Here is a 72,089-nt window from a genome sequence, read left to right on the forward strand (position 1 = left end):
GTCAGTTATATCTTTTACAATCTCTGCATAATTTGGGATGAATCTCCTTAAAAAATTAATCTTACCCAGAAAAGCTTGAATTTCTTTCTTGTTTCTAGGTAAGGTCAATGTTTCAATGGCAGACACACACTTGGGATCAATTACCACTCCTTCCTTTGAGATTATATGGCCCAATAATTTTCCTTCTTTGATAGCAAACAAAGACTTTTTAGGGTTCAATGATACCCCAAACTTCCTACACCTGTCAAAAACCTTGATCAAGTGCTTTAGATGTTTCTAATCAGATTTAGAAAAAACAGTAATGTCATCAAGATAAATAACTACAATTTTTTTTACCTGACCCATAAAAGCCACATCCATAACTCTCTGAAATGTTGCTTCTAACACTTGTATGTTGGTGGGCAATCTGTCATCACCAAAAAATTGATCATCTAGCCTAATTTACTCGATGGATCGAAGTATACTATGTAAGGCCAATTTTACCATAGTAAAATTGCTTTCACTGTGAGAAACTTAATAAACCACGTTTGTTAAGTAATTTATAATTAAACCCATGAAGAATAGTTAAATAAATCACTATTTATTTAATTATCTTCTAGGAATAATTAATTAAACCACTGTTTAATTAATACTCCTTGTCATATTTGACCCAGTTATGAAAAATAAAAAGATAAATCATTAATTATCTTATTTTTCTCTAGGAATAATTAATTAATCACTAATTAATTATTATTCCTTGTCAAGTTTGACTAAATCCCTTAGGAATAATTAAATTAATCATTATTTGTTTATTATTTCTTAACCATATTTGTTGAGATGATAGATAAATCATTTATTTATTTATTATTTCTAAATAAAAGTCGCATAAAAGTTTAAATACCTTTTCCCTACTAACCAACTATAATAAAATATTCCAAGTGGTTATTCCAAGAATGGAGTTAATAATATTTTATTATTGCTCATTATTCGAAGATAACTCAATATTTTGTTATAAATAGAAGGATTTTCCATTCATTATTCACTTTTGATTATTTTCATTGTTGCAATCACTGCTGTAGCTCTGATTATTATCACTGTCGCACACCATTTTTCTTCTATTTGAGTTCCCATTGAGCTCAAACTTTTTATTTGTTGGGTTTACACATTATAGAGGAGAGAGACTCTACACAAGCTGAAGACGTTTGAGGATAGCTAGGAACCCATCCCATAGAGGGGGATTGGTAACATTTATTTGTTCCCTTCACAAGTGTTATAATAAAATCTATTCTTTGTATATCTAGTTTCCATTACATTATTTGAGTTATTATTGTTTCATTTTTTTGTTTAACTATGATTATGGCATAGATTAGGACATTGGTAGATTTTGTTTCTATCGGTTTCTACAGATCTACAATGTTTAGCATCCATTTATATTGTTGAGACTTTTTGTCATCCACAGTCTTAAGTGTTTCCTTTTCATACATACTCGAGGAGAAAACACTATAACATGGAGTTAGCCTCCTAAATTTTAAGAAGATCCAGTTAACTAGTTATCTTGACTTTTGTTAATTAAAAAATATCCAGTTCAATTCCTTTATTAGAAACTCACTAATTTTAACCATTTGAATTTCATTTAAAAGGAGGAACAAAGCCACAAGTTTAATCATTATTTTTGTGAGCACGAGTTGGTGAGACCAAGCAATAGGAAGCACAAGTTTGTGTGTGGATACTATGTGAGGAAGAGTCTGCGAGAGAAGCTTATGCATAGATTGCCAGAGGGAAACAAAGATTAACAGTCTTGTAACGGTTTCAAGCTTAGAACAAGTAGGAAAGACACGTGTATATTTGATATTAAAACAATTATTATGAAAGAGATCTATTGGTCAGTTCTTTTATCAATAAAATTCTCATCAAGCAGAGGGTTTTCCTAGTTGGGTTCCCTAGTCATTCAAAAGATCTTGCATGCAGGATATTCTCGACCTTCTATGTTTAAGGATTGTATTCTTGCAGTCCCAAAATGTCATGCTTGCCAAATTTACAATAGAAATATGCACGCCCCTCCTAGTACTCCTTATCCAGTAGTCACCATCAATCCATTGGAATAATCACAATTGGTTCTTGAAGATTTGGGGAAAATTCACTATCAGAGCTCTCAAATGGTGAACAAACAAAAATGGTAAAAATGAACTATTTTTTTTACTTTTATAACAAAAAATGGTCTACGTTAATAATATTTTTACCTAATTTCAAATTTCAAATTTTTCGGTCATTTTATGTTACTTTTGAGCGGATATAATGAGCTTGAATTTACATGTGCAAATTATAGGATAGTTTTTAAAAAGTGAATCATTTTGGCAAGAGCATACTTTCTATTAATTTTTCGGGCTCTTTAAACTAATAGCGAAAAATAAACCTTCTGGAGTTACCTTTAAACCCTTTTCTAACTCTCGAAATATGAAAAGATTGTCGATTAAACTTGTTTCTTTCATGCTCGTAAAAGTATATGAAGAAACATCTGCCTAATATAAGTTTACCCCTTTTACAGACTACATAGACTATTTACGAAAAAAGTATACTTTGATCAATCATGGTTAAAAGAGTTCTCCCTTGTATCATTTTACACTTTTTCGTACTTGGGGGACTAAATTTACAAAAATTAACACTATGGAGTTTTCTTTTTATTTCTTTTTCAAACTCTCTAAATGTGAAAAGGAAGTCAAGTTACCCCTTCACTGGACTCGTAAAATGTCAACAGTGTAGGACTCGTCAATCATGATGAGATCAAACCACTCCTTCCTAGGGTTTGTTAAAAATACTTCAAGGTACTTATCTGAAGGATAAGCTTATACTACAAGCATATGTTATCCTCCTCAAGCTTGTGTAAAAATAAAGAGGTACTTTCCAAAAATGGTGGGGAACATTGGGAAAACAATGTATAGAGTCAGTATTTGGTAGTAAGTCGCTCTTGAAAATTACACTCCTTCACTTTCGTGTTTGATTGGGTTGGGAAATGCACTTACCTATCTGTGATCACACCTCCTTGAAAGTCTTCATACTAGTTTTTAATCCCATACTGAGTAGGTGATGTCAACTCCATATAATGTCGTCAATATGTTCAAGAGAAGTTCAACCTCAGTGAAAATATTTTTTAGTACTTATAGCCCTCTTTCACGTCAACCATCCCTAATTTAGTCCTGAATTACTATGTTTGTCATACTCAAAATCTTGATACCTTTTTCGTGTTGTTGATGGGGGATACATCAAGGCCCTCCTACGACAGGTCATTTCCTATCGACTTAAACACATTATCTATGAAGATGAATTAGAAACTCCCTTTAGTGCCTTGCAAAATGCATGCATCAATGGCATTTCTTCTCACTTTTGACAACAGGTTCACATCAATGGCTTTCAATCATAAGATTTTATAAGTGTTTGAATTCAGATTTTTCATTCACACTTCATAGATTGTGCTAGTGTACCTTGAGGGCCATTGTCATTATTGGTGGTTCCTCTCGCACCTATTAACAATCCTCATCATTGACTAGTAATCAGATGGTGTCTACCAAGTTTAAATTCAACACATTCATTTACATGGTTAGACTCATATTATCGAGTGGTAGTGATGAAGACCCTGAATCTGGTTTCATCCATCCAGGCTGCATGGAGTTTTCATGATTAATGTATAGATCCACACTGTATAATGGTGACTATGTTCATATTGAGTCAATATGAGCATGGATCCATGATGTATATCTGGTCGCCATGACTTTGATTCATTTAGATGGATTTTTTCACATTTCCATACTTAAGTTTAGAATTATTTGTTGAAAATGCAACAAGAAAATCCTAATTTAATTTTGTCCTTGAATTAAATGAGGGATAAAATTGTAATTCCACATCACATGACAAATTCTGTTAGTTAACTAAGTTAATTTGACTTATTTGGCTCAGTTAATTTGAGTTGATGGTATAAACTAAGTCATGTAGAGTGTCTCCTACATTATGGAGCCTTGTTTGAGGTTATTTTGAGTTGTAATTAATTAATGCAGTTTAATTGAGTTAAAGTTAGTTAGACTAGCTCCAACTGATGGAGGAACTAGTAGGAGGTCAGATAGTGGGGTGTTGCTTCACGTGTTCAACCAGTTAATTGGTGATTCACTCATAAATAACTCATGCATGTTAGATCTGAGAGTTACCCAATTGAGATTCGAGTTCAGGGACAATTTACTATCAGTTGTATAATCATTTGAATTGTACAGGTGGTTCATGAAGTCAGAGGAAGGCCTATGATGGATTGCACAACTCCAATTGAGGAATTTCCCTAATTAATAGGGGCTAATTCCCAAGGAAACAACACAAGGAAATAGGGAGTTGGGAAAGCGAGAAATTAGTTAAGTATTGGCCTAGGCTTGTCTGGGAATCTGTGAGACAGATAGAGATAGTGCAAAGGTTTCTCAGGCTTGAGAAAAGCATTGTAATCTTCTAATATTTGTTGACTAATGCAATATATAGATAGGAGGGTTTTTTAGCTATGAATTTCCCCATGAAATCATTGTGTAATGTGTTGATTGAATTCTTTCTCTTGCATGCTTCGTGATTTCACGATCGTTTAATTGTTTCAACTGATGAGTAGAGTAGATTCAAGTCTATTTTTTTAATAAATTACAATTATAAATTTGAATCTACAAGGAATTTCTACATGGTATCAGAGCAGAAATCACTCTAGAAGAGGAGAATACGAGTTATTCTTTTGCAGGTGAAATCGAATTTGCAGTATCATTCTTCAGAGTTAGTAGGAATCCATTCTATGAATTGAGACTCGAACATGCCCTTGAGGGTAGTTAGAACTATATTGCTTGGAAGGATAGGAAGGAGGAAGTTTTGGAAGAAAACGAGATAAAGGAATTCACAGACATTGATATTCCTAAGCCAACTGATGCTCAGGATCTGGTAGAGAAGAGAAAACGTGTTGCAAAGATGAGAAGGATTATCCTAGAAGGAGTTCAAGGTCATATTATCTCAAACCTCTATGGTAAGGACACTCCATATCAAATGTGGAAGGCCTTGATAGACCTGTTTCAAAACAACAGTGACCACAGGAAGCTGGCACTGAAGGACAAGCTCATAAAAATCAAGATGGAGAAGGGCGACACAATACCAAAGTACTTGACCAAGTTCACCCAATGTTGGGATGAGTTTGGAACTGTTGGTGCTACAATTGATGAAGATTATTTAGTTAGCCTGACACTTTTATGGTTTCCCAAGAGTTGGCACAACTACCAAGATTTGGTAAATGGGAGGGAGAAGCTACCAGAGTGGGAGAATTTGTGGCCTGATTTGGTGCAAGAAGAGAATCGACGAAACACCAGAGATGGAACCTCATCCAAGCATGATAATGAGGAGAAATGTGCCTTGGCTGGAAAGGTGAAGAAAGGGAAAGGGAAGTCATCCCATTCCAAATCATATTCTAGTCAGGGTGGCAAGAAGGACTTTTTAAAGATTAAAAATTTTCACTATCATGAGCCGGGACACTATGCCACGAAGTGTCTGCACAAGAAGGTCGAAAATAAGCCCTCGAGAGGAGCAGTAGATGAAGCTCTTGCTTCATAATTCAAGTTCAATTTCACCTTCATTGCTTTCATGGTGACATCAGTGATGGGTAATGTAGCCTCATTCCATATGACTGACAACAAATAATTCTTTGGTGACTTGGAGGAGAAGGACCTCTAGATGCACATCTAAATGGGAGATGATGGAGGGTATGGCACGACCAACATCAATACTGTTACTTTTCAGAGGGAGTCTGGTTCTCCTCTCACATTAAAATATGTCGTATATGTTCAAGGTTTGAAGAAGAATTTGGTTTTAGTTGCTATGTTGGAGGACCATGGCTATGATGTGATATTTAGAAAAGGAAAGGCTTTCCTTCATCACATAGCCTTAGAACAAGTGAAGCAAATTGGGTTCAGTTGAAGAACCTCTACAAATTGGATGTAGAAGACTATGTTGCTTTGAGCACAAAAGCAGAGAAGGTGCAGAGCTCAGACATCGGTGAGTTGTGGCATAGAATATTAGGTCACTTCCACCACAGAGGTTTGAAGATCATGTAACATATTTCTACAGGACTTCCAAAGGGTACACTAGTGAAAAGAGATGCATGCAAAGGATGTACATTGGGGAAGTACACCAAATCCACCTTTCAATATAAGGACAGTCGAGTGCAAGAAATCCTTGAAAGAGTTCACTCAGATGTGTGTGGACCATTCTTGACAACCTCAATGACCAAGCACATGTATTATGTAATATTTGTAGATGATTTCTCATGTAAGTGCTAGATTTTCTTCATGCAAAAGAAAGATAAGATGTTATCTAAATTTTGTGAATTTAAAGCGCTTGTTGAGAAAGACACTGGCAGGTAAGTGAAGGCTATCATGAGCAATAACAATGGAGAATATGTGTCGAATGAATTCAAGAACTTCTATCAATCATAAGGAATTCAACGAGAGTTAATAGTACCCCATAACCCACAACAAAATGGGGTGGATAAAAGGAAGAACATAGGTATTGTGGGAGTTTCATGGGCGATGTTACATGATCAGGGCCTATCATTTCACTTGTGGGCTGAAGCACGCAACACAATTATATATATGAAAAACATGAGTCCTAATGAGATTCTTGGGATGAGTACACCAGAAGAAGATTTTTCAAGTAAGAAACCAGATGTGGCACACTTCAGGATATTTGATTCATCATTTTACTGTCATGTTACGAAGGATGCAAGGAAAAAGCTAGAGCTAGAAATTGAGTTTAAAATCAATTTTCTGTTTAAAATCGTCTTTTCCGTCATAGTCTTCGGAGAGATCTTTCCAACGGGCTATCATGCGTGTCAAATGGAGATAATATGACCAAGTCGTGACCCCAGGAAGTTGACTATCTAACTCACCCCAACGGGGCCCATAAACTCTTGGTGTTACATCTCCTTGGGTTAGGGTTTTGGTTGTTTAGGGTTTTCTCTTATTGCTCAATAATAAAAAGGCCCTTGAGCCTCATTTTAAGGCAGTTCAGAGGCATGTAGCCACCACATCTCTTCTCAGAGGTAAGCTACCATCACCCTAGCTAGTTTATTTCCATTCCTGTTTGTAAGCATATTTCAGTATTTTACATTAATGAATGAAGTATTATTTCCACTACACCTCTGTGTTTATGGTTATCTCTATAATTTGTTGCATTCCTGTTTAAATCTGGATCAGTGGTATCAAAGCAGTCTGCTTTTTTTCTCTGTTTTTATTTGCATGTCCCCAACGAGGTCAGGATACAAGGAGTTAGGGCTTGAACTGGTCGAACCTTTGCAAGACCATCCTCGCAAATCCCAACGGACTCCCATGGCGGATGAAAACAAAGATGAGGGGGCAGGAGATCCTATCAAAATCTTGCTCGAAGAAGCTCTCGAGTGACAAAGGAATGTGATGATGGACAACTTTGCCCGGATCCTTCAGTAGCTACCGAAGGGAAACGAATCGGCTTCCAACAGCTACTCTGGAAACACCACACCGTTTAAGGTACAAGTTAATTTTGAAATCCCAATATTCGAGGGTCAGATAGACACAGATGTCGTCGATAAATGGTTAAATCTACTAGAGGGTTATTTTTCTGTTCATGATTTTTCCATTCAAGAAAATATTATTTTCGCTCTTCTCAAAGCAACCCCCCACGTCAAGGATTGGTGGGAAACCTACTACGAGCAGAAGGATGAAAGTAAAGGCTCACTATTTTCAGCCACACCCACTTGGAATTCATTCCAAGATGATATCAAGGAGCAGTACTACCCTGTTGGAAGCTAGGAGAATCAATACATAAAGTGGACCATGCTGCGGCAGGGAAGGGACCAAGACGTGCCGAAGTTTACCAATATTTTCCATACCCTTTGCGCAAAGTTGGGTATCAAGGATATGGAGTAGCATTTGGTACTCAAATACTCTAACTGCCTGCCAAGTACATCCAGGAAGAAATATAATTCCTGAACATCTCTTCACTCGGCACGGCATACCGATATGATGTCAAGGTCGAGAAAAAGTTTAAACAGAAGAAGCGAGACTTTGGATCCGTGAATCTGAAGTAAGGGAAAGGTGCCCCCAAACCACAGAACAAAGGACAAAGCCAAGGTAAGGTGACCAAAGACAACCTGCCAAAGATGCAAGCAAGGAACAATGCCCCGAAGCCAGAAAAGGGCATGGGAAAGTGGCGTGAGTTCCATAAGAGATCCACTCACAACACAAGTGAGTGTCGGGCCAAGCAGTCACTGGTGGTTGAGCTAAAGGTTTCAGAATCAGATGCATGTTCTGACTCTCAGTCAGAACCTGACAAGGGGAATGAAAAAGGTAAGCGAATTATCGATGCACAGCTCAATGCCACCATTCCCACCACGAAGATCCAGAAGGAGGAACCTGAAGATCCAAAGGAGGAGGAGCATCTCTTCCACTGCCAGATGTGGGTAAAGGGTTCCCTGCTACAGTTCATTGTCAACAGCAAGAGCCACAAGAACCTCATTTCGGCAGAGGTCATGAAGCAACTGGGCTTACTGACTATAGCACATCCACAACTGTACACCATCAGGTGGCTTCACCAAGGACGGGATCTTCGTGTGAGCTAGCAGTGTCACCTTCCATACAACATCAAGCCCTTCACGGATGAAGTATTGTGTGACATTGCTCCCCTTGAAGATTGTGATGTATTATGAGGACAACCATACTTGTGGAAGCGACATGCCGTGTATGAATCAAGGCCCCGTGTTGTTATTGTTACTCTGGGAAATAAGTTGTATAGGATACCAAAGGTAGCACCGCCTACCGCCATTTATTTGGTTACTGCAAAACATTGCAGTAAGCTCATTTCCAAAACTGGGAAATTTGTTTTCCTGATGATACGCCCTCAAGGAAAGAAGAAGACAGTGGCCACGACCTCCAGACAGGGCCCCTCCGCATGACAACTACAGATGGACAAGGTCATGGAGGAGTACGAGGACATCTTCACCTCCCCCGCAGGGGTTCCTCTGCATTGTCAGGTCAAGCACTCCATCAATCTGACCCCAGGTGCACTGCTGCCCAATGCACCAATATATTGTAGGAATTTACAGGGTAAGTTCCTCAGAAAGAATACCAAGAGGACACCGCTCACAACCAGATCTCAAATCAATACACCAGTATTTTTGACGTGGTTAAAACCCTCAGAGTGCAAGGAGGGAAACAGTCCACGGCCTGTCCCAACGTGGGTACAGACAATTTATTAATCAAAGAATGAAAATTTACATAAGCTTCTCTCATGCACGGATTACCCGAACAATGACCCTCCATGCGCTTTAAATAGAACTCATGGACCAATCGGGTGTCAAGCCACGGATCAAGTGTCGGTAACACCGAGGTGAGAGTGAACCGTCGGATCACTACATATCGTGACCGTCGGATTGTAAGTTACAAAATGTACAACGGTAAAGAAACACACTTTACCTAACTCTAACCTAACTCTATACTAGACCAAGTTGAACTTAACTATATCCTATGTGTCGGAATATCCTAACATCCCCCCTTAAGAACAACTTGGGATAGGATTGAAGGATTTACAAATATGACACAATAGGAGAAGGAAGGAGGCACTAGAGCCTATCCCCCCTTAGTGACAACTTCCTGAACTCCAAGCATATATCGAAGTTTAGTGAACTTCGCCTCTGTGAGAGCCTTTGTGAAGATGTCTGCAACCTGATCATCTGTTGGACAATATTGCACTTCAAGAACATGGTCATGAATGAGCTTTCTGATGAAGTGCATGTGTAGTTCAATGTGTTTGCTGCGCTGATGCTGGACTGGATCTTTGCATAGCTGAATGGCACTTTGATTATCACACCAAAGTGTGGTTGGATGCTGCTGCTCAAAGCCAAACTCTGATAGGATCTGACGAAGCCACAAGGCTTCCTTACTAGCTTCCACGGCACCACGATACTCTGCTTCTGCTGATGAAAGAGAAATGGCAGCCTGTTTCTTACAAGCCCATGTAATAGGTCCTGAACCAAGAGTGAAGACATAACCGGCAGTAGACTTCCGATCATCAAGGTCACCAGCCCAATCAGAATCAGTGAAACCAACTAACAGAGGAGCTGCTTTGGCACTGTAATGAATCCCAAACTGTACTGTACCTCGAACATAACGAAGTATTCTTTTAGCTGCTTTCCAATGACTTTCACGGGGGTTTTGCATAAAACGAGCAACAAGGCCAACAGCAAAGGAAAGATCAGGACGAGTATGGGTTAAATACAAGAGTTTTCCGACAAGTTGACGGTATAAGGTAGCATCAACTTCAGGAGAAGTACAAGAGACTGAAAGTTTGACTCCAGACTGAAAGGGAGAAGTGGCTGGCTTACAGTCTTCCATGTGAAAATGACGAAGAATATCACAAGCATACTTGGACTGGGAAAGGAAAATACCCTCTTGGGATTGCAAGACTTGAAGACCGAGAAAATAGTGTAAGTGTCCTAAGTCTGTCATTTCAAATTTCTTTTTAAGGCTGGACTTCACATGGTTTATAAGGTTGGGATCACTACCAGTAAGAATAAGATCATCAACATAAAGAACAAGGATGATGAGAGAGTTGCCCACTTTCTTGGTGTAGACAGTATTGTCAGAATGACACCTAGAAAAGCCAGATTCTAAAAGAAAGCTATCCATTTTGGCATACCAAGCTCGAGGAGCTTGCTTGAGGCCATAAAGGGATTTCTTAAGTCGACAAACGAGGCTGGAGTCTGTTTGTATGAAGCCAATGGGTTGTTCCATATAGATTTCTTCCTGCAAGTCACCATGCAAGAAGGCAGATTTAACATCCATTTGATGGACTTCCCATTTTAAAGAGGCAGCAAGGGAAAGAACAAGGCGGATAGAGTTCATTTTGGCAACTGGAGAGAAGGTTTCAGTGTAGTCAATGCCTTCAACCTGTGAAAAGCCCTTAGCAACTAGACGAGCTTTATGTTTATCAACTTTCCCATCTGGTCCATACTTGGTTCTGTAAACCCATTTGCATCTAACAAGTTTGCGTCCCTTTGGTAGAGGAACAAGATCCCATGTATCATTTGTCATCAATGAATGATATTCTTCATTCATAGCTGTTTCCCAATGTGGATGGCCTGAAGCTTCTGCAAAAGTGTCAGGATCATGATTTACTGGAGCTTGAGCCAGTAAAGAAGAGGCTCTTTCAAACTGAGAACGTGTACGTCGCTGATCTGTAGGATCACCGGCAAGATCACCTGCTGCATCCCGAGTAGCACGGACCCATCTTGGAAGTTGAGGATCCTGAGAAGGTGGGGAAGGATTATCATCCTCGCTTTCATCATCAGAAGAAGAAATGTTTTCAAAGATAGAAGAGATAGGAAGAGGTGGCACATCCGCCGGACTAGGCTCGCAGGCCGATTTATTTTCATCAAATTTTACATCTCTTCTAATGATAACATTTTTGGACTTAAATGGAATAAGTCTATAGCCTTTTACATCTTCAGAATATCCAACAAAAGTACATTTCTCACTCTTAGGTTCTAAGGCTTTATGCTTTTCATCTGGAATATGGGCCCATGCTTCACTTCCAAACACACGAAAGTGACTTACATCTGGTTTAATGGAACTCCAAGCTTCTTCTGGAGTGATATTCTCTAGAACCTTAGTAGGAGTGCGATTGATTATATAATTTGCACAATTAATTGCTTCGGCCCAAAAACTAAGACTGAGTCCTTTAGATTGCAGCATACAATTAGCCATTTCCTTTAAGGTGCGATTTTTCCTTTCAGCTACACCATTTTGTTGTGGAGTGTATGGAACAGTATGTTGCATTTGAATTCCATTTTCGGTGCAAAAGTTGATGAATGCATTTTTAACATATTCTCCACCATTATCAGTTCTTAGCTTAAGAATTTGATGTCCAGATTGTTTTTCAACGAATGCTTTGAAGGCCAAAAAGGTGGTAAATACTTCGCTCTTGAGTTTTAAGAAGTATACCCAAGTGCGTCTGGAGAAATCATCAATGAAAGTTAAGAAGTACTTGCAGCCAGAGAATGAAGCAACAGGAAGAGGACCACATAAATCACTGTGCACAAGCTGTAAAGGGGCTGAGGCGTGCCAAGAGGCACGTTTGTCAAAACTGTCCCGATGATGTTTTCCGAGTACACATCCGGAACAAACACCATCTTTGCAAGATACCATAGGAAGACCTGTCACCATGTTTTCTTTACATAGATGCTGAAGGGAGCGATAGTTTAAGTGACCATACCGCTCATGCCAAAGTTTGCTCACTTCATCATTATGAGCAACAAATACTGAGGGAAGATGGGATGACCCAAAGTTGTGAAACTTATACAACCTTTTGGAATCATCAGCAAGACCAGTAGCTAGAATCTGTTTAGGATCTTTTAGATCCTTGATTACAACATCATGAGGTGAAAATTCAACAATTTTACCTTCACCTGAATGAGTTATCTGATAGACAGATAGAAGGTTGCAGGATAAGTTTGGAACACATAATACATCATTGAACTGACCATTGTCTAGATGAACAGTTCCAGTCCCTACAACATTAAGAGATCTATCATCACCAACATATATATTTTTGGTGTTACAATCATTTAAAGAAGAAAACATGGCTTGGTTTTTGGCCATGTGACAAGAGGCTCCAGAATCAATGAGCCACTCATGAGAATGAGAAGAAGAAGAAGATACATTTAATGCATAACCAGACTGAGATGATTGACGATGACATGCAGAAAATGCCATTCCGGAAGTTGAAGTTGAAGTAGGCTCCAGATGGATGTTATGTTTCTTCATTGCGGCTTCCAAGGCTTCCATCTTCTTAAAGCATTTAGATTCTAAGTGGCCATCTCGATTACAAAAGTTACAATGTCTGTCAGTCTTCTTCCATTTGTTTTTATTGGTCTTGTCATATTGCTGAAATGATCTTTCATCTTGAGGCTGAGTTGGTTTAGGACCATTCCTTTGAGGATAAGACTTCTTAGGATTCTTTGAATTTGGTTGCTGCTGGGCGGCTAACGCTTTCGAGGAAGAGTTTCCAAGATTAAGAAGACCAAGGTGTAAGAGTTTTTCTTGTTCTCTTATTAAGGAATCACAAAAGGAGTCAAAGGAAGGGGGCTTGTAGTCTTTTCCTTGACAAATGAAAGCTTCCCTGGTAGAATGGAAAGTGGAAACAAATACAGAGTAGGCTGGTCCCAACTTAGTAAGGATGGAATAAATAAGGTTACCATCTTCTTTCTTAACTTTAACACCTTCCAAGAGATATCTAAGGGTCTTGAATTTGGACAAGAAATCTTCAATGCAAGAAAAATTATTAGGATCCAAAGTAAGCAACTCATTCTCAAGTTGATGGGCTCTAATTTCATTTTTAATCCCAAAAACTTTAGCAAGTTTTTCTAATGCTTCATGAGGAGTTTCAATTTCTGCAATGTGGAATCTAAGATCAGGAGAAACAGACATTCCTATCAAACCACGTGCTTGATCTTGTCGATTTTCCCATTTTTCGGCCTTGTCTTCATCTTTGGGTTTCTTCTCTTGGTCTGTGGCTATTCTGAAGAGACCTTTACTTCTAAGTAAATCTCCCATGTAGGCTACCCATTGGAAGTAGTTAGTGCTGTCAAGAATGACTTGGCATGGACTTTCCATTTTTTGAAAAACAACTGAAGCTGAAGATGCTGAAAGTAAGTGGTCCAATGGATAGATCTCGAAAAAATAGGCGGTTTTAAAAAAAACGGCTCTGAAAAAGGCTTCCGGATGAAGAAGTTATGGCTTTTTGAAAAAAAAATTGTTGACGTTGCCGGCAAAGTGCGCGAATGTGCGGGAATGAAAAAATCCGCCCCCACAAAATGGAGACTTGAACCCAAGACCTCTACTCTCTTAAAAGGTCTTTGAACCAATTGATCTATACAAAATATTTGAGAGAGAGAGAGAGAGAGAGAGAGAGGGGGGGGGGGGGGGGGGGGGGGCTCGATTTGCGTGCTTGCCTTGGGAAGACTCTTTTCCCCTACAAAACACAAAACACAAAACCCAACACGAATATCCAAAGAAAAACGAACCTTACGGCTCGAAGTTAGCTTTAGCCAAAAAACTAGAAATTTTTTAAAAAAATCTCAAAGTTAGCTTTTAGCCGAAAAACTAAATATTTTTCTCAATGTTTCTGATTTTCCGAGATCACACTAAGGTGCAGGGAAAAGAGCATACGCATGAGAAAAATCCTTTCTTTCTGTTTCTGATTTGCCCAGATCGCACAGAGTCGCAGGGCAAAGAGCATACGCAGAAATGAAAGGTATAGATCCGGGAAAAAAAAAGGCTAAATAAACCGAAACCGAAATAAGCAGAGAGAAAATGACAGTAAACTGCAAAAAAAACACTGTATACCTCCCGATCTGAAAAATGACGCAGCTAGGGCTACCGGAAACCTTTTCGCGTGAAACGAAAGGGGTTCCTCACTGAAACAGATGCTCTGAACGCAACAGAGCAGTCCTCTCGGCCTGAAAGCAGTCAGAAACAGCAGATCTAGGAAACGACAGCCGCATGCAGTTCTACCGGCTTCAGATTTGGATCACCAACGGACGCGGCCCTCAAATAGCTCTGATACCATGTAGGAATTTACAGGGTAAGTTCCTCAGAAAGAATACCAAGAGGACACCGCTCACAACCAGATCTCAAATCAATACACCAGTATTTTTGACGTGGTTAAAACCCTCAGAGTGCAAGGAGGGAAACAGTCCACGGCCTGTCCCAACGTGGGTACAGACAATTTATTAATCAAAGAATGAAAATTTACATAAGCTTCTCTCATGCACGGATTACCCGAACAATGACCCTCCATGCGCTTTAAATAGAACTCATGGACCAATCGGGTGTCAAGCCACGGATCAAGTGTCGGTAATACCGAGGTGAGAGTGAACCGTCGGATCACTACATATCGTGACCGTCGGATTGTAAGTTACAAAATGTACAACGGTAAAGAAACACACTTTACCTAACTCTAACCTAACTCTATACTAGACCAAGTCGAACTTAACTATATCCTATGTGTCGGAATATCCTAACATATATTAGCACTCCGTTCTGGAGAACGATGAAATCAAGAGGCAGATTCAGGAGCTGCTGGAAAAAGGTCACATCCGTCCAAGTTCATCACCCTATGGGAGCCCGATCGTGTTGGTACAGAAGAAGGATGGGAATTGGAGACTCTGTATTGACTATCGGGCACTGAACAAGATCACTGTCCATAATAGGTCAATGATCCCACGGATTGATGACCTCCTAGGCCAACTGAAGGGGGCAAAATATTTCAGCAAGATCAATTTGAAGTTAGGATATCACCAAGTACCAATCGAACCCTCTGATGTGTGGAAAACTACCTTCAAAGCCAAGGAGGGCCCTTTTGAATGGTTGGTTATGCCTTTCGGATTGACGAATGGTCCGGCAACCTTCATGAGGCTAATGGATGACATCTTGCAGCCATTCACCAACTCATTTGTAGTGGTATACTTGGATGACATCCTGATCTTCAGCCAGCGTTGGGAAGAGCACCTCCACCACATCCGACAGGTTCTCCAAACACTACGGCAATACAAGTTATGTGCCAATTTGGAGAAATGCACTTTTGGCATGACCCAGGTTCAGTATCTGGGATACATTATTGATGAACAGGGGGTGCATGTGGATCCAGCCAAGATCCAAGTCATTCGAGATTGGCCATCTCCAACCACTCTGACAGAGCTTCACAGCTTTCTAGGTCTTGCCAACTTCTACTGCAGGTTTGTGTTGGGATTTTCTCATATCACTTGGCCCTTGAGTCAAGTCACCAAGGGAGGAGCGAAAGAAAAATTCTTTTGGTCTAAATCATAATAGAAGGCATTCACATAGTTGAAATATCGCCTCTGCTCGGCACCAGTGCTCGCCTTACCAGACTTGCAACAACCATTTGAGGTCAAGACAAATGCCTCTGACTATGCTATTGGGGTAGTCTTTACTCAACATAGGCATCCAGTGGCATATCACAGTGAGACACTTTCAGACATAGTCCGAAAGTATCCCACTTATGACAAAGAGATTTATTCCATTGTGCAGGCCTACCGACAATGGAAGCATTACATTTTGGGGAAGGAAACGGTCATCCACACAGACCACCGACCCCTGTAGTTCATATAGACCCAAGGGAAATTGCAGAATGATCGCTATTAGAAGTGGTCCACATACATGCAATAGTTCCATTTGAATATCAAGCATAAGAAGGGAAACACCAATAATGTTGCAGATTGCCTTAGTCGACCACCGATCATGGCGTTAACCACCGTGCTGAACTCTTGTGGGCATGAGACTTATGATTGGACACTTCTCTACAAAAGTGACCTAGAATCCGGCCACACATACCATACACTCTTGGAGGGTTAGCATGTTCCATATTTTCACCTTCAATATGCTTTGTTATGCCACCTAGGTCACCTTTGTGTTCCTTCAAGTGAGCGTTCCAAGATGATTTGGGAAGCACACTACAGTCGGGCTGTTGGGCATTTCAGGGTCGAGAAAATGGTGGCAGTATTGCAGAAGTCTTTCAATTTGCCGAATCTTCGACAGGATGTCGAGAAGTACATCAGATCATTCACTGCCTGCGCCATTGCCAAACCGTACATCAAGAAGCAAGGCCTCTATACCTTGCTGCCTACCCCTAGTCAACCTTGGCAATCCATCTCCGTGGATTACATGTTAGAACTTCCTTCCATTAATCATGGAAATGACTATGTTTTTGTGGTCGTCAACAGGTTCTCTAAGATGGCCATTATGGCAGCTTGTAAGAAGAATATCAAAGTAGAAGCCACTGCTAAACTCTTCTTTGAATGTGTGTGGGTACGCTTTGGGATCCCACCATATATCATCTCAGATCGGGACAGCAGGTTCCTTAGTACATTTTGGTCGAGTCTTCGGTCGACGCTGGACACCAAACTCACTAAGTCCACAACCTTCCATCCTCAAACTGATGGCCAGACAAAGGTTGTCAACAAGATGATCGTACACATTCTGCACATGTACAACTCAAAGCATCCACGCACATGGGACGAGAGCCTCCCCTATGTTCAACACAGGTACAACCGGGCTCTCCACAGTTCGACTGGCCATATCCCTTTTTAGGTGGGCTTTGGATTCCAGCCACTATGTCCCATTGACGTGGCTGTGCCATTTGCAGCTACTCATGCAGATTCGGCTCATGTCCAGTCCAAAACAGATAAGGAAAACAACTTCATTGAGCACATCTAACATATTCCCCAGCATGTCCATGACATTCTGGAGAAATCAAATGCCAAGTACAAGCAGCGACATGATCAACATCGGGTGCCACACAAGTTTCAGGTGGACGACAAAGTCTGGTTGCATTTGCAAAAGAATGCCTTACCGAAGCCTAGCGAAAACTTAGACCACTCCGATATGGTCCTTACACCATTACCAAGGCTTTGGGAGAAAATGCATTTGAGCTCAACATTCCCCCATTCCTTGGCCTGCACCCAGTGTTCAATATGGACTACCTTTGACCATACTTTCCACCATTACTAGACACATCTGACATTGCAGAATATCTCACACCCACAGAGTTAAATCCGGATTGCATGGAACAAGCTGAAACTGTTCGGATCGTGCACACACAGATCAAGCACACTCGCCAGTAGAATATCCAACTATATCGAGTTGTCAAAGCATGCCAACTCCTTCACCAGGGCAAGTGGCTCACCAGGGACCAAGTTCAGCAGAAGTTCCCTCATCTCATGGAGGAACTCAACGTAATGGGGACCATTGCTTCCTATGGGGGGAGGAATGATCCAGGTAGATATTTTTGATCACTCACCAATTCCACTTGGACCCCTACCATTGCTTCTTTCATTTTTTCAGTTTCCTTAATTGTAACACAGTTTACTATTTTTAGTAGTTTTTCAGGTCCTAAACTTCTGGAGCCGTTTTGAGGCCCTAAACGACGTTTTTTTGGAAATCTATCGCTGGTACTAAGAACGCCTTTTCCGTCGTAGTTCTCGGAGAGATATTTCCAATGGGCTATCATGTGCATCAAACGGAGATAATATGACCAAGTCGTGACCCCAGGAAGTTGGCTATCCAACTCACCCCAACGGGGCCCATAACATCTTGGTTTTACATCTCCTCGGCTTAGGGTTTTCTCTTATTGTTCAATAATAAAAAGGTCCTTGAGCCTCATTGTAAGGAAGTTCAGAGGCATGTAGCTACCACATCTCTTCTCAGAGATAAGCTACCATCGCCCTAGCTGGTTTATTTCCATTCCTCTTTGTAAGCATATTTCAGTGTTTTACATTATTGAAATGAAGTATTATTTCCCCTGCACCTCTGTGTTTATGGTTATCTCTGTAATTTGTTGCGTTCATGTTTAAATCTGGATCAGCTCTTAGGAAGACCGAGGAGAGAAAGACTCACCATGTCATCATCGATTGTCGTGATTCCTACACTTCCAAGCTCATCCCTGCAGGTGGTGAGCTTGTTCAGATATGTAGAGATCATGTCGCCCTTTTCACACTTGATTTTCCAAAGCTTGTCTTTTAGTGCTAACTTCCTCTGATAGCTACTATTCTGATATAGATCCTTAAATGTCTTCCACATTGAAAATAGTGTGTCCTTTCCATGGAGACTCGAGACAATATGGTCTCGAACTCCCTCCAGAAGAATCGTCCTCGCTCTAGCCACACATTTCTTCCACTCCGCCAATTCTTGGGCATTAGCTGCTGCTGGCTTGGGGACTTCTTGATCAATGAATTCCTTCAAACCATTGTCCTCTAATACCACTTCCATGCGATCCTTTCAGGCTATATAATTCGAGCTGCCATCGAGGGCATGCTCCAGTCTCAAACCATTAAACGCCATTGGTGAACTTTGAGATGCGATAAGAATTCGATTTCTACAATCAAGAACTTCAAACTTCGAACTTCTCCCTTCTTTGTATACTGTTCTCTGCTTTGATCACCTTTAATCCAATGCCATGTTGAAATTCTCATTGTAGATCACCCGATATTGTAATATACTAAAGAAAAATACTAGATCTACTTCTACAAACAAACTTGCGGAAGCTTAATCGATTTTGAGCAAGATCAAATAGAACACATATAATAGATGAAGAAGAAATCAATCACACATGAACACAGAAGAATACTCTGGGGAAAGCCTCAGCTAAAAACCCCGATCTCTGTATTATCATACAAGTGGAAACATCTCAGGATTACACAAAGCTTTAGCTCTCAAGCTATCCAGCTCTCAGTACAATCCCTCACTATTGCTCATAGACAGAATAGACAACATATGCCTTCCTTCAGTCCTCCAAGCCTCCTATTTCCTTGCGCAGTTTCTCATGGGTTCTCAAGCTGCCACCTGTGTGTAATCACTTCACACACTGCTCACCAACCTCAGAAATAATTGCGCAATCCTCAAGGAAAGAATTCCTTCTGCATGCAAGAGATATCCTAACGGGAATATTCCTGCAACTGATAGTACACTATCCCATCCTTTGATCTCAATTGGGTCTCTTTCTGAACTAACATGTATGAGTTATTTATGAGAGAATATTCAGTTATCTGAAGTACACTAGTTGCATGCATGCATACATTGACTAACTGAACTCACAATCAGTTCCACAAACTATTGGAACTAATCTAACTGGACTTAACTCAGTTAACTGAGCTATTTAATTACAACTCAAAATACAACTCATCCTGATCTCCTTAATTAAGGGATAACTTCCTCAATCAAAGGGATAATTGTTGCATGTCTTCACATAGACTTCATGTTTGATTTTCTCTAACTAATTAATTCAAGATGAATTAATTAATTATTTTACAAACAACTGCTGAGCTGAAATTCGAATTTTAATTCACAATTTTAATTTAGGGACTAATTAAAATTGGAATGTATCCTGAAATGGTATTTATAGCAATGCTATTTTTAGCATTTCTTGTTGCTATTTTCAACAACCCCAAGGTCCATAATCATAAGGTACATGACCTTTCAACTTGCTTAACAACATTTATGTCTAATGATTTTCCATCCATCCATGTTGACCTTGGGAAATAGATACTTCCATCAATGATGTTCATCAAAAATATATATACCCGTTTCCATATGGTAGAAATACTTAAACACCATAATCTTACCAAACGGTAGGAGACAAGCTAATAATGGAGGAGGAGCATGAAGTGTATGGCAGGGAAATTCCAGAGTATGAATCATAAGACATCAAAATGGACATTAGTGAGAGATTTGGATGTGATGACGAAAAGGCTAGAAGAAATTGGAGAAGAGGAAGTCACCCTTAGAGAAATGCATGCCAAGGTCACTTAATAAATGCAGATCCCCACCATGCTAGAGCCTGCTACTTCAACTACTAATTTTTTTTAAATGTGTTATTTATAGTGTTTCCTTGGCTTCCAAGTATTGAAAACCAAGAAAGTAATTTATCTTCATCCATATAAGTATGCATGTGACCTTCTTCATCATTTTCATATGGAAGATTGTAAACCAATCACTTATTCCTTTAGCATAAGTAAACCTAGACACAATAACAATCCATTGCACTAAGTTATTCACAATGGAAAATCCTAAAACAAATATCGAGAAGAATATTTAGAGCCAAATTTTGAATCCATGAAATAGTTGGTTTTTATGGGGTTTAATCCCTATCATGTCTCAGGTTGTTATCTTGTGGGTAGGTTTCTGGGAAAACTAGTATTCCTAAATAATGATAGTTGTCTGGGTTTGGCAGCTACCCTAGAAACAACAGTTTAAAGCAATTCAACTATTTCTTCTATGTGTAACAAATAAGAGAAAGATAATGGAACCAACCTAGAACTTCCGCTTAATCCCTTGGTTGCTCTCTCTCCCCTTTGACAGAGCCTGCGACTCCTCCCCATACTTAACACACTTAGAGAGTACCTGCACATGTACATCAACAAAGAATCGTCAAAGCATCGTGATCTATTACAACATAAACATTATAGAATCAGATATATAATAAACAAATGATAACATTCTGTTGAAGCCCCAAAAATCGGGTCTACAACAAGGGGGATACCCACCCGGTCTAGACCTTGGTTAGCAGCTCCTTTTCTATTTGGTATAGTGGGTCCGACTGGGGATATGGGACCAGTTTCCTAATTTATGTGCGTGTGTGAAGGATTGATATTTCTCTTTCTAACAGTTTCTAAATGGAATACTTTTATTCTAACTCTAATCTAATAATATGGAAATTGTATTCTAATAAGCAGAAATATCTAAGTCTACACTAACCCGGGGTGTAATTTTTCCGTTATGCGATCTAAAATGATTTCAAATAACAATTGGTAATATAGATCATTCAACTGTTATGAGAAAAGAATTCAATAAGGAGGAACCACTTCATATAAAAAGTTAGATGAAACAATTGTGAAAAACATATCGCATAATAAGCTACTCATACATTAAGCATAAACAAATAGCTATCACCGTACAAAAGTGCCAAATGATAACTCAAGCATTTACGCATCAATATATAAACAACTGAACATGAATATCACTTTAACACAAAGGCAAAAATAGTTAAGAGATAGAAGTACCATTTATAACTAGTCCTACTCATGAGCTTCAAGCGATAATGATTTATCTCTTCTTTATCTAACATCTACTAAGAGTACAGAAGTGCAACATTAGTAGCATATATTAAATGCAAATATCAATAAATCTTGTTCCATTCATTCATCAAAACCTCCTCAGAGAGTACAAAAGTGCATGTTCTGGGGATAAGTTTTTGACAAATTTCAGGACCCTTCTCTAAATGCATGAGAAGGGTTTAAATACTACTAACTAAATCTAAAAATAACTTATTGCAAAAATTTAGGATGCGGTTTAAATGACCATCCTCATTTCAGGCAAAAATAAAACAAAATTAAAACTAAAATTGAATCTAAAATTAAACTACTTATGTATCTGCTCCTTGAAATCGCACGCATTCAGCACCTGTTTGAGAAGAGTCGGCTGGCCGACTTCCAATTTTAGCTGAGCTGAGAAAACAGAATCGGCAAGGGTTGGCACCATCTTCTCGACAGAATTGATGATACACTTGAGAATCATCCACTGGCTATGTGGCTTTACCAAGTATGCCCAGTAATAATCCCAGTTCAACTTGGTTAACCCTTGGATTGCTTCTGCCTTTTCTTGAGTTTTCTGCCTCCAGTCTGTTTGTAGTTTCCGTACGTTAGGTAAATACCCTAGAGTGGTTTCTCCGATCAAATTTCCCTATGCAAATTTTCATTTACACAATCAATAATATTGTTTGCTGCCGTGGCTGCTCCTTCTATTGCATGCTCTGCTTCCCTGATTTGTTCATCCTATTTGTTAAAGAGAATTTTTTTGTGATTTTCATTGATCATTGGTGCACCTGCTCTTTTTCCCTCGTCTGTTTCTTGCCAAGCCAAATATTCAGTAACTCGTTTATCAACTAAACCATAATCACTTCATAAATCTACAACTTGATTAGTGGTTTTATCGCTTATTTCACAATAATATTTCCACTGTGATATTTTTTGGCCCAATGCTTCCTACTGCTATAGTAATTGTTCATTCAAGGAAATGGATTCTGTGATGAATTCTATCAGTTTCAGATTTTCCTTGTGCATCTCCCGTAAATCCTGTAACTGCTTTTCTTTCTCAACCAAACTGTTCCGGTATCCTTTTTGCATTTGTTGGAAGTCCCGTTGTAATCTCTCAAGTTGTTTCTGTGCTTCATTGTTGGCGTTGGCTTGTTGCAACAGTTGTTGCAAAACTTGTATATGGTCTTCCTTTTCTTTTAGCAGTTTCTATACCTCAGATGCTTTATCAATAGTCGCAGAGGCATACGCTCCTGCGATCTGAGATAGTTTGGTGAGATTCTCAGTGGGATCGGTAGTGGGATCTTGCCATAGGACGTCTAATTGTTCTGCGTCATGAGAGAGCACGTTTTCCAATTTCCTTTTCTTCCTTTGTCTTCTCACTACTGCTTTGTGTTGTGGGCTATAAAATATATCAAGAGGAGGAATTTCTTCTATCTTGAGCATAAGCTCAGAGGATGGGGTAATAGGAATATGTTCCATATCTGAGACATTGCTAATTGTTCTTGTGACTACTTCTTTTGTTGCCTGTGCATTGCTCACAGGTGTCTTTATGGTTTGTCCTTCAAGATTGATCAAGTCATTGAAGGTTTCCCATTCTTTATCTAGTTCGGTTCTGACTGATGGTGGCTGAACGATGAGAGGGGGAGGATCTATTTGTGGGGAGGTAAAAACCTGTTGCTGTAGAAGTTCCGTTGACTGGGCAGTATCCTTTATTGACCCTTCGCTCTTATCCTGTTCACTTTCGGATCTTTTAGAATGTTCAGATGTTTCTTTTCCAGACTTGGATATAGATCCATTTGTGCCTGAACTTCCACTAAGACTAACACTTGGAGTTGGTTCCCTTATGAGTTCTAGGTGTAGTTTTTCCAAAGGAATACTGCCTATCCTTCTTTCCCTGTATATTTTAAATTGTTGAAATTCTTCTGGAGAGAATTGCATTTGGGCCGCATGCAGAATTTCTTCAAGTGTGCTTTTCTGTTGGAATATGTCATTGAATAGATCATCTTCTCCAGAAAACACCTTTATCTTGACTGCAGTAGTGAAATTCTTAGCAATATCATGAGGGTCGAACGGTCTTCCTGAAAATTTGAATAACTGTAAACACGTTATGTTTTTTACTTCTGTGAATGCATGGCCTACATCAAATAGTGAAAAGGCCCCACAGGCTATAGGAAATTGTGGCTAGATAGCCTTCTTTTTGTCTTTCAAATCTTTAGTCAAACCTCCTTCTCCATAGGTTTGATAAGAAATTTCTCGAGCCATGAGTTTATCAGGGACATATAAAGGTAGGACGTGAGGGGAAGCAGAACTTCCGAATACCCTGACATAAGTAAACAGTTCCTCCCCGAACCATCTCGTGACAGGGAGTATGTCTACCTCTACTTCAGGAGAGCATCTTGGAGCATCTTTATCATACAACATTCTGTACAGGGGCAGCATGATTCCATGACAAATCTGGTAGAAGTGCGGAGCGAACTTAGAGTCCCACAATTCTTTATGATAGATATGAATGGGTAAGGGGTCTTGAGTTGTCCATTTCCAACCCATCACAGGAAACTTAGAAACATAACATATCACATCCATCACATACGCAGATAGGTAAAAAGGGGGATAAATTCTCTGAGAAACAGTTCTTTTAGACCGGTAATTTACAATGGTCGTGACTAGGTTATCAGACAATATTTTAGCCCAATCTACAATAGTGGCATTCGTGGTGGCATCCAATAATGGTAGCCATTCAGATGAAAATTTGTTAATGTCTGGCATTCCAAAAAGTCTACAGAGCATGGCAGCAGCAAAGCAATACGGGGAGGTGAGAGAACCAGTACTATACATACCATGTTTATCTTTCTTCAGCGGTTCGTCCCTCCTCGACTAGTCTTTAGTGGTTTCTGCCAGGTCTTTATTTTATTTTGCAAATTTCTCCATAAACTGCTTGTTATAAGTTGCCTGTGGCTCTGGTAAATGATACATGAGCTTCAAATCCTGTGCAGCGAATGAGCCAATGAGTCCTTGACCCTGAGTTTTAAACTGTCTATTTCTAATATCAACGCTGTCCAGTATCCATTTAACCATGTCCATGTATGGGAGAATTTTGGGCCTTGCTGCTATCTGGTGTAAGAATGAACAAGCTAGCTCTGTGATGGATGCCTCAGAAGAACTATGTGAGCCCGCAGTAGCAGTAACTTCCATTACTTTGGGATTCTCCTCTTCAAGTAGATTATACATGCCTTCCCAAGTAGCAATATAAACATCTCTGTTACAAGCAGTGTCTGTATACAAGGGTGCCATTTCTTTCTCTTCAGAGCTCAGAGCTTTGCTTTTCTTTCCCATAATATCCTGCGTATTGCTTTGTATCATTCTTTGTTCTCCATTCCTGCAATTCACAAGTGAAGTGAAAATAATGATAAGGAAGGGTGATGGGAAAGTTTTAAATGTTGAAGACGTATAAAATATACCACCTTACGTGAAATGATTTTTTGATAAGCACGAAACCATATTCCATTAATAACTGGCAACTAACTCATTAACTAGCATTAAAGCGCATAACCAGGTGTCAGTTTATGGAAAATACTTTTTTGAACCATGAGCCTGAAAGATCTACGATGAAGCGATTTTGTGATTTGCTTCGCAATATCGCAGATCGCAACGTCACAGAATCACAACATCGCAAAGTTGATAGCTCGCTATATCGCATTATCGTATTGCCGCTTTATCGCAAAACTGCAATATCGCAATATCGCAGGAACGTCATATATGACGATCTTCGTTAATCTGTTTTCTGCGAAATGCGATTTGCGATATGCGTCATCGCATATCGGCAATTTAAGGTGCTTCAATGTAAGTTGTCTTTGATGTATGCGATGCGATATTTGTTTATTATCGCGTATCGCGATCTCGCAATGTTAGAATTCGGCTTGTAAGGAGGTATCTTGTTATCCTTTTGCAATGCGAAATTTCCTAAGGAAAGATTTTGTCTTATCTTATCATAGAACTTATATTTTTCAAGGGGGTCTTCCTAAGTTTATGATGGTAAGTTTTATTAGGAAAGGAAATTCAAGCACTAACTTGATTTTTTAAATTTTTAACTAAGGGTCCCCACTTATTTAGTATTAGGAATAATACTAAATAAGAAGGGGGGTTGTTGCTGGCCACAACACATTCATAATTGCACAATCATATGGAAGAAAACTTGAAGAGCTTTATTAATAGAAGGGAGAATTACAACCCAGTTGTCTGATCCAGCATCATCCTCCCAACTTCAATCCTTCTTCACCTCATGAAATAGCAAGATCACTCCAACAATACAATGCTCTTTCCTCAATTACAAACTATCAGCACTTCCTTGCAATTCACAATATTCCAGCCCCCAGATCTCTTGAATTGGAGATCCATTTATAGATGTGTGCAAGGGTGTGAGTCATCCATGGGGTTTGATTAGTGTCATTCCACTTGTTACAATTGGTTCCATTTGGAGATTTCTTAGATCCCTTATTCATCCTTGGGAAAATTCAGAGAGGAAAGTGGCACAGGAGAAGTTTCTATAAGATTCCATGAGCAACCACCTAGCAAACTATCTTGGCCATTTGTCCATCCTCGCCCATCACACCCTATAGAAGGCCTAATCAGTATGCATCGCACCCTGGCAGTGTACCACTCAGTATGCATCGCACTTTGCTAGTGGAGCAGTCAGTATGGTTTAATTTAGGCCATTTCTAGATGGTTTCTCAGTTGGAACTTTTGGGGAATGATGTATTCAGATGACTATGTTTCTTCAGGGTATGAAACAACTCTTTTAGGGGTTGATGAGCCCTAGTTTATCGACATATAAGTTTGGGGTTGCTGTGCCCAAATATGTCTATAACAGTAGGGGTTGAGGGCGGGAGCTAATTGTGGGGGGTTACATTGCCCCAAGAGGCATCCAGGCTCGATTAAGTCTCACATATTCCTGGTGACAACATCCCGTTGTTGGGAAAATTGTTCTTCCATCCAACATGTTGGTTAGCCCCAACTTTGGCACAATCTATTATTGAAAAAATTATGTAGAACCTAACTTTTTTGAAACATAAATATACTATGATAATGAAGAAGACATAAATTGGAATTTGGTTCTTCTATCCAACATGTGGGTTAGCCCTAATCTAGGCACAATCTAATGTTGAAAAAAATATAGAACCATACTTTTGTAAAATATAGAGATATTGTAATAATGAAGAATACTTAGATTGAGATTTGGTTCTTCCATCCAATGTGTGGGTTGGCCCCTAGGAAAAATATAGCGTTGTAGAAAAAGATAATATAGAACCACACTTTTCTAAAATATCACTATACTATAATAATGAAGAATGCATAATAAATACACATAATGAATAATATAATTGTACTGTAATAATGAAGAATACATAGATCGAAATTTTGAAAGAATGAAGAAGACATATAGAATTTCAATCTTTGTATTCTTCATGAATACAATATAGTTATATCGTTTATTATGTATATTCTTCTATGTATTCTTCATTATTATAGTGTACTTTATATTTAGAAAAAAATGGTTCTATTTTTTTTTCAACACTAGATTGTGCCTAGGTTGGGGCCAACCCAGATGTTGGATGTAAGAATGATTTTCACAATAATTGGATGTTGTCACGAAGATTGTGTGAGACTCAATCGAGCCTGGATGCCCCTTGGGTCAATGTAATACCCACAACTGAGTCGCACCCTTAGCTTCTCCCCATGAGATATGAACTTGAGACTTAGGGAGTAAAGATGTTTCATTCTAAAAACAAATCATTCTTCCATCCAACATATGAATTAGCCCCTACCTAAGCATAGCGTAACACACACATATATATAGCCAAACTTTCCATAAATATAATTACCTTTCATAATAAAAATACATAAATTAAAATTTAATATTAACATATATCTAACCACCATAAATGTGATGATGTGGGCAATTTTTATGTTATCTTTATTTTTAACTTGTTGAATAATTATGACATTAATATCTTTTTGTTGGATCATTTTTAGTGACTCCCCTAACACTCAACTTATGTGTATGATCTTTTTGGGATGTCTATCACTTCATCAATGTTTTTCTATTGCCTTTTGATTTTGATTATCACTTCCTCAATGTTCTTTATTTCCTTTTGATTTTAATAATAAATTTAGTTCACTTTGATATTTTAAAGTACTAGTACAAGACATTTCCTCACTCTATGAATCCATTTTAGAGTGGAAACATTAGTACCTACCTAAACATAGCATTAAAAAACCTATAAAACCATTTTTTCTAGAAATATACTACTCTTTAATAATATAATTCCATGTCTAAAAAACATAATATAAATTTTATTGCATCAAGAGGTGCTCTCAGTATAGAGTAGATGTGTAGGCTTTAGATGTAGATATTTTTTAAATTTATTTTTTTTATATTGTAATTTTATTTTATTAATAAAATTATGATTAAACAAAAGAAAATCTTAGTATACATATCACATTAAAATATAACATATAAATAATAGTTATAAACTAACATACATTTTACCATAGAAATTAAAATAATAATTCCAAAACCATATTTAAATTTAATTAATAAGCACATAAAAATTTAATATTTACAATATAACCATGATTATTAAGGCTTTTTTGCATTACCATGAGCCAATGCCATGGCTTATCAATACCACATACCTAAAAACCATAACTCATTTCAATATCAACAAATTTTATAAATATCTTATTTTAATTTAATTTTATAACATTTTTATGCCAAGAGAGATGTTATTATGTAACGTTTAACATTTTGACTAGTAAAAAAACTTGAAAAAAAATTAAACTAAATTAAAAAAATTAATATAATAAATGTCAACATATACCCAAAAACCATAACTCATTTCATTATCAATACCATATACCCAAAAACCATAACTCATTTCAAAATCAACAATTTTTATAAATATTTTATTTTAATTTAATTTATAGCATTTTTAAAATTAAAACTTAATGCTTATAATAAACATACAATATAACAAGATTCTCAACAATGGATATTATTAACTTGTAAATGGGGTTTATTACAATACCATGGGCCAATATCATGTTTTATTGTTTTAATTTTATTTTATTTTATAACATTTTTAAAATTAAATCTAAAAGTAAGAAGCTAGGGGAGATGTTGTGGTGTAAATGCTTGTAAACATTTACATGTGGGCTTAATTAAAAAATAATAAAATGTTAAAAACAATTTCCTAGAGGGGCTCTCTCCAACCCAGTAAGTAGAGATGTTATAATGCGCTGTAAACATTTTGACTCTATCAAAATAAAATAAAATAAATAAATTAATAATGATAGTTATTAACTTGGACAAATTAAAAAAAATAAAATAAAATATAAAATACAAAATTAATAGTTATAATTATAATTAATAATAAAATAACCTAGATCTATTTAACTACTTATTTTCTAGGCTCCGAGAGAGACTAAATCTCTTGAGATGCAAATTTTTTTTAGAGTGAAAAGAGATTTGGTCCTTCTGAAACTTGGTAATCCCATCTAAATCTAAACTAATAATTAGTATTAACATACGTGTATAATCTTTTAATTACATTTATCACTTCATCAAGGTCTTTTATTGCTTTTTCACATTATCAATTTAGTACTTTAATATTTTAAAGCACTAGTATAGTATCGAGCATTCCTCACTCTATGGATATGTTTTAGCGTTGCAGCGTTATTCCACTCTATGGATAAGTTACCGTGGCAAGCAAATACTTCCATTAATGGTGTTCATTAAAACCATATAAACTCATCTCCATATTGTAGAAAGACCTGCACACGAGAAGGTTACCCGAGACATGCTAGCAATGGAGGAGCATGAAGTGTATGGCGGGGAAATTCCAGAGTATGAACCAGAAGACACCGAAATAGAGTATGAACCAGAAGACACCGAAATGGGCATTAATGAGAAAGAGTTGGATGTGATGAGCAAAAGGCTACAGGAAATTGAAGAAGAGGCAGCCGCCCTGAGAGAAATGCAGGCCAAGATCGCTCAAGAAATGCAGATCCCGGCCGTGCCAGACCCTGCTACCTCAGGGGTTGCGGATCAAGCGAGAAGAGAAGAAGCGGATTCGCGCTCTATTTTTGTTGGAAATGTTGATTACTCCTGCACTCCAGAGGAAGTGCAGCGTCATTTTCAGTCATGCGGGACAGTTAACAGGGTTACTATTAAAACTGACAAGTTTGGTCAGCCAAAAGGGTTTGCTTATGTTGAATTTCTGGACGTTGTCTCTGTTCAAAATGCACTTCGTCTGAATAACTCTGAACTTCATAATCGCCAGCTGAAGATTACAGCGAAAAGGACAAATGTTCCAGGAATGGGGCAGCACCGTTATCGAGGTCGAAGGTTCAATCCCTATGCTCGGCCTTATTATTACGCCCCCCCTCCAATTTATGGGTATGGGTACGGGAAGATGCCAAGATACAGGCGCCCCATGCGCTATCGGCCTTATTATTATTAATGGAAGTCATTAAGCCTTATCTTGGGAAGATGCCAAGATACAGGCGCCCCATACGCTATTTGTTTGCATTTTTCTTGATTGATTTTGCATTGTTCTGACTGGATTCTCTGGTAAGAGATTTAGGGAATGCATTCACTTTTGATTTCATTTGGTAGAGGTTGAGAGTGGTCTACTGGTTAAAATTGGAAATTTGATTTGTATGTAGTAAACAGTGTTACTGTAATGCATTCATTTGTAATGTTTGAGGAGACATGAGGATTCAAATATTTGAACTTTTTAAAATCAAAATTCTAGTTTATATGTAAATTTTCTTTGAATGGGTAGATTAAATGTTTTGCAGAAGTATTCACGGTATGTGAACAATGAGGTAGTGTTGTATATGTAATTCCTTGAATAGGTATATGTGAACTGAGGAAATGATGGTGTTGTATATGTATTTCTTTAAATTGGTAGATTTGATTATGGTGGATGTGTTGTATATGTAATTCTTTAAATTTAGTAGATATTATCATGGTTCATGTTTTATAGAAAAGTATTTACAAAATCTGGTGAACCCAAAGGTAGTAAGGGTTTTTTTTAATGTGTAATAGTAAGGTTGTTTTTTGTAATTAATGTTTTGAATAGTTAAATTTTAGTACTTGATATAAGGTAATTATAAGGTTATTTTGTATATGTAATTTTTTGAATGGATAGATTGAGTTTGATAGATGTTTTAAAGAAGTATTTATATGATTTAAATTATAAAGTAGTAAGCAGTAAGCTTGTTTATTTAATTTTTTAACTTGGTAAAATTGAATATGGTTGATGTCTAACATCAGCGTTTATGGGATTTAAACCATAAAGTAGTAAGGTTGTTTTTTTATATGTATTATTTTGAATTTCTAGTTTGAGTATGGTTGATCACAAAAGTATTTACTAGTTTTGAACTAGTATCTTTAAATGTGGATTAAACTTTGATTTGAATTATGAATTTGATATATTAATTGAAAGTTATACATGAAATGGCGATGTTTTTAAGTATGGTCACCCAAATGCCATAGGGGAGTGAAATTGAGGTGCTTTTAGTTGCCCCATGATGTGTGAGGTTTGAATCATTTATGTAACCAAAAAACATCATGTTTTTCTTACCCAAGTGCTTGATTGTAGAATAGTAGGGGTGTGAGAGAGAGGAGGGTGGGGAGTTGTCTAGGAAGAGAAATGAAGACCACTAGCAAGATAAACAAGATAAATGTGAGAGATACATATAATCTATTTTGTAGATGTGAGAGGCATTCCCATGCTCGTGACCATTTAAATTCAAGTTGTAGAGATAGTTGGATCTTGTAAGGGCTTGATATGAACATCACTTTCCACATTAAAAAAGAGAGCTTCAATTACTAATAAAAAGACATTACAAGAAAGACCTATGATGGAATAATGGTGCATAGGGGAAAGTACACAATCATGTGGGGCTAGAACATGTATGGATTCACTTGAGAGGTAGCTCATCCATGAAGGAGAATAACTATAAACATCCTCATACTTCATCGAATAATATGAAAACCCTATTTACTTCATAAATACTAACCAACTTGGAAAGTCATTAATTTGGAGGATAATATTCAAAAGGAAATTGAGAATTTTTGTAGGGGGTTGAATGAGAAGTTGTCAAATAGTTTAGCTCAAGGAATACCAGAATAACAACATAGGGGTTGACAACACATTGAGCCACACTAGGATTGCTTCTCCCTTGAATGTATTACTAATGATATGATGAAAATTAGGGTGGGGGTTTTATATTTAGATCCAAAATTATGTAAATGGTGGGAATGACAAACATATATTTAGGCTACATTTCCTAAAGTTAGTTTGTTAAAATTGTTCTGTAGACTTCAACAAAGAGACACATTCTTTAGGGAAACTTATCAGTTTACACCATATTCGCTCAATAATCAACGTTAGAGCATCCTTTGAGAAATATCCATCCATACAAAGAACATAACACCGATTCCTTCTATAAAGAATGTTTCATTAGTGGCCTCAAGGAGGAGATTCAAGAATTAAGTTAAATTGTAATGTCTTGTTATGTGGTTAGAAGTAATTGTGAGGGTCCTAGATGTGGAGATGGTGATTAATGCTAAAAAACACTAGAATTCATTCACCACACCCACTCTCCCAATGGTAATTCACCAAGTAGTTGTCCCTTAAAAATACAAAGGTTGTCTCCAACATAAATGCAAAAATATCAAAGACATGGACTTTGCTATAATTGTGATGAAAAATATGCTCTAAGTCATAGGTGTAAAGAACATAAATTCTTTCAAATTGGTAAGACAAATCAACCCTCGATAGAAGACATAAATAACGAAGAAAAATTGGCATTACAAGATGGAAACACTAACACTCATCCTCAAACATTTCAACTCCACAAACCTTGAAACTCATGAGTTACATCAAGCACCGAAAAGTTAGTCCTAGTTAATAGTGGTAGTACTTACAATTTCATTCATAAGAGAGTGGTAAAAGAAATCCATTATTTTATACACCCAAAGTAGAACTTTCAAATCATGATATCTAATAGAGGTAGATGTCAAAATGTCAAACTCTAGATGGGAGATTGTTATCTCAAAACCAATCTACATGCCATCGACATGGGTGGTTGTGATATAATGGTTAAGAGCATGTGTTTCCTCCTAAGAGGTCACAGGTTCAAAACTAGAGGGGGGTAGAGTATGTATGCCTTCGTAGACTTAGCAGTCAAATCGCTGCACGGAGGTGGGTCCCTTGTCCCACAAACAAGGGGGTCTCATACACAAATTTGGTGTCTGGCTTGGCCGTGACCTTAAAAATGGATAATAATAATAATAATTGGGGGAAAATGGCTATGCATGTTGGGATAAGTCATAATGAATTTAAAAAAACTCTACATTAGTCTCATTAAAGAGGGGCATGTGCACACCATTCAAGGGATTTGGGCATGCTCCCTTGAAATATTGGATTCTCATCGTATGGAATTTTTTTTTTAATAAGAAAAAAGTATTTGTATTATATAATTATGTGTTTGGTTTGCAACAAATTCATAAAAAAATTCTAATTGTTTGCTCCTTTCTTATAGAAATACATAATTTTCTTGAGGAGAATATATTTAAGCAATAAAAGAGGGGCCTTGTAGGTGAATAGCTTACAATACTGCCCCATCAAAACACAAATTTAAAACACACAACACTACCAAAGAATTTTTGAAATAGACTTAATCTTCCATTAGGGAATTATATCAGGCTTGATTTGGCCACTAATCTTTAACTCACCTATCTTTAATTTATGCCCCTCATTAGCATACTTGTTTACTTCTCTATTGAATTATATAGAGACATGGAAATATGCTTTGGATGGGAGATTCTCTCCTAATCCTACATCATCTTGTCAAAGGCTCCCTCGTAAAGGAGAAATATATGAAAAAATCATGAAAGGAATCAAGAAAATTGTGGAATATCTCCCAACCAAAGGATGGTTGTATAAATAGTTGTGTACTACTAATGTAAGAGTCATGACTGGCTAAAGCGGATAGACTATAAACTCAAGAATTAAGTGCAAAATTAAATGGATGGATTGAGGAGAGGACACCAAAAATCCATAGTTTTGAGGGAATATGGAGCTTGCTTGTTTGAAAATCCATGAAATATCCTAGAGTTATTATTGGAGTTGTTCTGACTTGATTGAGCCACCACCACTTGACAATAATTATGAGATTTGACATAGAGGTGAGGGGAAATCAATAATAACTCTAGGATATTTCTCTAAAGGTGCAATCTCTCTTGGTTTCTCAAGCATTGAAGATGGTGGCATAAATGGTGGAGGGGAACATAGTCTACTTCAAGAGTAGAAAGCAAATTGAGAAACCAAGAGAGATTGCACCTTTTTTGAAAATGAAGGGATGAAGATGAAAGTATATTTACACATATTAGAGTATTCCATGAGGTTATTCTTAATTGAGTTCTTATTCTACATCTTGGTTGGTTTAGCTGTTGTTTTTTAGAGTGTTTGAGACTAGCACGAATAATGTGGAACTATGGAGCATGAGATATGGAAGCAAAGGAAGTCATGGAGAAAAATGTTGAGCCATGCTCTTTGTGAAATTCATGTGAAATTTTGGGTGTTGTTCCCTATGTTTTGTGTTTGAGTCCACTAGATTGTGTGTCTATGCCTGTGTGGTCAGTGGGAAGCTTAGTGGATGCCTATCTATCATTATGGTGCTTGTTGTATGGCTAATAAACCACCAGTATAGGGGAAATCTAAGTCACTAAGGAGAAATCCACACCCATTCTCCCCAAGGAAATCCACCAAGCAGAACTCTTACTCATCTCTTAAAAGTACAAAGGTTGTCTCGAACATAAATAGAAAAATACCAAAGACATGAAATTTTCTATAATTGTGATGAAAAATATGTTTTAGGTCATGTGTGTAAAGAACATAAATTGTCCCAAATTGATAAGACCAATCAAAACTTGATTTAATACATAACTAGTGAAGAAACATTGGCATTACAAGATAAGGACACTAACACTCATCCTTAGTCATTTCAACTCCATAAACCTCGAAACTCATGAGCTACATAAAGCATAGAAATTTATAGTCCTAGTCAATAGTGGTAGCACTCACAATTTCATTCGCAAGAGAGTGTTGGAACAAATTCACTATTTTGTACACCCGATGTAGAACTTTCAAATCATGATCATTAATAGAGATATGATCATTTATATATAACTCATATATATATAAATGGAACTGGGCCTTTTTGAAGGAATCATTTTAACGAGGCAACAATTTTGCCTGGAATCTGGCCGGAGTTGGCCGGATTCCATCCGCTAGAAAAAGTCAAAATTGTGCCTTCATTAATCCTGCCCAGTGATCAAAAAGTCCAATTTTTTCCTTCATTAATCCTGCCCAGTCATCAAAAAGGCAACCCAACTTTGACTGCCTCTATCTCCTTCATCCGGACTCGGATTAGAGTGTCATTCACACCGTTGGAATCAAGGTGACGAGCACTTCGATATAATGTCAAGTTCATCGTCTTCCTACCACTTTGAATTTTGAACTTTTTCCATTCCACTGTGTCTGGAGATCCACCTGGATGAATCCTCCCCATTGAGGAGCTTTTGGACCGCCAAAATATTTTTCAGTCAGTTGGCAAGTGAGGGAATTGTTCCCTCACTCTTTCTTTTTCCAGCCGTTTTTCCTTGCTAGGGTGCATCCCCTTGACACCAAATCGAAGGTATTCCACATCTCCTCATCATGAAGTCATAGTTCTTCTGTCAAGGATGATGTCTTTAGGTAACTCATCGAGATACTCTGGTGCAAAGTCATCAACTGTAGGAACTGTGCCCACTTCTTCGGTGCCCATAATCAATGGTGGCTCATATAGCTTTAAGTTCTCCACATTCACTATGGAGTACATTTGCATATATATCAATAAATCGAGATGAAAGGCTTTGTTTCCAATATTCTCCAAGATGGTGAATGGACCATACCGAATTGGTCACAACTTCTTCCCTTCTCCCTTCATCCTGTCTTTGCTGATATGGAACCACACTTTGTCGCCCACTTGAAATTGATGGTTGACTCGGTGTTTGTCATGTTGAGCCTTGTACAGGGCTTTACTTTTTTCCAAATGCTCCTGTACTGCTTAGTGAATCAATTCGATCCACTGAATGAACTACTGTGCTTTGTCCCTGTCATCACGTCCACGGGAGTCATCTTCCCTTCCAAGGACCATATCAAAAGGGTCTTTTGGTAGGTAGCCAAAACATGTCTCAAATGGTGAATGATGCATAGATGAGTGCACTGCTCGATTGTAGGAATGATGCACATGTGGAAGATGCTCATCCCACAACTTAGGATGTTTCCTAGAATAGCCTCGCAATAAGTGTACCACGGTGCGGTTGACAACCTTTGTCTATCTGTCAGTCTGTGGATGGAATGTCCTGCTTCTTTTCAACTTGGTGTCCATCATCTTCCACAAGTTGGTCCAAAACTCTCCAAGAAAGCAAGAGTCTCGATCTGACACAATCGACGTGGGCAACCCAAAATGGACCCAAACATGCTGAAAGAAAAGATTAGCAGTCTGCTCTCTAGTGATCTGCTTTTTACAAGGCATTAAAAGACACATCTTACTAAAACAGTCAACAAAGACATACAAATAGTCGTGACTTTTCCTAGACAAAGGCAAACCTCCTAAAAAATCCATCGACACACTTTCCCATGGACGACTTGGAATAGGGAGTGGTGTGTAGAGCCTGAGTTTTCTAATAGAGGGCTTTGAATCAAAACACATTACACACCCCTTTACATAGCGAGTCACAATTTTCTTCATATGAGGCCAAAAACAAAATCTTTGTACATGACACAATTTTTTTTCAATACCAAAATGACCAGACACAAGGGAGGTATGGGCCTCTCGGATTACATGTACCCTTTCTCCTGTGGGTATGCACAATTTTCCAAGGTGATACAACAGTTTCCCCTACAAGTGATAGTTGTCCACCTGTGAACCATGGGTTAGTTTTGCATAAATCTCCTTAAAGTCATCATCGTTAGCATATTGTTTAGCATAACTTTCAAAATATAACGAAGCATTATGCAAAATAACAGAAGCAGAAATAGGAGGGCAAGATAGCATATCGACCACTTTGTTGCTAGTGCCCTTCTTATACTTTATTACCAGATGAAACTGCTGAAGAAAACCCATCCACCTGAAATGACGAGATTGTTGCAACTTGTTTTGTGACTAAAGATACTGCAAGGGATGATGATCCATATGGATGATGGTCTCCTTGCCAATTAGATAGTGTTTCCACTTTTTCACACTCTGGACCAAGGCATATAACTCCTTTTCATAAGTGGGATAGTTTATCACAGTCTGAGAGAACTTCTCTGAATGGTAACATATCGACTTCTTTTGCTGCATCAGTACAACTCCCATGACATATCCGCTAGCGTCTGTCTCAATCTTGAAAGGCTATTGGAGATCTAGTAAAGCCAAGACTGGTGCGGTGTTGATATTTTCTTTCAATGTTTCGAAGGACCTCTGCTGCTTTCCTCCCCATTGAAAGACTTGCTTTACACTTGTCAATGCGTGTAAAGGTGTTGCAATAATAGAGAAATTGGCAATAAATCTCCTCCAATATTGTATTGCACCCAAAAAGCTGTGAACCTCGGTTACACTAGTAGGCTTAGGCCAATTTGCAATTGCTTCAACTTTAGAAGGATCAATTTTTAACTGACCATGACCAACAATATGACCTAGGTAAACCAAAGAGGTTTTCCCAAACTCTTTGACAATTTTACATAGAGTTTTTCGTTTTTCAATACATCAAGCACTTTCTTCACATGACTTACATGTTCATTCCAACTTTTACTAAAGACAAGGATATCATCTAGATATACACGAACAAATTCATCAATGAAAGTCCTAAAGAGATCATTCATGACCCTCATGAAAGTGTTTGGAGCATTGCAAAGTCCGAATGGCATCACCATCCATTCGAACAACCCTTGTTTGGTCTTGAAGGCAGTCTTCCACACATCCTGCTCTGCAATTCGGACCTGGTGATAACCACTACACAAATCCAATTTGGTGAAATAGATAGCATTATTTAACTGATCTAGTAAGTCATCAATGCAAGGAAGAGGGTAACGATTTTTCACCGTGATTTTGTTTAGTGCTCGATAATCCATGCACATCCTCCATGTGCCATATTTCTTCGGCACTAAGACAATCGGTGAGCCGCATGGAGAAGTGCTCGGTCTGATGACCCCTTGGTTCAATAGTTCCTGCACCTGCTTTTTGATCTCCTCCATCTCAATGGTCGACATCCTATACATGCCAATATTTGGTAAAGGAGTGTCATGCTGCAAATGGATCTCATGTTGGATTTCCCTCTTCAGAGGTAATCCCCTTGGTTCCTAAAACATCTCATTGTAGTTAGAAACTAATTCACATAATTGATTTTTATGCACATGATCACAACCTTGGAAAGCATCAGATAATTCTGCATCTCCCCCCCTTACAACCATAAGCATGCAACCCTGACTGGAATTTACCAACCTCTTCATTTGTCCTGCACTTACAAGGCTGGCATTGATTTTAGTTTGATGAGCCCTCACAAGATATTCTACCCCATCTTTTGTGATTTGGTATTTGTTTTCATGACGGAAGAAGATTGCCCTTCTATCATATAGATATGGAATCCCTAACACCATGCCACAAATATCGAATGGTATCACATCAAGTTTTACCTCATCCACTAACTTAGAAGCGATCACAAATTTTACCTTACACTGCTTAGTTACATTTAGTTTTTCTTTATCATGTATCCATCCAAGTGGGTAAGGTTTTGGATGTGGTTTGGTTTCCAAACCTAGCTTCTTTACCAAGGACTCTGAAATTAAGTTTGCTTGGGATCCGGTATCAAATAGAGTTTCCACTTTTGTATGATTTATGATAACTCTAATATGAAATAGCTCAATTCTCTTTCGTTCATTAGGAAGAGTCTCATTTATTGAACTAGTACCTTCATGTGATTCAGAATTAACATGAGGTGTAAGATTACCTTTTGTTCCTGCTGCTGTGATCACTGCTTCATCTCCCGAATCAGATCCAAGGTCTTGTTGCACAATTGCCACTTTCTTATGCTTGCCTTTTCCTCCATACTTCTTCGGTCTCTTTTCCGGGTACTGTTTCCAACAATGATCATCGTCATGACCTTCCTTTTTGCAATGAGTGCAATAAGGTCTTTCTCCTTCATCTTTCTTGGTTGATGACATCCTCTTCTCCTTTCCTTTCCTTTCATTTTGGGTTTGCCATTTGGAGGTTTCAAAGGTGGTTTCTTGAAATGATCATCTCTTTCATTTTTGCCCCTGTTCTCAAGATGGATGGCCTTTACACTGGCTGAGTCAACAGTATTTGGTTCAAACAATAATAATGAATGTCTAAGGTAACCATGTAATGATCCAATAAACTTAGTTACTACGTCAGGTGAGTTAAGTGCAATGCTCAAATTAAGTGCTTGTTTTCTAAATTCCTTTGTAAAGCTTTGAACATCCTGACCTCTGCCTTGCCTTAAGTATTGCCAATCCATTAAGGCTTTTTGTTTATAACCCAAGAGATAGAATTGTTCCTTTAATACAGAAATGAAATTAGGCCATGAGGAAAGAAGATTACCCACACCCTTACTGCTTCACAATTTTCTCTCCCACCAAATGAGAGCGGTGCTACTCAGCGAAAGAGAGGCCAACTGAATCTTTGCCTCGTCCTCTTTGATCTGTTGAATCCAGTTATTAAGCTTTTCTGCATTACTTTCACCGATAAAAATGGGAAGATCAAATTTGACATCTAGTTTAAAGAAAGGTTTCTTAGATGCATCCCTTGAATTTCTATGATAATGGTGATGAGAGGAAGAAGAAATTTCACTCGTGGAAGGAGAAGGAGGGGGTTCTTCTCCACTATTTCCATGCACTGAACCTTGTCCTTCTAGTTTTCTCTCTTCTACTTTCTCCAGCATTGAAAGCAGCTAACCAACATTCTATGCCATTGTATAGAAGGTTTTACGGAAATTGCGCTCCTCTTCATGATGAGCCTCTTCATCTGCCATGTTTCTCCTTCGATGTGCATGCCCTGCTTCATGATCGAAAGACTTTAGTTTCCCTTCGCCTCTTCGGAGCCTATTTCTTGTTAGCATACAAACATGCAATTCACATCTAAAAAGACCTGCTCTAATACCACTTGATCCAAAATCTTTTGCTTATAGATGTGTTAAAGAATTACATGCATAAATTGTAGCTTAACATAGAAAACTTAATGTGCACATGAGAGAAGAGGAGAAACACATAAAGCATGAAGGAAGAAAACAAGACTTGATAACAAAGTTCGTTTGACTTGGACTACTTCTCCAGGCCCTGCTCGATCAATGGGGAGGCCTTCATTCATTAAGTGGCATGAGAAAGAAGAGTACAAGCATCAATTACAAAAAGGGAGTTGTATACCTCCATACTGAAAAATGGCTAAAAATGCAGAACTTTGATGGAGAAATGGACATCGCTATTGTGTTCGTGGCGTCGAGAAGTGCTAAAACCATATAAATTTGTCAAATTTTGACAAAATTAAAATTCGACCCTCCTGCAAAATTCTGCCTCGAACTGTATGCACTGCCTCCTCTGCCTGGGCACATTGACAAACTACGTTTAAGTATAGAATGGGTGGTGGATTTTTCAATGAAACTGTTATGGTGCATTGGTTGGAGAACGGGTTAATAGGGAGGAGGTTGGGCAGTCAAACCCCGCCTCGTCCTTTTTTTATACACCGAATCTTTTTAATTTTAAACAAACCCCTTTTTTTATATTATGGTTGGGTTGTTTAATTATTAATGCAGGGTTGGTTTTTGTGGTTGGGTCTGTGCCCCAAGGGCTGGCCCACCACCATTTATGTTTTTTTTTTTATGGGATTGGGTTCGTTCCCCACGGGCTAACCCACCCAACTCCTCCACCTTTATTATGTTGGTTTCAACAGTACGTGGGATGTGGGGAGGGGTTGGGGATCATGGCCCACCCCCCCATATTTAACATTGCTGTTACGTAGAGTTGGGGTGGCGGGGTTGGCGGCCCGCCACCCACTTTATATATATATATATATATATATATATATATATATATATATATATATATATATATATATATATATATATATATATATATATATATATATATATATATATATTGTTATTTAAACAAAATTGGGCCTTTTTGAAAATTCAGTTTTTTGACCGAAGGAGTCATTTTAACAAGGCAACAATTTTGTCCAGAATCTAGCCAGAGTTGGCCGGATTCCGTCTGCCAAAAAAAAGTCCAAATTGTGCCTTCATTAATCCTACCTAGTCATAAGAAATTCAACCCAACTTTAACTACCTCTATCTCCTTCATCTGGACTTGGATTGGAGTGCCATTCGCACTGTTGGAATCAGGGCAACGAGCACTTCAATCTGATTTCAAGTTCATCATCTTCCTGCAACTTTGAATTTTGAGATTTTTCCATGCCACTGTGTCTGGAGATCCACCTGGATCATCCCTTCTGCCTTTTTATGGGTTTTTTTCCAAGGAATCTAAGGCTAAAAGGGCAAAATTTTCGGCACTTTCTAGCAAGCCGAAAGTTAGTAGATGTAGCCAGAGAGCAACTCCCAAGAGGTCGAAAATACAAAGTCAAAATCAGAGAAATTCCCTTCTGGGTTTTTTCTGGGTTTTGTCTGAGGGGTCTAAGGCTAATAAGGAAGAATTTCCTAGGCAAGGTTTGGGCACTTTCCAACAGGCCGAAGTCAGCAGATCAACAGTTTACTAGGACATCGCAGAGCATAGTAGAGCAGCAACTGAACAACCACCTTTCTAACTATTCTACCACCTGGGTTTGGTCTAGCTTGTCCTTGAGACAAGCCCAGGTGCACTAGTCCATTTATATATTGTACTCATGCTCTCATCATTCATAATATATGGCTCAACAGTTCTAGTATTATAGTGTTTCATGGGTGTTTGCTAAAAGTTTTTAATTTCCACTCTTGCACTGTTTGTTTAATTGGTTTATCACTTAAATTCAAGTTTATGAACATTACACTATGCAAGTTGGGATCATTCATAATGGATTTAAAAAAAATCTACGTGAGTTTCATTAAAGAGGGACGTGTACACACCATTAAGGGATTTTGGCATGCTCCTTTGAAATATTCAATTCTCATTGTATGGAGAAGTTATTACTCACCATGAAATTATTGCCCAATTTATCAACACACATCTTATGAACTATATGATACAAGAAATCTACCCAGATTTGTAGCTATTCTTTAAAAGACATCATCAAGTATTTGAGTTACCAAAGAGTTTACCTCCTTCTCAAAGAGTCCATGATAATATCATTCCCCCAAGAAGTCAACCGCCTAATGTAGATCCTTATTGACACCCTTTTGCAGAAAATAATGAAATTGGAAAATATCATTGGGGAATTGTTAGAGGAAGGGATCATATGTCCCAGTACAATCCTTTACTCATCACCAATAATCATGTTGTTAATAAAGGAAGGCACTTGGCACATGTATCTTGATTTTAGGGACCTAAATAAGTTGAAAATCGAGGTCAAATTTCCTATCCTAGTTATTTATGATCTCTTAGATGAACTACATGAAGTTAAGCATTTCCTAAGCTTGACCTACATTTAGGATACGAACAAATTAGAATGAAAGAGACAAACATCCCTAAGATTACTTACATAACACACACAGATCATTATTATTTCTAATTATTCATTTTTATCTTTGTCTTACACCATCCACATTCAAGAGTCTCATGAATATGATTTTCAAACCCTTCTTACACAAGTTTGTGTTATTATTCTTTGATGATGTCTTGATCTATAGTAAAGCATTTGTTAAGTTATGGTATGTTCTATGCTTATAACAGTTTACTTCTTTTTCTTATTATATTCCACCGATTAGCAATCACATGTACAAAAAGTAAAGTGCAGATAGAACATTAAACGATCGACAGAAAACAAGCCAAGACAAGAGACACAAGATGTGGCGGCTAGCCAGGGACAAACCCCACAATGTGTGGGGAAACCCTTTGATCAAATCTTCTTTTATCTTCAATAATTCAGCAAAGAGAAATAGTACAATAAATCTGATTCATATCAGCAGTAGCAAACCCTAGATCAGTAGCATCAGCATTAGCGGCTTCATTATCAAAATAGGGTAGTCGATATCTTGCAAACCGTTCGGCGGATTGACTTCATTCCACCACCAAAAGTTGTGGATTTCAGAGGAGGTTCAGATGAACCTACAGTGCAGTTCAGATGAGGAGATCTTCTAGGCCACGCAAGTCAATCTTTTCTTCTACAGTTGCAGCTTCAGTTTCAGCAGTTTCCGGCTTCAAACTAGGGCAGTCGATATCTTGCAAACCGTTCGTCGGATTGACTTCATTCCACCACCAAAAGTTGCAGCTTTCAGAGGAGGTTCAAATGAACCTACAGTGCACTTCCAAAGAGGAGATCTTCTAGGCCACGCAAGTCAATCTTTACTTCTGTAGTTGCAGCTTCAAATTCAACAGCTTCCGGCTTCACATGTGTGAGAGAGAGAGACCCATTTCAGCGCAGTAGAGAAGAGACTCATATCTGCGCAGTAGAGAGAGAGATGTGATGAGATGAGTGAGTCTAAATGAGGAAAAGTCCTCTTATATTTATACACAACGTTGGTGGGTGAATAGATGCGACTGTTGGGCTTCTGAGCCTACATGAGTTGTAGGTCGGCTTGATAATAATTCCATAATCAAAATAAATTCATATCTCCATGAATACTTATTGGAATTGGATGATCTTTATATCAATCCTACACCTCTCGACGAGAGGAATCTAATAAAAATATTATTAGCCATGAATAAGATGACCCACATGAATTTTTGCCCTGGTTTCCAATTTTAACACTCCCTCTCAACCATGGAGAACTTTAATTGCAATCTGTCTATCGATCGTTACTATTCATCCATCAAATGCACTACCTTGTATAGCCTGACCCTTGCCTTGCTCTGCTCTATTTTTCCTGTTCTGCTTTGTCTTGTTCTGCCCTGCACTGATCTGTACTGTTTTGTTCTATTTTGCTCTGCTCTTGCATTGTTCTGTTCTACTCTGCTTTTTTCCGAATTATGAAGAAGAAGAAATGATCGAGGATGTATCATACTGACTCAAAGTCAGTCTTAGAGTATGTACCACTGGTCCCAAACCAGTCTCAACCAACCCAAATTCAGCGTCATAGTGAGTACAACTCCAATGGTCTCAAACCAATATCATCCTCCACTGACTCAAAGTCAGTCTCAGAGTATGTACCACTTATCCCAGACCAGTCTCAACCGACTCGAAGTCAGCATCATAGTATGGTACAACTCCTACCACTGGTCCCAGATCAATGGAGGTCATCCTAGCGTAGGGAGTACGGTAGTTACAACGATGCGTCCATCGGTACTACTATGTTCCCTAACTTCATTTCCCTGCTCATTGATAAGATGAGAGGTACTTCCCATGAGTCCCAGACTGCATGGGTAGGATGCCTTGACAGGAGAACTAATCAATCCTGTCCTCACAGGAGAACACATCAATCCTGCTACAATTGCCATGGAGAACACATCAATCCAAGCCTCACAGGAGAACACATCAATCCTACTACAATCGCCGTGGAGAACACATCAATCCAGGCTGCCATGGAGAACACATCAATCCAGGCTTCACAGGAGAACTAATCATCCTACTACACAGGAGAGCGAATCATCTTGTTCCACAAGAGAGCAAATCATCTTGTCCCACAAGAGAGCGAATCATCTTGTTCCAGTGCACACCACCAGGGGAGGGTGAGTCACCCTGTGGTCGTATGTTGCTCCAGTAATAACCGCAAGCCCTCGGAGCTCCCAGAGCTCAATGTATGCAACAAGCAGGACCCTTGTACAAGGGTTTCTTGCTGACTCCAAGTCGTTTGGGCAAATCATAGATTAGATATTTCCCCAGGGCTTTGACAAGGTGTATCAACCTGTACATCATCTTAATGCGATGGAGCATCCTTGCTCATCAAATTACCATATCCCAGATGATGTCTATCTGCTGGAGCAATCGACGAATATGAGATTCCTCAATAATCGAATCCCACCTCTGGTTGTTATAGAGAATCACAGTGGTATCCAATGTAAATCCAAACAGCACACTGAAGAGCTTTCGTAACCAGACTGCCTCACACGAGGTCACGCTAGCAACAATATATCCTGCTTTGGCAGTGCTCAAAGCCACCGACTTCTACTTCCTGCTCATCCGGGATATCGAAGCCGATCCCAAGGTGAAACGGCACCCGGAAGTGATCTTATGGTCCACCACACTGCCTACCCAATCAACATCAGTATATCCAAGTAGTCTCACATCTCCGGCAGTGTATCTTAATCCATGAGAGATTGTGTCCTGAAGACATCTCAGAAGATTCCTGGCATCAATTCAGTGAGGCTCAACCAAATATGAGCTCACAATGCTAACTGCAAAACATATGTTCGGACGGAGGTTCACCAAGAACATCAATGTGAATGAGTTTTTGAAACTCAGAGGCATTTCCCAAGTCTGGTCCGACATCACTACCATATAACTTCTAAAAGTTAAGATCCTCGAGGTAGTCACAGGCTTGCAGTCCATCATACCGAATCTTTCCAATATCTTTACCACATATTTTCCTTGAGATAGGAAAATTTCCCTTGGCTTCTGCCATACTTCAAGTCCTTGGTCCTTTATTTCAAATTCAGAAGCCAGCTCCCTCTTACATTTGTGAATGCGAGGGTCTACACCTGTTAGAAAGAGGTCATCCACATACAACACCAGTATGAGAGGCTTGTCATCTTCAACCTTAAAGTAAAGGTTAGGAACGGCTTCACTCCTAGTGAATCCCAACTTCATCAAGTAGCTATCGATCCTCTCATACCATGCTCGGGGTGCTTTCTTCAGCCCATAGAGAGCCTTCTTCAACCTGCATACATGAGATTTTCAATCATAAATCTCAAATCCTTCAGGTTGCTCCACATAGACCTCTTCTTTGATCAAACCATGCAAGAATGCAGTCTTGACATCCATCTGATGTAGGTTCCATCCTTGTGAAGTGGCAAGGGCTATGATCGAGCGGATGGTCGTATATCCGGAAACAGGTGCAAATATCACATCATAGTCTATACCTTCCTTCTGGGAGAAACCATGAGCAACAAAACGAGCCTTATACTTTTCCATACTTCCATTTGCTGCATGCTTTATCTTGTAAAGCCATTTTGAAGTAACAATTGTCTTGTCTAGGGTCTGGGAACTACTTCCCAGACATCATTCTCCATAATAGACTCATATTCTATGGTCATAGCATCCTTCCATAGTTAATGCTTGATGAAATCTGAGAATGAAGAAGGTTCATTTTGTATGATCGTGCTCATGATGGTCAGGTATCCCTGATACCTGTTAAGTTCCTTATTTTGATGGAAGGTTCCTCAGGGTGCAGCATGTCCTTCAGCATCATCAAGTATCCCCCTAAGCCATGAAGGCCTCCTCCTAGAAGAGGAAGGCTCATGTGGATGAGGATCAATCGGATCCATGGGTTCTTCTACATCAGGCATTGATTCATCATCCTTTTCTTTCGGTTCCCTGGTGTCGGCTTCTTGAGAGCTCCTCAAAGTCGGAAGATTGATCACCTTGCTGAGAACCATATCTTCGTCAAAGGTGACATCATGACTAATTATGACTTCCCTTTGACCGGCTACATAGATTCTATTCCCTTCTTTCCAGATGCTCCCAATTTATTTCTTTTCTCTTTCGGCACATGAAAGTATACAGGGCTTCCAAAAATTTTAAAAAGAGAAACATCAGGTTTCTTACCGGTGAATTTTTCTTCAGGAGTCTTGGAACCCAATGCTTGATGAGGGCATCGATTTTGTACATATACGGCAGTGTTTGCAGCTTCAGCCCATAGAAACTTTGGAAGTCTTTGATCATGTAGCATGGCCCGGACAACTTCCATCATCGTGTGGTTCTTCCTTCCCACCACACCATTCTGCTCAGGAGTATGTGGTGTAGAAGTCTCCCTCTTAATGCCAACCTCAGGTATGCCTGAGTAAACCAATTGTAATATATCGGAGGTCTTGCTTTGGCTTGAGGGGAATGGTCCCCTTTTGAGCTTTCCTTCGGCACATCCCGGACATACACCTTCTTTCTCTACTTGGAATTCAGGCATCCCTGTTACCATCTGTCTTACATCGGGTAGAGCTTTGTAATGAAGGTGGGCAAACCTCTGATGCCAAAGTTCGGACTGAAACGTTGTGTCACAAGACATGACACCTAGCGGACTTCCACCGACATGGTATAAAGAATCAACTCGAAACCCAAGAGTGAAAGCATCTTTAACATTATTTTTCCAAAAGCAGCAGGAAGACCTTTAGGCAAGGGCATTTCCTGCTCTTCTACCCTTGTTTGTTCTTGAATGCATCTAGCCATTAATTCCTCGAAACTAGGAATTACATTATTGTTTAGAAGAGTAATCCTGAACACATACCATTCAGATGGTAATCCTCTGAGAGTTGTGAGTGCCATTTCTCTGTCAGTAATGGTTTCCCCAATAGATAGGAGATCGTTCCTGATCTCGGTGATTCTTAAGAAGTATTCTTGCATACTTTCATCTTTACCCTTCTTGATTTCCCTCAACTTATTTCTAAGAAACAAAACTTGATTTGCATCATTAACTTTAAATAAACTCACCAGTCTGTCGTAGATTTCCTTGGAGGTGTCTAGATTAGAGATGTAGGCCACCAAGCGCTTGTCGATAGAGTCCCGGATGATCTTCTTTGTTTTGACTTCTCCATTTTTCCATTTGTTCCAGGCAGCAGCAGATGCATTTGATGAAGGCTCAACAATATTGCCTCTTACATGGTCCAGCACTCCTTGATCTTCAAGGGTTAGATCGATAGACATCTTCCATCTGTGATAGTCAGCTTTCTCACGGAGCTTGTCTTCGGCAGGAAAGAGTGTTGAGGACCCCATAGTTCTTTTAGGATGGCCTTGCCAATCTTCTCTTCAATGATTGCTCTTGCTCTTGCTTGGGCTTTGTCTTCACCTCAGCTCTGATACCATGTTAAGTTATGGTATGTTCTATGCTTATAACAGTTTACTTCTTTTTCTTATTATATTCCACCGATTAGCAATCACATGTACATAAAGTAAAGTGTAGATAGAACATTAAACGATCGACAAAAAACAAGCCAAGACAAGAGACACAAGATGTGGCAGCTAGCCAGGGACAAACCCCACAATGTGTGGGGAAAACCTTTGATCAAATCTTCTTTTATCTTCAATAATTCAACAGAGAGAAATAATACAATAAATCTGATTCATATCAGCAGTAGCAAACCCTAGATCAGTAGCATCAGCATTAGCGGCTTCATTATCAAACTAGGGCAGTTGATATCTTGCAAACCATTCGTCGGATTGACTTCATTCCACCGCCAAAAGTTGCAGCTTTCAGAGGAGGTTCAGATGAACCTATAGCGCAGTTCAGATGAGGAGATCTTCTAGGCCACGCAAGTCAATCTTTGCTTCTGCAGTTGCAGCTTCAGTTTCAGCAGTTTCCGACTTCAAACTAGGGCAGTCGATATCTTGCAAACCGTTCGTCGGATTTACTTCATTCCACCACCAAAAGTTGCGGCTTTCAGAGGAAGTTCAAATGAACCTACAACGTAGTTCCAAAGAGGATATCTTCTAGGCCACGCAAGTCAATCTTTACTTCTACAGTTGCAGCTTCAAATTCAACAGCTTCCGGCTTCACATGTGTGAGAGAGAGAGACCCATTTCAGCGCAGTAGAGAAGAGACTCATATCTGTGCAGTAGAGAGAGAGATGTGATGAGATGAGTGAGTCTAAATGAGGAAAAGTCCTCTTATATTTATACACAACGTTGGTGGGTGAATAGATGCGACTGTTGGGCTTCTAAGCCTACATGAGTTGTAGGTCGGCTTGATAATAATTCCATAATCAAAATAAATTCATATCTCCATGAATACTTATCGGAATTGGATGATCTTTATATCAATCCTACACCTCTCGACGAGAGGAATCTAATAAAAATATTATTAGCCATGAATAAGATGACCCACATGAAGTTTTCCCTGGTTGCCAATTTTAACGGCATTAGAATCACACATAGAGCATGTTGATAAGTCCTTGCAACTATTGAGAGACGAAATTATTTTTGAAGGAATCCAAAATTTCGAGGTCTTGAGGTTTGGTATTTGGGTCACATTGTAAGTTAGGAAATAGTAAGAGTTGATCCCAATAAGATGAAGGATATGCAAGATTGAGCCCATCACAAAAAAATGAAGATATTGAGAGGATTCTTAAGACTTATATGCTATTACATTAAATTGGTGAAAAATTATTACAAAATTGCAACTTCCTAACTTCACTCCTTAAGAAGAATTCCTTTATTTGGTGTGAGGAATCCGCATGGGCATTCACTACTTTAAAGGATGTCATATGCACTGCTCTAGTATTAAAAGTTCCTTACTTTAGTAATGCTTTTGTCTCAGAATGTGATTCCTCATGAATAGATTTAATATTAATATAGATACAAGAAGTATGATTCTTGGCATTCATCAATTATTAATTATGTGATTTCTATTTGGGAAAATCCACATTTGAGAAGGAAATGATGACTATTATTCATTCAGTGGAGAATTGGTGACAATGTCTCACAAAAATGAATTTTTAGATCAAGATAAATCATCATAGTCTGAAGCACTTCCTTGAATAATATTTTTCTTCACTAGAGAAACAAAAATGGGTCACTAAGATATTGGGGTATGATTATGAGATCATAGTTAAGAAGGGTAAAGAGAATATTGTGGTTGATTTCTAACCGAGAAGGATGCCTCGCTTCTTGCCTTATTATTACCAACTCTGGGATGGCATGAGAGAGCCCATAAGGAATGGATGGAAAACAATACTATCAGGAAACTCATTGAACAAATTCATAAAGATCCCAACCCTCCTAAAAATTAAACATGGAATCAAGATACATTGTAGTATAAAGAGAACATTGTTTTGGAAAAAGAATGGACTCTAAAATAATAAGTAATAGATTAGATACTCTCATTAGTAATAGCATGTCACTTTGGATTTGATAAAACCTATGAAAGAAATAATTGTTCATTCATTTGGGAAGGCATGAAAAGAGATATCCAATATTACGTTAGCAATAACATGTCACTTTAGTTTTGATAAAACCTTTGAAAGAATTAAGTGTTCATTCTTTTGGGAAGGATTGAAAAGTGATATCCAAGATTTTGTAGCATCTTGTGATGCTTGCTAAAGAAACAAGGGAGAGATAGTAGAAGTATCAAGGATGTTACAACCTCTACCAATCCCAAAGCATATTTGGAAAAACTTTCATTGGATTTCATTATGGGACTCCCAAAAACAAGAAACAAATCAATCATCATGATTGTGGTAGATCGTCTCTCAAAAGATACTCATTTTTGTGCCATAACTTATCCTTTCAAACCTTCTTTAGTTGTTTAGGTCATCATGGATCAAATCTTCAAGCTACACGATATGCCACTTCCATTTGTTTTTAGATTGTGACCCCACATTCACCAATATATTTTGGCAAAATCTATTTAAAACTCAAGGTACAAAAGTGAATATGAGCACTGCATATTATCGTCAAATTGATGTTCAAACAAAGAAGTCAAAAATTCATTGGAGATGTATTTATATGGTTTAATTATGAAAATCCTCACCAGTGGGAACAATGGCTTCCCCTAACCACATTATGGTATAATACTACTTATCATGGAGCTACCAAAACGACACCATGTGAAGTAGTTTATGGCAAAATACCCTAGTTTGTGGCACCCTATGTACCAAGCACATCCAAGTTTCACAGAATAGATATAATGCTTTACACTAGAGAAATTGTTATCCTTATATGTTTTTTTTTTTTTGGAAGGGAATCAAGTGTTCCTTCATTGGTAGCTTTATAAACAAACATGAATTGAAGATAAAGTTTCCTAGAAGCTAGCTCCTAAGTTCTGTGGGCCCCATCATAATAAAATGCATTGGCCAGGTTGCCTACAAACTGACTCTTCCACCCACTCTAAGGTTCATCCAATATCTCACGTGTCCTATTTAAAAAAGTTTGTGGGACCAATTTAAAAGTGGAGACCAACCTACCAAAACTTGATGAAGAAGGTTCCACTGGGCTCCATTCAAAACTAGTATTGGATACCAATGAGCACCAACTACATGAATGAACTATTAAGGAAGTATTGATCGATTGGAAATATATGCAACCAAAATATGCCACGTGGAAACCGACATTGATTCTCCAACAATTTCCTCACCTTTATCCTTAAGGACAACTCTGCTTTCAAAGGGGGAGGGCATGCTCGAATTCTACCCTAACCCCCTTACATACACACTTTATTAATTTACAAGGCTAGCTTCATTCAATAAGTCCCATTAATCAATTAGTTAATTTTTGTTGATTGTATAAATCATTCATTTTACTAATTAGGCCGCATTATATGGGGCCCATATGTAGTTAAGATTATCTATGGACGGGTATATATAGAGTAGAATGTTATGCAATGATTTGTTAAGAATTTTCTTTGCATGTGGAGCATTGCGCTTTAACGTTGCCCATTGAAGAGGAAAGTGAACATAGCTCTCTATTTTCTACTATCCAAGAGATATTTCTTAGGGTTTAGTTTTCCTTTTTCTTGTGTCATTGGGTTTTGTGCTATATTTCATGTGAATTACACTAGATTTAGATATAATAAATAAGTTCCACAGTGTGGAAGTGTTCAAGAAAACAAATCCAACCAAACAACATTGTCATGCGGAAAGAGTCGTTAGTGAGGACACAACTGACCTCCCTAGAAGCAAAAGCTTTCTAGTGACAAAGAAGACAAATAAAGCTACTTTTATCTAAACATGCATTGCAATTACAAGTAATCAGGGGATCTTTAACATACCTCTAGTCCAACGCTTTGTAGTAGTCCAGCCTCACCGATCCGGATGAGCTCCTCCTTCTCTTCGAAACCTGCATTCACTAACAAGCCAAAAGATTAAATAGCACCTGATAAACTCATATAACAATACATATCTATCATATGGACCAAGGAGTATATGAAACAAACCATGAATAACAATCTGTTGAGAAAAATAAGTTCATTTGCATTAAAAGGTAACAAAAGGAACGATTACAACCTGAGCCTTGGTGTTGTGCAAGTCCCTCCTAGGGTCCAGCAAGAGTTTTCCTTTACTTTGATCAGCTCACCCACTCTCAAATAAGGCTAGGAAAGGATGGGAATCTCTCCTCTCAAGCTTTACAAGGGAGTCCTAATTCCAGCAGCATCTACCCTTAGGAATGTTCATCTTTCAACCTCCTTCTCCTTCTGGCCCAATGCCTGTATTTATAGTGCTCTAGAGGAAGTTATTTAGGTCCACCATCAATGGGATAAGCCCCTCTTTGGATGGGATAGCTCCCCTCTTGATGGGATAAGTTCATCTTTGGTAGGGATACATGAACCATCTGGAGGTGCTTCATACACGTCAAACAAACTTCTAGAATGCTCTAGAAATGACCACAAGTAACTTTTTTGGAGTGAAACTTGTGCCTTTTGACCTTTACAGGAGTACGCACCCATTGCTTTACAGACAGAGCGTACAAGTACGCAGGTATTGTGAACTTGGGGTGCGTACACGCAGGTAAGGCTAAGAGAAACTGCGTACCTAGAGATATATAGATTTTTAATGACTTTCTCTCTTTTTTGGAGTTTGACATGGAGAGCAGAGGTATGAGGCTTACCAAGGAGGATAGTATGACAGTTGATGGAGCCATACTAACTGCAAATAGTCATGGTGACATTTTTTAGTGTAACAGATTGCCCCCTAAAGTGCGAAGCCTGTAGTAGATTAGGGTTTTATATCATCTAGGAAGGGTGAAGTACTTTATCATTTCAAGGATTATCTTGTGGAGAGCCCAGTCGGAACCTGCAAGTATTCAACACAAAATACATATATAAGATCATATCATCGCTGAGGTAGGCATTCCCATACTCAGATCAAAAACTTTAACTAGCAAACTAACTACTGCTCTGATACAGGAATGATTTTGCAGTACATCATAATCATAGACTTGTGTAGACACAGTATGGACGCAGCCATCTGTTTATGATTAGTCTACTATATAACGAATACAAAACTCCTCGCAGCCTGGATAGTGGAAACTAGATCCAGGGTCTTCATTTCTACTTCCCGAATTGGTACGATTCTATCCATGCGAATAAATGAGTTGATGTCGAACATGGTAGAATCCACTTGATTACCAGTCAATGATGTAAACTGTTAACAAGCGTGAGAGAGACCACCAGTGATGTCAATGGTTCTCAAAGTACCCAGTACAATCCATGAGATGTGAATGAACGAGTTGAAGTCGAACATTTCACGGAGTCCTTCGATCGAAAGTTAATGATGTAAACTGTTGTCAAAGGCGAGAAACCTGCCATTGATGCATGCAGACTTCAAGGTACTGACGATTCCTAGGTCATCTTTCTAGATAATGTGCTGATGTCGATAGAAAGCGACCCGTTGCAGGCAAGCCCACAACACGAAATCATAGATCAAGTTGAAGAAACATAGCTGTAAGGACTGACTCAGGGATGGTCAAAATGGATGACAAGTATTTTGCAGATGAATGTTTTATTTGCAGAGACCTCTTGAACACATAACGACACGACAGATGGCTTGGCGACGATTAACCCAAAGTTAATACCCAGAAACGGTTGAAGACTTTCAAAGTGGTTTTATCAGCTTTAAGGCAAAGGATTTCCCAACCCAGGTGAATGAAAAGTGTCGTGTTCAAGAGCGGTGATAAGGTTCTTCTGTAACAAAGGATAACAAATAGGTTCATTCTTCTCTCTTTTCCCCCACCATTTCTGGCAAGTACCTCTTTATTTTTTACAAGCTTGAGGAGGATAACATATGCTTGATTATAAGCTCATCCTTCGGATGAGTCCAACTTAGTTTAGATTCGGACCCTAAGAAGGAGTGGTCCGTTCCTGTTTGTAATCGAACAGGTCCTTTACTGTGAAATTTTAACGAGTCTAGTATAGGAGAAACTCGGCGTTTTTCAATTTTAGAGAGTCTGAAAAAACTAAAGAAGACTCCAAGGTGAACTTTTTCGTAAATTTGTGTCTCCCAAGCCCGAAAAAGTATAAAATAATACCTGAGAGAACCGCTTGATCTTGCGACCAAGGAGTACTTTCATAATTAGTGTCTTTGACCTGAAAAGTAAAAAGCGATCAAGGACACGTCGTTTTATTTCCAGTATCGAATTTGAAACGACAAAAATCCGGCAATCTTTTCCTATTTTTACGGTTAGAAAAGGGCTATAAGGGGACCGTCTTTTAATTCCGTTTTAACGAGTGTAAAAGAAACGCTCGGCAATCTTTTCATGTTTTAGGAGTCAGAAAAGGGCTTGAAAGATGACTCTGAGGTTTCACTTTTTCGTAAGTTTTAACGAGTTCGAAAAAGGGATAAAAATGTACTCATGGTTTTCACTTTTTCGTAAGTTTTAATGAGTTTGAAAAAATGATAAAAATGTACTCATATGGCCGACTTTCAATTTAATTTACAAGCAGGAAAAGACGGAAAGAACTCGGCATTTTCATTTGTTTTACAAGAATGAAAGATAGCAAAATAATCTCGGTATTTTCATGAGTTTAACGAGTCTTGAAAATAACTGAAATTGACTCGAGATAGGTTTCATTTTTACAAAAGCTTGAAACAGAGAAAAACTATGCTTCAGAGTAGTTTCATTTTTACACAAGCTTGAAACAGAGAGAAAACTGTGCTTGATGCCCCCTAAGCGTAACTGCTAGAGCGCATTTTTGTCATGCGGAAAGAGTCGTTAGTGCGGACACAACCGACCTCCCTAGAAGCAAAAGCTTTCTAGTGACAAACAAGACAAATAAAGCTACTTTTCTCTAAACATGCATTGCAATTACAAGTAATCAGGGGATCTTTAACATACCTCTAGTCCAACGCTTTGTAGTAGTCCAGCCTCGCCGATCCGGATGAGCTCCTCCTTCTCTTCGAAACCTGCATTCACTAACAAGCCAAAAGATTAAATAGCACCTGATAAACTCATATAACAATACATATCTATCATATGGACCAAGGAGTATATGAAACAAACCATGAATAACAATCTGTTGAGAAAAATAAGTTCATTTGCATTAAAAGGTAACAAAAGGAACCATTACAACCTGAGCCTTGGTGTTGTGCAAGTCCCTCCTAGGGTCCAGCAAGAGTTTTCCTTTACTTTGATCAGCTCACCCACTCTCAAATAAGGCTAGGAAAGTATGGGAATCTCTCTTCTCAAGCTTTACAAGGGAGTCCTAATTCCAGCAACATCTACCCTTAGGAATGTTCATCTTTCAACCTCCTTCTCCTTCTGGCCCAATGCCTGTATTTATAGTGCTCTAGAGGAAGTTATTCAGGTCCACCATCAATGGGATAAGCCCCTCTTTGGATGGGATAGCTCCCCTCTTGATGGGATAAGTTCCTCTTTGGTAGGGATACATGAACCATCTGGAGGCGCTTCATACACGTCAAACAAACTTCTAGAATGCTCTAGAAATGACCACAAGTAACTTTTTTGGAGTGAAACTTGCGCCTTTTGACCTTTACAGGAGTACGCACCCATTGCTTTACAGACAGAGCGTACAAGTACGCAGGTATTGTGAACTTGTGGTGCGTACACGCAGGTAAGGCTAAGAGAAACTGCGTACCCAGAGATATATAGATTTTTAATGACTTTCTCTCTTTTTTGGAGTTTGACATGGAGAGCAGAGGTATGAGGCTTGCCAAGGAGGATAGTATGACAGTTGATGGAGCCATACTAACTGCAAATAGTCATGGTGACATTTTTTAGTGTAACAGATTGCCCCCTAAAGTGCGAAGCCTGTAGTAGATTAGGGTTTTATATCATCTAGGAAGGGTGAAGTACTTTATCATTTCAAGGATTATCTTGTGGAGAGCCCAGTCGGAACCTGCAAGTATTCAACACAAAATACATATATAAGATCATATCATCACTGAGGTAGGCATTCCCATACTCAGATCAAAAACTTTAACTAGCAAACTAACTACTGCTCTGATACAGGAATGATTTTGCAGTACATCATAATCATAGACTTGTGTAGACACAGTATGGACGCAGCCATCTGTTTATGATTAGTCTACTATATAACGAATACAAAACTCCTCGCATCCTGGATAGTGGAAACTAGATCCAGGGTCTTCATTTCTACTTCCCGAATTGGTGCGATTCTATCCATGCGAATAAATGAGTTGATGTCGAACATGGTAGAATCCACTTGATTACCAGTCAATGATGTAAACTGTTAACAAGCGTGAGAGAGACCACCAGTGATGTCAATGGTTCTCAAAGTACCCAGTACAATCCATGAGATGTGAATGAACGAGTTGAAGTCGAACATTTCACGGAGTCCTTCGATCGAAAGTCAATGATGTAAACTGTTGTCAAAGGCGAGAAACCTGCCATTGATGCATGCAGACTTCAAGGTACTGACGATTCCTAGGTCATCTTTCTAGATAATGTGCTGATGTCGATAGAAAGCGACCCGTTGCAGGCAAGCCCACAACACGAAATCATAGATCAAGTTGAAGAAACATAGCTGTAAGGACTGACTCAGGGATGGTCAAAATGGATGACGAGTATTTTGCAGATGAATGTTTTATTTGCAGAGACCTCTTGAACACATAACGACACGACAGATGGCTTGGCGACGATTGACCCAAAGTTAATACCCAGAAACGATTGAAGACTTTCAAAGTGGTTTTATCAGCTTTAAGGCAAAGGATTTCCCAACCCAGGTGAATGAAAAGTGTCGTGTTCAAGAGCGGTGATAAGGTTCTTCTGTAACAAAGGATAACAAATAGGTTCATTCTTCTCTCTTTTCCCCTACCATTTCTGGCAAGTACCTCTTTATTTTTTACAAGCTTGAGGAGGATAACATATGCTTGATTATAAGCTCATCCTTCGGATGAGTCCAACTTAGTTTAGATTCGGACCCTAATAAGGAGTGGTCCGTTCCTGTTTGTAATCAAACAGGTCCTTTACTGTGAAATTTTAACGAGTCCAGTATAGGAGAAACTCGGCGTTTTTCAATTTTAGAGAGTCTGAAAAAACTAAAGAAGACTCCAAGGTGAACTTTTTCGTAAATTTGTGTCTCCCAAGCCCGAAAAAGTATAAAATAATACCTGAGAGAACCGCTTGATCTTGCGACCAAGGAGTACTTTCATAATTAGTGTCTTTGACCTGAAAAGTAAAAAGTGATCAAGGACACGTCGTTTTATTTCCAGTATCGAATTTGAAACGACAAAAATCCGGCAATCTTTTCCTGTTTTTACGGTTAGAAAAGGGCTATAAGGGGACCGTCTTTTAATTCTGTTTTAACGAGTGTAAAAGAAATGCTTGGCAATCTTTTCATGTTTTAGGAGTCAGAAAAGGGCTTAAAAGATGACTCTAAGGTTTCACTTTTTCGTAAGTTTTAACGAGTTCGAAAAAGGGATAAAAATGTACTCATGGTTTTCACTTTTTCGTAAGTTTTAATGAGTTTGAAAAAATGATAAAAATGTACTCATATGGCCGACTTTCAATTTAATTTACGAGCAGGAAAAGACGAAAAGAACTTGGCATTTTCATTTGTTTTACGAGAATGAAAGATAGCAAAATAATCTCGGTATTTTCATGAGTTTAACGAGTCTTGAAAATAACTGAAATTGACTCAAGATAGGTTTCATTTTTACAAAAGCTTGAAACAGAGAAAAACTATGCTTCAGAGTAGTTTCATTTTTACACAAGCTTGAAACAGAGAGAAAACTGTGCTTGATGCCCCCTAAGCATAACTGCTAGAGCGCATGCCCCCCAGCTTCATTTCATTCAACTAAGTACAAGCTGGATGGAATGAAGGTTCATGTACGAGATCATTTGAAAGACTCGACCTAAAACTGTAAGAAAATTATGCAAAAACTAAAATAACTAACCTAAATATACAACTTAACATTTACGAGATCTAGTCAAACTCTCGATTCAAGTAGAGGAGGATTTGTTTCATTTTTTAACGAGCTTGACACAGGAAAAGAACTATGCTCGGATTCGGTTTCATGTTTACGCAAGCTTGAAATGAAAAACTATGCTTGTTATAAGTTCACATGCCCCCAGCATAATGACGCAAAACGAGGTACATGCCCCCCAAGCTTCATTGCATTCAATGAGGTGGATGGAATGAAGCTTTACTTTCAAGATCTTGGAAAGACTTGTGGGAGTTGTTTCATTTTTTAGTGAGGTTGACACAGGAAAAGAACTATCCTCAAAACCCTTGTTTCATTTTTTAAACGAGCTTGACACAAGATAAGGAACTATGCTCGTAACTACTCTCTACAATCTACCTAACAAAAAACTTTACTCTAAAAACCTTGATTCATTTTTTAACGAGCTTGACACAAGACAAGGAACTATGCTCTAAAATCCTTGATTCATTTTTTAATGAGCTTGACACAAGATAAGGAACTATGCTCATGACTACTCTCTACAATCTACCTACTTAACCTACCTTTGTTTCATTTTTTAACGAGCTTGACACAAGACAAGGAACTATGCTCAAAAAATTCGCATGCCCCCATATAATGATGCAAAGCGAGGTACATGCCCCCCAGGCTTCATTGCATTCAACCAGATGGATGGAATGAAGGTTTACTTTCAATATGTAACTTGAAAAGGGAGTTGTTTCATTTTTAAGGAGGTTGACACAAGAAAAGAACTATCCTCATACCTGATTCATTTTTTAACGAGGTTGACTCAGTAACAGGAACTATCCTCATACCTGATTCATTTTTTAACGAGGTTGACTCAGTAACAGGAACTATCCTCAAAACCCTACTTTCTACAATCTACCTATATAACCTAGAACTACCTGATTCATTTTTTAATGAGGTTGACTCAGTAACAGGAACTTTCCTCAAAACAGCCTGTTTCATTTTTTAACGAGGTTGATACAAGAAAAAACTATCCTCGCCCTAGCCTGTTTCATTTTTTAACGAGGTTGATACAGGAAAAAACTATCCTCGTACAACTGATTCATTTTTTAGTGAGGTTGACACAAGAAAAGAACTGTCCTCATACTCACTGATTCATTTTTTTAACGAGGTCGACACAGTAAAAGGAACTTTCCTCGTACAACTGATTCATTTTTTAACGAGGTTGACACAGTAAAAGGAACTTTCCTCACACTCACTGATTCATTTTTTAACGAGGTTGACACAGTAAAAGGAACTTTCCTCACACTCACTGATCATGGCTTCCAACTGGAAGAAAGACATGTCAATGGACACACCTTGATCATGGCTTCCAAGAGGTCTTCATCAGAAGGAAGAATACTTCTCTGGAAGGAACACATGTCAAGGGACTTAAAAGGGATAAGAACATCATGTTCAAGTAATCCCATAGAGTTTTCCATGTCAATTACCGGATCTAAATCAAAGGAAGATGAGCAAACAGTGAGAGGCTCACTTACATCGGTAACTGAAAACATGGGACCGGTTGCCACATAATTAACCCGTGGCAGGGTAGATACCACTTTAGAATCAGGAACATTTAGAGATGTCATATTATTGGTAGTTGAAACAAGACTAGGGAACGAAAGTTGGTCTACAGTCACAATACTGCCATTGTGAGGGAAAGACATCACGCGAAAGAGTGTCGATACGACAGCTTTCATTGCATAAACATAGTCTCGCCCAAGGAGTAAATTGAAATCCAAGGGACCTCGAACTACCATAAGATCAATACAGACAGTTTTACCTTCCAAGGTAATAGAAAACTTAGGAAGGATCCCTAAAGGTTCACTAATGGTTATGTTAAAAGCTTTCAGATTCTGTGTAATAGGCGCAAGCTGAGGGGAACCCAAAGCTTTCCAAACAGTTGAGGATAAAATACTAACAGAAGCACCTTCATCTACCTGAGTACGATGTATGTCCCTACCACCAGCCTTGACAATGATTTGGAAAGGGATGGAGGAAGGAAGACGAGGTTCTGTTAGTCTATTCCAATCAAAGGAAAAGACCTCAGTACTTGGAGGGGGTTCTGTAGAAACAGGTGAAATGCCCCCCGGCATAGAAGAATCTGATGTAACAAGAAGAACCTCAGCGGTATGAAGTTCACTCTCTAAAGGGAAAGTGGGATCGACTCTTTGTGAAATTGAATCGACCACTTGATCAACTAATTGATCATCAACCTGAGTGACATGAGTTTCACTCTCCAATGGAAGAGTGTGATTGACTGTACTTGAAATTAGATCAATCACTCCGTCAGATGACGGTAGGTTGGGAGAAAGTTTACGGTAACCAGTTGGAAATTCTTGCTGTGGAACAGTAAGGTTTTCCAACAATGTTGAGGCTTCATCTATGTGAGGGCAAATGTGAGTTTGATGACTCCCTTTGCATAACTTACAAGGAAACCTAACTTTACCCTTTTTCCCAGGAACCTGACTATCACTGGTTGATGGATCAATGGAAAGTTGATGAGATTTTTCTGACCATACTTCCAAGACCTTAGGAATACCAGGACAATTGACAAGGAAGTGGTCACCCTTACAAAGCCTGCAAGGGTACTTGGGTTTACGATGCATGTCGGAGTTTTCCTCAGCACAACTAACACTTACAGTCACGGTTGGTTGGTTGACTTCTTTCTTATCTTGCTTCTTATTCTTCTTCTTCTTCTTCCCTTTCTTCTTCTTCTTAGCCTCCTGGTTACTAGCATCAAGGCTTTTACCAGGTGAAGAGGAAGAAATGGAGGAAGAAAAATTAGGCGAAGAAGGTAAAGGGTCAACAGAAGGTTGGTGATGTTGAGATGGTGAACTTTGTTGAGGTGAAGCATCCGGTTGAGATGGAACAATTGGAGTACTTTGGGCCAACGAAGTTGAAAATAACCATATCGGTAATCCTATTGTAAATCCAGGTAATGACAAAGTAGCCATATAAGGACGACCAACATTTCCAAAGTAAGGAAAAGTACTAGGATTCTCGTTAGGAGGGGTTCCTAGGTTGGTAAATTCCGGAACATTTGCCATTATATTCAACTTCGGTGAATTTTATTAACAATTTAAAACTAAAATTAACAATTCACAATTCACACTTAACAATTAAAATTCACAAATCACACCTATGGTCTCTAAAAGTAAAAACAAACAAAATTAACACGCGCTATCAAATCTAGGAGTCAAACCATACAGAAACAGTAACCTTCCGGACCGAAAACACTAGTTGGGGATGAAATCCAACATCGCAAAATTCAGTACAGAAGTGGCGGGTGGAACAGTTACCTCGGCAACCTGCTTAATGAATAGACTGGACCAAGTTCCTCCACTTTAACCGTCTCGAGTGAAGTGAACCCCCCAGAAAATCCAAGTGAGTCTAGCCGACGTCTGCTCCAGGTACAGTGGGATCTTCCCTCCACCATCACCTTGGGTAGAACCCTAAAGATAATGGTCACTAAGGTTACCAACATCAACAAATATACCTGGGGGAACAGTCTACGACTCGATAGCACGCAAGGGCAGAGTAACAAGCTCAATCCCCTTGCCGGCTCCTTGACAATAATCCAAGGTTTACCGACAAGTGACCCCAGGTTCCTTGACAATAATCCGAGGTTTACCGTTTGTAGTACGTGCGTATCTGGCGTCTTTCCCAATGAAGGAGGATTGATCCCCTCACTGGTTCAGACACGGTCTCGTGCTTCTCCTTTAAGAGGAGCTTTCCCAGAGTACAAATGAAACAGTTGGATTTATCCTACCACAAGATAAGCTACTTGTTTGGTTTTACTGTCTTGGAGAGTTAATTAGTCTCCTACTCCAAGACACTAGCCTGATCTATATTGGTGTTTCAGAGCCCTAGAAATGTAAAAATTACTAGATGAATTTTAATTAAGCACTGTGTTATTAAGGCTGTTATTACTCAAATGGGTAAATGGATATGAAACCAATGGTGTTATGACCCGACTCAACTGAATGCAATCGAATATGATAATGTGATCTTTTCAATTCGATGAATCCTAACTAAAGTAAGGAGAGAGTTTCCATTCACTTCCAACAATGCAAAAAATTGATCACTAAGAGAAAATATAACAAATTCTCTAATGCACTAATTTTATCAAGAAAAACTAATGCAAATCAATTCCAAACCTTTTTTTTTATTTTTATTTTTGTGTAAATTCAAATCAAAGAAAACTGATCTAAATCTACGATTGATTTTTCAGAATGTAAACTATGCAATTGTAATCTATGCACAATTCACTTGAAAAGTATGCAAATGTAATCTATGCACATTTTTCATTAATTTTCTGAAAATGAGAATTCTAATTATGCAAATGTGATCTATGAAAGAGAATTCTCAAACACAAGATGATTCTAATGTAATCTAAGAACCAATCAAGTGCAAGTCGAGAAAATTGGGTGAGAGTTCCAAAGATCAAAGAATAAAAACACTCAAAGGCGATTAACACTCATACACAATTTAGCCCCCCCCCCCGGCGAATGAGGGGGAATTTTTTTTGCAAAAACACAAGCAAAAAGATGCAAAATTGTGAAAAGACTGAGAGAAACCTCCAAGTAATGACCAAAGGAAAACAAATCAAGAATTTCTCAAAAAAGAGACTCAAAACACCCAATTGATAAAAGCTGAGAGCAAGAATGCCAATGAAACAAGCTTAGGTGAAGATTTATGGCAGATAACCAGTGGATCTGGGCAGCAAAAACAAATTAAAAACAAAATCTAAAAGGCAAAAAGGAGAAAATTGAAATTTTCTCAATTTTGACAGGGTACGCAAGCGACCTGTTTGCACAAGTGTGGGTACGCTCTGTGCACAAAGCTACAGTGCGTACAGGTACGCACTGTGCTCAACTCAGAGGCTGCGTACTTCTAGCAAAACAAAGAAAAACTAAAATCTAATTTAACCCTAAGCTAGCCCACCCAAAAACACAGTCAGACAGCCAAAAACCAGAAAACAAATAACTTTTCTCAGATCAAAAGTTGATACAAAGGAAAAAATATTCACATCAATGGAGTCCCCAGTGGAGTCGCCATTTTGTCATGCGGAAAGAGTCGTTAGTGCGGACACAACTGACCTCCCTAGAAGCAAAAGCTTTCTAGTGACAAACAAGACAAATAAAGCTACTTTTCTCTAAACATGCATTGCAATTACAAGTAATCAGGGGATCTTTAACATACCTCTAGTCCAACGCTTTGTAGTAGTCTAGCCTCGCCGATCCAGATGAGCTCCTCCTTCTCTTCGAAACCTACATTCACTAACAAGCCAAAAGATTAAATAGCACCTGATAAACTCATATAAGAATACATATCTATCATATGGACCAAGGAGTATATGAAACAAACCATGAATAACAATCTGTTGAGAAAAATAAGTTCATTTGCATTAAAAGGTAACAAAAGGAACGATTACAACCTGAGCCTTGGTGTTGTGCAAGTCCCTCCTAGGGTCCAGCAAGAGTTTTCCTTTACTTTGATCAGCTCACCCACTCTCAAATAAGGCTAGGAAAGGATGGGAATCTCTCCTCTCAAGCTTTACAAGGGAGTCCTAATTCCAGCAGCATCTACCCTTAGGAATGTTCAGCTTTCAACCTCCTTCTCCTTCTGGCCCAATGCCTGTATTTATAGTGCTCTAGAGGAAGTTATTCAGGTCCACCATCAATGGGATAAGCCCCTCTTTGGATGGGATAGCTCCCCTCTTGATGGGATAAGTTCCTCTTTGGTAGGGATACATGAACCATCTGGAGGCGCTTCATACACGTCAAACAAACTTCTAGAATGCTCTAGAAATGACCACAAGTAACTTTTTTGGAGTGAAACTTGCGCCTTTTGACCTTTACAGGAGTACGCACCCATTGCTTTACAGACAGAGCGTACAAGTACGCAGGTATTGTGAACTTGGGGTGCGTACACGCAGGTAAGGCTAAGAGAAACTGCGTACCTAGAGATATATAGATTTTTAATGACTTTCTCTCTTTTTTGGAGTTTGACATGGAGAGCAGAGGTATGAGGCTTTCCAAGGAGGATAGTATGACAGTTGATGGAGCCATACTAACTGCAAATAGTCATGGTGACATTTTTTAGTGTAACAAACATAAAATCAAAGCTTGTGAGTGTTGAATTTCCATGACCTTGGGTCTAAGATAGAATCTTAAAATACATGACACTACCAAACCAAGAATATCAACAAAGCTACTTCACACAATGGAATATAAATAGAAATAAATCACACGTGCACAAGTCTAGAAAACTTTTTATAAAATTTTCAACCCAACTTTGTTATATTAAACAACATATACTATAAATGTCCAAGGCTCCCATATGAGGGATAATGGCCCTCAATTATCCACAAGTACGAGAATACAAGATATAATGACAATCTCACTACTCTAGTGCACAATCTCAACCTCTATGTCATATCTTGTCCTGCGGTCCTTCTCTTCTGCTCTACTCTCTAGTTGCCCCTTAGTCCATCAAAGGACAATGCAAAGAGTCTCCAAGAGGGTTGCCGCCTATCACTACCGCAAGTTTCTTATGCTACAATGAACACAGGGTGATCTAACCTTCTCTTCTATGATGGCCAGTACCTGAGCTCCAATCTGCCAATCTGGCAGTCCACTATTCCATCAGTGTATTGTGCATTAGGATCCAACAAATTCACCTAACCTTTAGTTTTCAAGCTCTCTTTATGACTGTTTGTCAAGGTCTACTTTGGGCTATCAACGCACTTCCCTCCACTAGTCCAATGGCACCCAATGCAATCATTGTAGGATCTGCTCCTAGATAGGGTTCATTCTCACCCAAGACAACCCTACCACATGTCTCCCATAGGCTACAAATAAATCTTATCCTCCAAGCAACAAACTCAACACAAAATCATCCACATACATGTACTTGGGAGTTAATGAACTGTTGTAGTCCTGTAGTATGGTTAGGGAATCAACGCAGACACTAACAACCACCTCTAATCATTGCAACATTCCTCAATAATAATGCGACTTCCCTCATTTGTAAGGCTTCTATCCTACATTGCATGTAATATGGGTCTGTTTGTAGGAATATGGCCTTATGGGCCTCTAAAACTAATCCAAACAACCCTGTGTTACTTCTGTAGTTGCCACCAAGCCTGCAACCTAGAAAATCATGAGGTAACCCACCTTAATCTGCACCAAAACAACCAAAAACAATTCAGTGTTACCTCTGCTGTACCTCAACCTTCTCCAATCCACAAAAAATACTTTAAGAATTGTCCTTAGCTACTCAACCTTCTCCTTCTTGGACAATGGCTACCACAAATGATGATTCTATATGAAATTTTTCACTCGACTGTCTCAAATTAACCTCATTCACCTCTTTTTTATATCAATCAAGAGGACTCCATGAATTTTTGAAGAGACGTGTCTTTTGGACAATTTTGTCTTAATCCTAAATGACTTGATTGTCCAAAAACCCATCACGATCTTCAAAAATTCATATCTCATTAAGGACAACTTGAATTTTTACAATTCTAAAAGCGATGGATTCTCCTTTCCATCCTCTATCATTTGCATCCATCTCATGTCCAAAATTCTCCATGGTTTTGGCTCAATCTATGGGTGCAAAGCCCCAACCTTGAGTTTGAAGCCCACAATGACCTATTGTGGTGCTCCATCCTCCAAACCCCAAACCCTAAGGCTTGGAGTACCTCCCAAGCTACTAAAAAATCAACACTCCCTCTTAGCAAGGGAGGTACTTCCAAGACTAGGAAGTAGCGCATCATCGTCATCACTGCTCGCAACCCTTGCCCAACTCTTGGCACTCACAACTACAACAATCCCTGTAGTGTGAACTACACCTCTCTCAAAAGTGTCACTGTCACTGGAAGCATCATGCTTGTTCTTATTTTCCTGAAATGTCTTCCACTCTCTCCATGATTCCTTCTTGGTAGCTGTAGGAGCACCCTATAAATCCTACACTTGCACCTACTTCTCTAGAATCTGCATCTGGTCCTCCTGCTTTTTCTTCCCATGATCTATAGGCTTACCTGTCAGCATGTATAAACCATGTTCTCTAACTCCAAGACTAATACCGGTGGGACTAAGTCTTGCCTTACCATCCTAGAATAAGACTTCAAACCCCTTATTCTCAATCATCAAGACAAATATTACACTATATCTGAGTCCTAGTACAAACAATACATCTTGGACCTTCATCACCCATTCTGTTTCCATCTTGAATGGCACAACTCATGATCCTCAGATCTCCTTCTGACTCTTGTTTCCCAACACCATGTTCACTTTGAGTCCCATTCAACTAGAGTCTTGAAATATCCTGTGACCCTGTCATATGTTTCGGCGCACCAATGTCCATGTACCATCCATCCCCATTGATAGTACCCTGCAAGAAATGAGAGATCACATAAAAGTCCTCCTCCTCCAACATCCTAGTGAGAGAATATATCTTAGTAGAGGTGGCAACACTGACAACCTGGTTTCCTTTCTTATTCCCGTCATCTCATATCTTCCTCTTCATCAAACATCTTGACAAAAAATGACCAATCTTGCCACATTTAAAATACTTGACTTTACTCAAGTCCTTCTTTTTCTTACCTTTCATTTGTGTTGCAAGTGCCACATCATCATCTGAAGCCCTCTTCTTCAAATGAAGATCCTCGTTTCACAATTCTTTCTGAATGAAGTTGTCCTGCAGCCTATTAGAGTCTTACGACTTATCTCTGGCAATGATCCCCTTGATGAAGGGCTTCCATTCCTCAGTGAACCCTTTCAAAGCAATCCTCACGATATGAGAATCTAAAATAGTCACACTGATGGCAGCAAGCTCATATTTAACTTGAGACAATCTCGTTAGATATGAAGTCACTCCTCCACCATGTATCATCTTGGTGGACTTCAACTTATCCTCCAATACAAATACTTGGTTCTCGTTCTTATTCTCGAACAAATTATGAAGAGCTATCCACATCTCATGGGAAATGATATTCATGGACAAATGAGGTATTATGGGATCCTTCACACCATCTAGGATGATCAATCTCACCCTCGTATCTAAATCCTCATACACTCTCATCTCCTTTGGGTCAGTTGGCTTCTTAATGGATTTCTTGGCGAAATCCTAGATCCTATTGACCTGCAAGACAAACTTGATCCTTTCCTTCCATGGACTAAAGTTGGACAACCCCTCCAACTTGTCCTCATACCGGAGACTAGCCTACAACATTGAAATTGTAGTGAGCCCTTCACCTACAATGTGACCAACTCTCTCTTAAGTTGTACTTCATTGTGCACACTCTAATTCATTGTCTCTGAAAGTAGCTTAGACACACTTTGATACCATGTTGAATTTCCACGACCTTGGGACTAGGATAGAATATTAAAATCTTTGACACTACCAAACCAAGAATCTCAACATAGCTACTTTGCACAACATAATATAAATAACAGTAAATCACACATGCACAATCATAAATTGATAAAGATCAGACTTTATCAATTTGGTTCACTTTGATATTTTAAAGCACTAGAATTGGACATTTCCTCATTCTATGTATTTATTTTAGAGTGTGAGCATTAGTCCTTGCCTAAGAATAGCATAACATTATACATATATATATATATATATATATATATATAGAGAGAGAGAGAGAGAGAGAGAGAGAGAGAGAGAGAGAGAGAGATAAACTTTCCATAAATATATTTACCTTTTAATAATGAAAAATACAAAAAATAATAATAATATAAATTTTATAATTTAGAACTAACATATATTTAAGACCACCATAAATGTAATGGCATGGCCAATTTTTATGTTATGTTTATTTTTATCTTGTTAAATAATTATCACATTAATATATTTTCACTGTTGGATCATTTTCATTGACTTCCCTAAACCTTAACTTAGGTATATGATCTTTTAAGGTTGTTGGATCATTTTCATTGATTCCCTTAACCCTTAACTTAGGTGTGTGATCTTTTAGGGATGTCTATCACTTTGTAAATGTCCTTTACTTCCTTTTGACTTTGGTTACTAATTTAGTTCACTTTGATATTTTAAAGCACTAGAACTAGGCATTTCCTCACTTTATGCATATGTTTTAGATATTTTTTATTTGGCCATCAAGTTGGTATTTCAAGTCACTCATTTTGGGCATTTGATCTATTTTAGAGTGCAATCTCTTAGTGTGTGTCTATATATATATATATATATATATATATATATACCACAATGAATGTGTAATTATTGAGAGTAATTTGAGAATTAACAAGAATCCACTAGGGCGAGGGAGCCTACTCCTTGAGCCTTATCACAAGAAGCCAAAGGTATCTTCATGGAATTTTGAAACCGAGTAAACGAGATAACATCCATTGTACCATCCATTAGAAAATGAACTAATTAGTTACATAGTTACTTCATTATGGGAGACTTCTTGAGAAATTCCATGCTATCTACCCTACCGATTTCCTGAAAGGGCCGCTCAAAGGAGATCCAGACCAACAAACACCACCCCAAGGTTCATAATCACAAGGTACACGAACTTTCAACTTGCTTAACAACATTTATGTCTAATGATTTTCCATCCATCCATGTTGGCCTTGGAAAATAGATACTCCATCAATGATGTTCATAAAAAATATATATACCCGTTTCCATATGGTAGAAATACTTACACACCATAATGTTACCAAATGGCAGGAGACAAGCTAATAATGGAGGAGAAGCATGAAGTGTATGGCATGGAAATTCGAGTGTAGGAATCATAAGATATCAAAATGGACATTAGTGAGAGATTTGGATGTGATGAAGAAAAGGCTACAAGAAATTGGAGAAGAGGAAGTCACCCTTAGAGAAATGCATGCCAAGGTCACTTAATAAATGCAGATCCCCACCATGCTAGACCCTGCTACTTCAACTACTAATTTTTTTTAAATGTTATACTTAGGTTATTTATAGTATTTCCTTGGCTTCCAAGTATTGCAAACCAAGAAAGGAATTTATCTTCATCCATATAAGTATGCATGTGACCTTCTTCATCATTTTCATGCGGAAGATTGTAAATCAATCACTTATTCCTTCAATATAACTAAACCTAGACACAATAACAATCCATTTGACTAAGTTATTCACAATGGAAAATCCTAAAACAAATATCGAGAAGAATATGTAGAGCCAAATTTTGAATCCATGAGGTGTAAATTAGTTGGTTTTTATGGGGTTTAGTCCCTATCATGTCTCATGTTCTTATCTCGTGGGTAGGGGTTGAGGGTGGGAGCTAATTGTGGGGGGTTACATTGCCCCAAGAGGCATCCAGGCTTGATTAAGTCTCACATATTCTTGGTGACAACATCCCGTTGTTGGGAAAAATGTTCTTCCGTCCAACGTGTTGGTTAGCACCAACTTTGGCAAAATCTATTATTAAAAAAATTATGTAGAACCTAACTTTTTTGAAACATAAATATACTATGATAATGAAGAAGACATAAATTGGAATTTGGTTCTTCTATCCAGCATGTGGGTTGGCCCCAACCTAGGCACAATCTAATGTTGAAAAAAAATATAGAACCATAATTTTTTAAAATATAGATATATTGTAATAATGAAGAATACTTAGATTGAGATTTGGTTCTTCCATCCAACGCGTGAGTTGGCCCCTAGGAAAAATCTAGCGTTGTAAAAAAGGATAATATAGAACCACACTTTTCTAAAATATCACTATACTCTTTTTTTTTGGTGCGTGGTTCATGGACACCTTTGGTCAACGGGTGGCGCTAAGTCCAATGGCAAAATCTGGGCTGATGCCCCTCAACCTACTACAAGACCTGACCCCAAGAGCTTTCAGCAATTGATCCTATGACCTCCCATCTAGCGAGGCGCTGACTTGACCGATTGAGCTAACCCTTGGGGCTTAAATATCACTATACTATGATAATGAATAATATAATTATACTATAATAATGAAGAATACATAGATCGAAATTTTTAAATAATGAAGAATACATATAGAATTTCAAACTTTGTACTCTTCATGAATACAATATAATTGTATTGTTTATTACAACATCCTATTGTTGGGAAAAATGTTCTTCCATCAAACATGTTGGTTAGCCCCAGTTTTGGCACAATCTATTATTAAAAAAATTATGTAGAACCTAACTTTTTCGAAACATAAATATACTATGATAATGAAGAAGATATAAATTGGAATTTGGTTCTTCTATCCAACATGTGGGTTGGCCCCAACCTAGGCACAATCTAATGTTGAAAAAACATATAGAACCATACTTTTCTAAAATACAAATATATTGTAATAATGAAGAATACTTAGATTGAGATTTGGTTCTTCCATCCAACGTGTGGGTTGGCCCCTAGAAAAAATCTAGCGTTGTAAAAAAATATAATATAGAACCACACTTTTCTAAAATATCACTATACTATAATAATGAATAATATAATTATACTGTAATAATGAAGAATACATAGATCGAAACTTTGAAAGAAAAGAATACATATAGGATTTCAATCTTTGTATTCTTCATGAACACAATATAATTATATCGTTTATTATGTATATTCTTCTATGTATTCTTCATTATTGTAGTGTAATTTATATTTAGAAAACAATGGTTCTATTTTTTTTTCAACACTAGATTGTGCCTAGGTTGGGGCCAACCCAGATGTTGGATGTAAGAATGATTTTCACAATAATATGATGTTGTCATGAAGATTGTGTGAGACCTGATCAAGCCTCGATGCACTTAGGTCAATGTAATACCCACAACTGGGTCCCACCCTTAGCTTCTCCCCATGAGATATGAACTTGAGACTTGATAGAGAGTAAAGATGTTTCATTTTAAAAACAAATCATTGTTCCATCCAACAGGTGAATTAGGACCTGCCTAAGCATAACGTAACACACACATATATATAACCAAACTTTCCATAAATATAATTATCATTGGTAATAAAAATACATAAATTAAAATTTAATATAGATTTAATAATTTAATATTAACATATATCTAACCACCATAAATGTAATGATGTGGTCAATTTTTATGTTATCTTTATTTTTAACTTGTTGAATAATTATGACATTAATATCTTTTTGTTAGATCATTTTCAGTGACTCCCCTAACACTTAACTTAGGTGTATGATCTTTTGGGGATGTCTATCACTTCATCAATGCTTTTATTGCCGTTTGATTTTGATTATCACTTCCTCAGTGTTCTTTATTTCCTTTTGATTTTAATAATCAATTTAGTTCATTTTGATATCTTAAAGTACTAGTACGAGACATTTCCTCACTCTATGGATCCATTTTAGAGTGGAAACATTAGCCTCTGCCTAAACATAGCATTAAAAAACCTATAAAACCATTTTTTCTAGAAATATAATCCTCTTTAATAATATAATTCCATGTCTAAAAACATAATATAAATTTTATTGCATTAATAGGTGCTCTCAGTATAGAGTAGATGTGTAGGCTTTAGATGTAGATATTTTTTAAATTTATTTTTTATATTGTAATTTTATTTTTATTAATAAAATTAGGATTATACAAAAGAAAATCTTAATATACATATCACATTAAAATATAACATATAAATAATAGTTATAAATTAACATTCATTTTACCATAGAAATTAAAATAATAATTCCAAAACCATATTTAAATTTAATTAATAAGCACATAAAATTTTAATATTTACAATATAACCATGACTATTAAGGCTTTCTTGCATTACCATGAGCCAATACCATGGCTTCTCAATACCACATACCGAAAAACCATAACTCATTTCAAAATCAACAAATTTTATAAATATTTTACTTTAATTTAATTTTATAACATTTTTATGCTGAGAGAGATGTTGTTATGTAACATTTAATATTTTGACCAGTGAAAAACACCTAAAAATAAAAATTAATCTAAATTAAAAAAATTAATATAATAAATGTAAACATATAACCAAAAACCATAACTCATTTCATTATCAATACCATATACCCAAAAACCATAACTCATTTCAAAATCAACAAATTTTATAAATATTTTATTTTAATTTAATTTATAGCATTTTTAAAATTAAAACTTAATACTTATAATAAACATACAATATAACAAGATTCTCAACAATGTATATTATTAATT

General features: G+C 38.1%; 1 pseudogene; it reads left to right on the forward strand.

The window, feature by feature from the left end:
• The first annotated feature begins 29,538 nt into the window (after positions 1-29,538).
• Positions 29,539-30,192, forward strand: LOC149140590 (polyadenylate-binding protein 2 pseudogene; annotated as a pseudogene).
• The last annotated feature ends 41,897 nt before the right edge of the window (positions 30,193-72,089 follow it).

Source organism: Pinus tabuliformis, chromosome X, assembly GCF_031772625.1.
Source record: "Pinus tabuliformis cultivar Carrire ecotype Pingquan chromosome X, CPIR1, whole genome shotgun sequence".
Lineage (NCBI taxonomy): Eukaryota > Viridiplantae > Streptophyta > Pinopsida > Pinales > Pinaceae > Pinus > Pinus tabuliformis.